Consider the following 72,089-nt stretch of genomic DNA (forward strand, 5'->3'; position numbering starts at 1 on the left):
GGCATGTCCTGTAATGTATATGCCCCGGTGTCTCCTGTGATGTATGTGTATGGCATGTCCTGTAATGTATATGCCACGGTGCCTCCTATGATGTATGTGTATGGCATGTCCTGTAATGTATATGCCCCGGTGCCTCCTATGATGTGTGTGCCATGGCATGTCCTGTAATGTATATGCCCCGGTGTCTCCTGTGATGTATGTGTATGGCATGTCCTGTAATGTATATGCCACGGTGCCTCCTATGATGTATGTGTATGGCATGTCCTGTAATGTATATGCCCCGGTGTCTCCTGTGATGTATGTGTATGGCATGTCCTGTAATGTATATGCCACGGTGCCTCCTATGATGTATGTGTATGGCATGTCCTGTAATGTATAGGCCCCTGCATCTCCTGTGATATATATGTCCCCCAGCCCCACATGGAATTTATATGCCCCGGCGTCTCCTGTGATGTTACGCACCCCAGTGTCTCTTGTAATGTAAATGTCCCAAACTCCTCCAGTAATGTAAATGCCCAGCATCTCCTGTGATGTATACAGCAGATCACAAAAGTGAGTACACCCCCACATTTTTGCAAATATTTTATTATATCTTTTCATGGGACAACACTGAAGATATGACACTTTGATACAAAGTAAAGTAGTCAGTGCAAATTAATTATGTAAAAATAATGCAATGTGATTTTCTAGATTCTTTTTCAAAATTATGTCTCTCATAGTTGAAGTGTACCTATGATAAAAATTACAGACCTCTCCATTCTTTGTAGGTGGGAAGACCTGCAAATTCAGCAGTGTATCACATACTTATTTTCCCCACTATATGCCCCAGTTCCAGCGTATCCTATGTGATGTATACGCTTCAGTCCCAGCGTCTCCTGCGTAATGTATATGCTGCAGCCCCAGTGTCTCCTATGTGATGTGTATGCTGCAGCCTGCTATGGCTCAGTTTGGGGATTTGATCGGCTGACTTGTTGCTCCATGGTCGATTCCTCTGTCTGCTGAACTATTACCTTTTCTTCAATGTACGAACGCTGATGTTCCAATTGTCTCTTTTCTCACTTCTTGGTTTGTGAATAGCCAGTTTAATTGTGAATCTATGGGAAAAAAACACTATAAGCCTCTATTATCTACATGCTGAAATGTAGGTATACATTATACTTGGTGTAGTCCTTCTATACACGGATAATACATATAAAATTGAACTACCATGGGAAAAAAATCTTTAAGGAACGGTGTCCTACAGTCACTCTGGGGAAGATCAGTGACCACTGGACCTTCTGTAGGCAGTAAATGACTAACCTGGGAGGTTTCCTTTCGAAGACATGAGACTTGTCTTCATAGAGCCCTTCAATTTTGGAGAGATCCACCAACAATGTCATTTGATTGGTGTCTTCCTAACCTTCCACCATGAAGGGAAGGCAACTCTTGTGCCTGGTAACTGCTTAACACATTCCCTGAAGAAAATATGAAGCTGGTGGAGTCAGGAAGGATGTTCGTAGAGGACATTTATCTCATGTCTACGGCCAACATCATGACAAGCTTGGCAGAAAGCTAGTAAAACAAATGACCGACCTCTCACAAACGATCACAAGAGACGTATTTTATAAAAGTTCATAAAATAGATAGTTAACACAAAAAAAACCATTTGTAGGCAACTTTTTTTTTCATCAGTGATAAGAAACCATGAAATAAGGGCTTCTTGTATTAAAACCAGAAGGAAATGACAATCAGAAATAAAACAGATTCCGGAGAATGGACACTGAAGGATAAAGTATTTCTGCATTAATCTTGAGATGCCGATCACCTGATAACGAGCGAACCACTCATTCGTTGGGTGAAATGATTTTTAAGTTTAATCAGCATTCTTGGCAGCAGATTGTCCCATGAACAAAGGACATGTGCTGCCGAGGATAATGACAGCCTATGTGCACTGAACGATCACCAATCTACGTGTCTAAACAACCGATGACCAAGCGCGTATGGCCGATCGTTTCACAGCCGCAGGTCGTAGACCGGGAATATATTTTTAGAGAGGATTGTATCTGTAATGGAGGGTGAATCAGTACAATCCGTCATCGCTCTCCACAAGATATTTTTATCCCAAACAAACTCACACCCTTGTGAACTCCTGTTGCTGCAAGAGATGAAAAACTCGAAATGTAAAGTATGTACGAATTCCTGATAACCAGTTAATTCAGAACACTCTCCGAGCCTGGGAAGATGCCAGGGCCGCCTGCCCCCTGGTACGGCGCTCTACAATGCTTTCATTGAGGTGTGAGTCAATTCTTCAAAGCCATTCTCAAAGTCGAAAAGTGGAGCTCCACAGCGATGAGCGGAGGGAGGCCAAAGAAAGTAAGGAGTACAGGGGTCCACACATACCTGAGGCCGACGCAGCAAAATAGCAACTTGTACAAGAGGTAACGCAGGACAGAAATGTTTATGTCTATTGGTAAAGTCAAAATGTAGAGTCCTTTGCAGTAAAAGAACTTTTTTTATTCTTAATTTGTCCCTTTTATTTCCAAATGGGAGAATCAGCGTCTTCTTGTCATAGACGGAGCATGGACTAATTGTAGATCAGGACATCTTTAGAGTGTATGCAGGGCACAGTCTTATTATGTTTCTTCTGGCTATGACAGGTCATGTCAGCACTAGCCACACAGTGCCCCCATAACATTACCAACCACACAGTGCCCCCATAACATCATCAGCCACGCAGTGCCCCCATAACATTATCAGCCACACAGTGCCCCATAACATTACCAACCACATAGTGCCCCCATAACATCACCAGCCACACAGTGCCCCCAAAACATCACCAACCACACAGTGCCCCCATAACATTACCAACCACACAGTGCCCCCATATTATCATCAGCCACACAGTGCCCCCATAACATCACCAGCCACACAGTGCCCCCAAAACATCACCAGCCACACAGTGCCCCATAACATTACCAACCACACAGTGCCCCCATAACATCACCAGCCACACAGTGCCCCATAACATTACCAACCACACAGTGCCCCCATATTATCATCAGCCACACAGTGCCCCCATAACATCACCAGCCACACAGTGCCCCATAACATCACCAGCCACACAGTGCCCCCATAACAGCACTAGCCACACAGTGCCCCCATAACATCACCAGCCACGGAGTGCCCCCATAGCATCACCAGCCACGGAGTACCCCCTTACTATTATTAGCTACATAATGCCTCCTCAACAATGCCATACACACAGAGCCCCCATGCTATTACTTCCCATATAATGCCTCCCCAACAATGCCTTGCACGCAGTGCCCCCATACTAGTACTAGCCACGCAGTCCCTCCATATACCAACCACACAGTGCCCCTATAATGCTGCAAGCCAAACAGCACCTTCATAACAGTGACACAACAGTGCCAGCCAACCAGTGCCAATACTAATAATAATACTAGCCACATAATGCCTCCCTAACATTGCCGGCCACACATAATAACAATTCCAGCCGCACATTTCCTCCAGTCATTCTCACCATGCTACACACGGTGCTTTTATTACAGATCACAAAGTGCCCCCAAACCAGTACCAGTAACACATAGGCCCCATAGAAGTGCCTGACACATAACACAACCACATAAGTACCAGCCACACAATGACTGCACCCAAATCACACCTCATCCCCGTAGCAATGCCGGCTACACTGTGGTCCCATAACAGTGTGGGTTATAAAGTGGCACTATAACCGGGCCAACCACAATGCCTCATAACAGCGCTCATCCCACAATGCCTCTATAACAGTGAAAAATGTCATAACCCATAAGAGTTGCTAATCCCACAGTGCTCACAACCACGCAGTGCCCCCCACAACAACACTAGGTCCCACCATAACTACCAGCCACAGAACAAATAGCCCTGCTAACCTCCTACAGTATTTATGGCCTCTGTTAGCATGCACATCAGGAAAGACACTCAATTTACTCTCTAAGACCGGTGTCACATGTCCATGAAAGACAATTTGTGCTTTCAGGTCAATTTTTAAAAATTAAAAATTCTTTTGCTGCGTCACATCCTGACTTTTTTGGAGGTCCAATCCTTTCCATCATCCTGTCTTTTAATGTTATGTGATTTTTAAAAAAATATTGTTTCAATGAAGATCAATAATACTTTTATTCACTGCCCCATGTGTCACTTCGTACCTTGTTAGGTGACCGTATATAAGTTTCGAATAGCACAGTAGACTAGGGCACTCCATTTTATGGTATCCAGCAAAAAAAGTATGGCCCCGATTCATCAAGACAAGTGTTTTTCCCTCCGGTCTTGAGGAAGCGGGATGGGGTTTGAGGCCCCTAATTTTTTAAGAGGAGCACTTCTCTTAACGAACCAGACGAGGTGTAAAGTGGTGTCCGCCTCCATGTGCCTTGCCAGTCAGTGACTGAAGTAAGATCTGTGGTGTGACGTATGCCACAGGTCATCATGAATTTCACGAGTCTAGGTCGCCACGCCCCATCACGCTCCACCTCTGACAGCTTTGTTGTAACTGGGCGCAAATGGTGTAAAAATGCCAACAGTTGCATTTTGAGCAGCTTCGCCTTGTGCAACACTTTTGAGTCTTTTCAAAGCTTTTTTTGCCAGAATATTGGCTTAAAAGTGTTGAGGAGTTGTGGACGAAGTATTTTTGGTTGTCCGAGTCTTAGTTTTTGGAGTCATTTGGGCATTTTATTGGTATTTTTTTTTAATTCCTGGTAGGAAAAAGTGGCTACAGACTTAGCACTGTCCAATCAGAAGGGTGGAAAAAAATTGTCCAGGTGAAGAAAAACTCTTCTAAAAAAGACCATTTTCTGAATTGGTTTTCTACTTGTAATCTTGTTGTTTTTGACAGCCTCAATTGCCCCTGTGTGTATACCTCTTAGGGTAACGGATGCGAGTATAAGTCTGTAGAGTGGGGTACGTGTGTAAGTCTGTAGAGTGGGGTACGAGTGTAAGTCTGTAGAGTGGAGTACGAGTGTAAGTTTGTAGAGTGGGGTACGAGTGTAAGTCTGTAGAGTGGGGTACGAGTGTAAGTCTGTAGAGTGGGGTACGAGTGTAAGTCTGTAGAGTGGGGTACGAGTGTAAGTCTGTAGAGTGGGGTACGAGTGTAAGTCTGTAGAGTGGGGTACGAATGTAAGTCTGTAGAGTGGGGTACGAGTGTAAGTCTGTAGAGTGGGGTACGAATGTAAGTCTGTAGAGTGGGGTACGAGTGTAAGTCTGTAGAGTGGGGTACGAGTGTAAGTCTGTAGAGTGGGGTACGAGTGTAAGTCTGTAGAGTGGGATACGAGTGTAAGTCTGTAGAGTGGGGTACGAGTGTAAGTCTGTAGAGTGGGGTACGAGTGTAAGTCTGTAGAGTGGGATACGAGTGTAAGTCTGTAGAGTGGGGTACGAGTGTAAGTCTGTAGAGTGGGGTACGAGTGTAAGTCTGTAGAGTGGGGTACGAGTATAAGTCTGTAGAGTGGGATACGAGTGTAAGTCTGTAGAGTGGGGTACGAGTGTAAGTCTGTAGAGTGGGATACGAGTGTAAGTCTGTAGAGTGGGGTACGAGTGTAAGTCTGTAGAGTGGGGTACGAGTGTAAGTCTGTAGAGTGGGGTACGAGTGTAAGTCTGTAGAGTGGGGTACGAGTGTAAGTCTGTAGAGTGGGGTACGAGGGTAAGTCTGTAGAGTGGGATACGAGTGTAAGTCTGTAGAGTGGGGTACGAGTGTAAGTCTGTAGAGTGGGGTACGAGTGTAAGTCTGTAGAGTGGGGTACGAGTGTAAGTCTGTAGAGTGGGGTACGAGTGTAAGTCTGTAGAGTGGGATACGAGTGTAAGTCTGTAGAGTGGGGTACGAGTGTAAGTCTGTAGAGTGGGGTACGAGTGTAAGTCTGTAGAGTGGGGTACGAATGTAAGTCTGTAAAGTGGAGTACGAGTGTAAGTCTGTAGAGTGGGGTACGAATGTAAGTCTGTAGAGTGGGGTACGAGTGTAAGTCTGTAGAGTGGGGTACGAGTGTAAGTCTGTAGAGTGGGATACGAGTGTAAGTCTGTAGAGTGGGGTACGAGTGTAAGTCTGTAGAGTGGGGTACGAGTGTAAGTCTGTAGAGTGGGGTACGAGTGTAAGTCTGTAGAGTGGGGTACGAGTGTAAGTCTGTAGAGTGGGGTACGAGTGTAAGTCTGTAGAGTGGGGTACGAGTGTAAGTCTGTAGAGAGGGGTACGAGTGTAAGTCTGTAGAGTGGGGTACGAGTGTAAGTCTGTAGAGTGGGGTACGAATGTAAGTCTGTAGAGTGGGGTACGAGTGTAAGTCTGTAGAGTGGGGTACGAGTGTAAGTCTGTAGAGTGGGATACGAGTGTAAGTCTGTAGAGTGGGGTACGAGTGTAAGTCTGTAGAGTGGGGTACGAGTGTAAGTCTGTAGAGTGGGGTACGAGTGTAAGTCTGTAGAGTGGGGTACGAGTGTAAGTCTGTAGAGTGGGGTACGAGTGTAGGTCTATAGAGTGGGGTACGAGTATAAGTCTGTAGAGTGGGGTACGAGTGGGAGTCTGTAGAGTGGGGTACGAGTGGGAGTCTGTAGAGTGGGGTATGAGTGTAAGTCTGTAGAGTGGGGTACGAGTGTAAGTCTGCAGAGTGGGATACGAGTGTAAGTCTGTAGAGAGGGGTACGAGTGTAAGTCTGTAGAGTGGGGTACGAGTGTAAGTCTGTAGAGAGGGGTACGAGTGTAAGTCTGTAGAGTGGGGTACGAGTGTAAGTCTGTAGAGTGGGGTACGAGTGTAAGTCTGTAGAGTGGGGTACGAGTGTAAGTCTGTAGAGTGGGGTACGAATGTAAGTCTGTAGAGTGGGGTACGAGTGTAAGTCTGTAGAGTGGGGTACGAGTGTAAGTCTGTAGAGTGGGGTACGAGTGTAAGTCTGTAGAGTGGGGTACGAGTGTAAGTCTGTAGAGTGGGGTACGAGTGTAAGTCTGTAGAGTGGGGTACGAGTGTAAGTCTGTAGAGTGGGGTACGAGTGTAAGTCTGTAGAGTGGGGTACGAGTGTAAGTCTGTAGAGTGGGGTACGAGTGTAAGTCTGTAGAGTGGGGTACGAGTGTAAGTCTGTAGAGTGGGGTACGAATGTAAGTCTGTAGAGTGGGGTACGAGTGTAAGTCTGTAGAGTGGGGTACGAATGTAAGTCTGTAGAGTGGGGTACGAGTGTAAGTCTGTAGAGTGGGGTACGAGTGTAAGTCTGTAGAGTGGGATACGAGTGTAAGTCTGTAGAGTGGGGTACGAGTGTAAGTCTGTAGAGTGGGGTACGAGTGTAAGTCTGTAGAGTGGGATACGAGTGTAAGTCTGTAGAGTGGGGTACGAGTGTAAGTCTGTAGAGTGGGGTACGAGTGTAAGTCTGTAGAGTGGGGTACGAGTGTAAGTCTGTAGAGTGGGATACGAGTGTAAGTCTGTAGAGTGGGGTACGAGTGTAAGTCTGTAGAGTGGGATACGAGTGTAAGTCTGTAGAGTGGGGTACGAGTGTAAGTCTGTAGAGTGGGGTACGAGTGTAAGTCTGTAGAGTGGGGTACGAGTGTAAGTCTGTAGAGTGGGGTACGAGTGTAAGTCTGTAGAGTGGGGTACGAGTGTAAGTCTGTAGAGTGGGGTACGAGTGTAAGTCTGTAGAGTGGGGTACGAGTGTAAGTCTGTAGAGTGGGGTACGAGTGTAAGTCTGTAGAGTGGGGTACGAGTGTAAGTCTGTAGAGTGGGGTACGAGTGTAAGTCTGTAGAGTGGGGTACGAGTGTAAGTCTGTAGAGTGGGGTACGAGTGTAAGTCTGTAGAGTGGGGTACGAGTGTAAGTCTGTAGAGTGGGGTACGAGTGTAAGTCTGTAGAGTGGGGTACGAATGTAAGTCTGTAGAGTGGGGTACGAGTGTAAGTCTGTAGAGTGGGGTACGAGTGTAAGTCTGTAGAGTGGGATACGAGTGTAAGTCTGTAGAGTGGGGTACGATTGTAAGTCTGTAGAGTGGGGTACGAGTGTAAGTCTGTAGAGTGGGGTACGAGTGTAAGTCTGTAGAGTGGGGTACGAGTGTAAGTCTGTAGAGTGGGATACGAGTGTAAGTCTGTAGAGTGGGGTACGAGTGTAAGTCTGTAGAGTGGGGTACGAGTGTAAGTCTGTAGAGTGGGGTACGAGTGTAAGTCTGTAGAGTGGGGTACGAGTGTAAGTCTGTAGAGAGGGGTACGAGTGTAAGTCTGTAGAGTGGGGTACGAGTGTAAGTCTGTAGAGAGGGGTACGAGTGTAAGTCTGCAGAGTGGGATACGAGTGTAAGTCTGTAGAGAGGGGTACGAGTGTAAGTCTGTAGAGTGGGGTACGAGTGTAAGTCTGTAGAGTGGGGTACGAGTGTAAGTCTGTAGAGAGGGGTACGAGTGTAAGTCTGTAGAGTGGGGTACGAGTGTAAGTCTGTAGAGAGGGGTACGAGTGTAAGTCTGCAGAGTGGGATACGAGTGTAAGTCTGTAGAGAGGGGTACGAGTGTAAGTCTGTAGAGTGGGGTACGAGTGTAAGTCTGTAGAGTGGGGTACGAGTGTAAGTCTGTAGAGTGGGGTACAAGTGTAGGTCTGTAGAGTGGGGTACGAGTATAAGTCTGTAGAGTGGGGTACGAGTGGGAGTCTGTAGAGTGGGGTACGAGTGTAAGTCTGTAAAGTGGGGTACGTCTTTATCTCTCCCTCCACCGGAGGTTGATGTGGGCAGCGGTGTGGGCATGTGTGGCCTACAGGCCCCAGATTGCGCATTGCTATTCTTAAAATATATTGTTAACATTCACTTAATTAAGTGAACTTTAAGAATCTGGTTGAGGCTCTACTTCTCCTCCACTCCTCTGCACCCTCTCTTGCAGCACATCCGCCCCCACATCTGGTGACTCTGTAGTTTTGTCACTTCCTGAGTTTCTCTGCAGACTTCTGTATTTTCTCTGTTTCTGGGATACAGAGCGATAGGGAGGGGAGCGAGCAGGTGACGTAGAGGGGAAGAACCAGGATACTGGAGAGAGAAGAGAGCCACAGGCAGACTTCTCCTAGGATCTGACAAGAGGGTGGGGGGGTCCTGGGACTGTAAGGATTAAAGCGAGTAGGTTCACTTCTCCGAAATATGAAAAATTAACTTTTTTTAGGAGACCAAAGACCGGAGCTCAATGTTGCCCTGAGTATAATATTCGTCTCCAAGTCTCGGAAAAAGATGAATAAAATTGACTGTCCAACTGTGCGGCGGAAATAACAAAAAATGGCCGGATTCTTCTACGCGGTGAGTAGTCGGGGGTATACGTATCGCCGCCGTGTCACGGCACTTATTTTACAATGGTCCGCTCTAAATTAAGGGAAACTTTAGGGCCGAAATCTCCTCTCGAGATTGATCTACGACACCATACACATAAGACGCTGTGCGCCTGGCTGACACTTGTTTCAATGATTTTTGACAATTGCCTTTTAAATTTACAATATTTGACTTTTACTGACAATATTTCCACGGCGGACTCGTATTTAGGATTATTCGATAATGCCCCTATTTACGGTACTTAGAGAACAGAAGGTGCATACAACTGAGCTGAGCTTGTGGAAGAACTGCAGAGATGTCATCAGATCAATAACGCTTACTGTACACACCGACCAACATTTAGCAAAAAAGCTGGAACTTGAGCAAGATTTTTAGGAAATGTATAATTTAGAGAAATTATTTGTTTTCCGCCTTTTTGGCAGATTTTTTTTTACCTGTTTTTTTAAACTTTTTAGACACCTTTATAAAAGTCGTGTGCAATTTATAATGCGTTTTGCATCATTTTTAATTTGAGTTTGTCAATAAAAGGCTCTTTTTTCTCATTATTTTCCTTCGCATGCTCAAACATAGTATTTGAGCACACTGAAGGTACTGTTAACACTTGAGCATGCTCAGATAACACTTTATCCGAGCATGGTCGCTCAACTCTAGCCCGCGTCAACTATGCAACTCCATATTTTTCAAATCACATTTGGTGCAAATTATGACACAGGAACTTTTTAAGACCCGGAGATCAAAATGTCAAATGTCATAAGTGAATGCAACATTTGCAAATTTTTATGATTGCTAAAAATGCAACATAAATTGAGTTATTTTGCTCCTTTTTATGTTGGATTTCCTACCATCTTTCCTCAACATTTTTAAGTGTTGGTGCAGTTATTAAAAAAAATAGTATTAAAACATTGCTAAAAACTATCAAAGGCATTTACAACAATGAAATATCACAATTTTCACAGACATTTTGCAGCAAGTTCAATAATAAATGTTTCCCACAACTTTTGTTGTGTTTTTAAAGCTTCTTTAATGAAGCGCCATGAATTGCTACCATTTTTAATGCATTTTTTTTTAATGATGTATTTGTAACATTTATTTTTTTGGTTGGAGGGGATTTGAGACTCTCGGAAAAAAAAATGTTATATATTTTAAAATTAATTTTGAGTTTAAAAGTACATTTAGGACAAAAGAAATGACGCCAATGAAAATGCTGCAAAATGACCGATTATTCTGCACATAAAAAAAAAGGTGAATTACATATTCATCTCAGCTACCTCAGCATTTTTTACAAGGCACATGCACCGTATGCTCTAGATGTAGCAGTGCTGAGTTTGCATTTAGGTGCAATTTCTCATATTATTATACTAATGTGCACTTAGCACTATGTGTAGAAAGAAAAATGCAAATCCAGCTCTGCTACATCTCTATAAAATATGTCATATGCTGTATACGTTAATGGCGCATAGATGAAGCAGAGGTGAGCTTGCGTATAAGCACAATTTATTGTAATATACCAGATGACAGCAGGTAGTTTTGCAACGCACTAAAGAAGTAAGGAAACAAGTTTAGCTCTGCTACATCATTTTGTGCTCTGCATACAAACATAGCAGAGCTGAGTCTGTAAAATTTCAATGTGCAGTTTTTATTTTTTTTTTGCATGGGACTGCAGGTTATTACAACAGATTAAATACACAGCCAATAAAGGGTTACTCTAGTGGCACCTTGAGCTCTGCTACACCTTGTGCTAGTGTAAGGTTCATTCCAGACCAGTTGGACGGCAGTGGAGGAACAAGAATGTGTTTCCTGGATTAGGAAAGCCGTCTGTTACGGGAAACTGCAGAATCACAGCCGTGGTTGTACAATACTGAGACTGTACTACAACTCCCCTCCTCCACCACAACTGCAATGGCCACATTGTGGCTTCATACAGATTCATTATGGCATTTTTTGGTGTAACCGTGGCGTGTATGTTATACTAACAGGATGGAAAGATTTTTTTCCTCAGACTTTGGGCTACATGTTGACTATGATTGTACCACAGACACCATGATGCCCACGTGCAAGCTATAGATAATCGCACATGGATTCTTTATGGCATCAGTTGCGGTTCCTTCACTATTTCGCTCACTTTGAAAATGTGAAAACCGTTTGCCGATATCTTTTTTTTCTGCTGAGATCTGAACAGGTGAAGTCATAGGCCGAAAGCCTGAGGCTGCACTACTGAGTGAGTGGTTCTGGGTCTGTTGTCATGGAGACTATTTAATGGGCTTTATATTTATTGTTTTTTTTTTTCATTCTTGGAAAAAATTAAACACAACCCCTTTAAGTTTAGCTGTTGTCTGAGCTTAACCCCTTCCTGGCCATAGAGACAACATGGATGCCAAACAGGTTTAGATCTTGTCACAATTTTTTCCTGTTTGATTACTGAACAAAAGCCATTTAATCATACTTCCCAAATCTAAAAGATAAGAAAGAAGGACACCCAGTGTTTAGTGCTCTGCAGCCATTTTTACCATAGTACCTCAACTTTGCCCTGTCCTGTATATATGCGAACACAGAAATATGCTCCTAGTGATGCCCATTAGTGCTCCTGCACAGTCTAGTATCATGTTCATTGAACCCACACTGTCCCCATATAATATTGCCCCCACAGCCCCACACAGAGTATGATGCCCCCACAACCCTCCATACTGTATGATGCACCCACAGCCCGCCACAAAGTATGATTCCTCCACAGCCCTCCATACTGTATGATGCCCTCACAGCCCTCCATACTGTATGAGGCCCCACAGCCCTCCATACTGTATGATGCCCCACAACCCTCCATACTGTATGATGCCCCACAGCCCTCCATACTGTATGAGGCCCCACAGCCCTCCATACTGTATGATGCCCCACAACCCTCCATACTGTATGATGCCCCACAGCCCTCCATACTGTATGAGGCCCCACAGCCCTCCATACAGTATGAGGCCCCATAACCCACCACACAAAGAATGATTCCACCACAGCCCTCCATACTGTATGATTCCCCCACACAAAGTATTCCTCCACAGCCCTCCATACTGTATGAGGCCCCCATAACCCACCACACAAAGTATGATTCCTACACAGCCCTCCATACTGTATGATGCCCTCACAGCCCTCCATACTGTATGAGGCCCCACAGCCCTCCATACTGTATGAGGCCCCATAACCCACCACACAAAGTATGATTCCTCCACAGCCCTCCATACTGAATGATGCCCTCACAGCCCTCCATACTGTATGAGGCCCCACAGCCCTCCATACTGTATGAGGCCCCATAACCCACCACACAAAGTATGATTCCTCCACAGCCCTCCATACTGAATGATGCCCTCACAGCCCTCCATACTGTATGAGGCCCCCATAACCCACCACACAAAGTATGATGCCCCCACAGCCCACTACACAAAGTATGATTCCTCCACAGCCCTCCATACTGTATGATGCCCCAACACACACTATGACAACCGACACTGCCTTCCATGCAGTATAATCCCCACACAGTCCCCACCACACAGTATGATGCCCTCACCACATAGTAAAATGCCCCCATAGTCCCCATATATGGTATCATAGCACCCATAGTCCCCCAAACATAGGATGATTCCCCACAATCCCACACACACAGTATTATGCATCCACACTATCCTCATGCAGTATAATGCCCACCACAGTCTGCCCAGCACAGAATGATGCCCCTAAAGCCCAAAACACAGTATTATGCTCCCACACAGGCCCCCATGCAGTATAATGCCCCGACAATCATCCTGACACATGATGCCCTCATAGATCCCCCACACACAGCATGATACATCCACAACCCCCACACACAGTACGATGCCCCGCACACAGCCTAATCCTCCCGTACACAGTATAATGCCCCCCACACATGGTATGATGTATCTACAGCCTCCCACACAGTTTGATGCTCCCACAGTATCATGCCCTTTTGTTCCCAACAATACACACACCTTGCCTACGTCCTGCTCCTCATCCCTGCTGCCAGTCATGTGACCTCAGAATGTCACATAACCTAAAAGTTCTTGTTGGACCCACAGTCTGTATTCTGACTGAACAGTGGAGGAAGGAGCTGACTGTTCCTTGCTCCACCATTGGATTCAACCTTATATGTGTTCTGAGTAGACCAATACAGATGAAGGCAGGTTATGCCCCCCCAACCTCCAGGGACAGGGAGACTCCCAAATTCCACAATTCCATGTGTAATCACATCTTTTTGAGGCCCTAAAGATGTATAATGTGGTCAATTTTCATTGCATTGAGGTTTTTTTTATCAAGAGTGGCAGAACCCCAAAGAAAGAGGGCACAACAGACAAGCGGTGAGACAGTAAACACAGATAAAGGTGATATCATCTAAGCTCAAGAGTCTGTACCTGGCGAATGGAGCCTTGAGCAAGGCCTACAGCTCCCATAGTTGTCAACTGTAGAGGCTGTAGGCCCTAAGACACTTCGGTGAAAAAGTGGGCATTCCAAGAGTGGATCGAGGCTTCTCTGAAAGCAGTGGAGGTATTCCTGGGACAGGAACGGGCTTGTGGCAAGAATTAAATGCTCATCCCTCCCAGAAATGTTGACTTCTATGCTATAACCGTTGGCTTGTTTTGGTACAGGGCACCAATGATAGAGTGGTCATAGTTGATGTCAGCTAAACCTAACAATTTTTGCCCAACTGGCTGAATACTTAACGTGTATGATGGTCTACCTACTTTCTCCCAACATCTTGACCTCATTAGATCAGACTGTTGGAAGTCAACATATCCTATACTTTGTTCCAAATAAGATATATGCAAGTCGAGATGTCCAGCAGTGGCTTATTTTCCCAGGCGTACATATATATATGGGGGTTAGGAAGGTTAGTTATATAGATAGCAGTTTCAAAAATCTGCTGCTTTTTCTTGGAGACAGTCTATGGTGTCGCTTCATCCTGTTGTCAGATCTTTAAGCTAATGGTTCCAACTAAGTAACCCCCCAAGAGATTCCTTTCTTGCATTGCTTTCATATATTATTTCTCATCAATGACAGCTATCTTATTGCTTTGCAGATTTCTCTATTCTGGATTTTGCCCACCCTATGTCACACATTGGACATTCCCTTAGAGGCGGCTCTGCTAATAAATGGTGAACCGGTGGGCTTCACAAGATCTGCTCACAGACACAAGAGATCAGAAACATCAAATGAAACTGTGACCTGCAAAGACCATGAATACAGACCAAAAAAAGCTAACTTCTGCTGCAACAAGTGTTTGGCGGGTGAGTATGTGTGGATATAAAAGGGTAACTCTGCTTAAAACAGTCACGTGATAGTTGTAAAAATTACTTCTTAAATTTTGGTATGTAATGCCGGACCTGCAGGATGGGGTAATTAAAGTGTTCAACCAGCTTCAAATTAGTTACCTATAATTAAATGAGGCCATTGATGTTAGATCAGTGGGGATCCGACACTTTGCACCTTAGTTATTTAAAGGGGCCATGGCTTTTGTGCAAATGTCAAGCCTACTTCAATATTTAGGTCTGTTTCTGGTTCACACTTTATGTGTCAGGAAGCTACTGAGATGTTATTATTTGGAGAAGGTAGACCACAGAAAACCTAAAGATCCAAGCTTATTGGCATCTTCAGCCAGAAATATTTTTTGGGTTGGAGATGAGCCCATCACTTGGTCAAGTTCTAGTTATTTCACGACCAATTATAAAAACAGACACAGAACTAAACCACCGGAGGTTGGAGATATTGGGCAGATGATCCTTTCTCCAATAAAGAATTGATGAACAATGAAGATGGTGAAATACTGGTCTTGGATGGAGGGAAGATGAAGTGATGACAACTAGCAGAAGATCGGATAGGTGCACCATTTTGACTTCGGCTTTGGGGAACCTTTTTTTTTTATCTATGTCTTACATATTTGCCTATCCTTTGAAAAAGTGGTGCTCTAATGGACTTGCAACACGGCTCACAAATTTTTTGGTTGTCACATTGGGACCTCCCGGAAATAAGCACAGTTTCTTCTTTGGTGTTTCACTCTCAGAGAAAGGAGAGACGTAATAGATTTGCGAAATTTGTCATATGTCATATTAGGACCTCCTGAATAGAAGCACAACTTTTTCTTTTTTCTTTGCTGTCTCACTTTTGGAAAAACGTGACACCTACTGAACTCCGAGAAGATTCGACAAACTTCAAAGATGTCACAGACAATTGGACATCCAGGAGAAAAGGACAACTTTTTCTTTGACGTGTTCAGAGGACTATTCAGTGGGTCAAGAATGTGACATGATCTGTCGGAAAAGGAGAAAGGTTTTGCAAACTAAAATTCCAGAGTTTGCATTTATGAGTTATTGTAATGTAAAAAATTCCACTTGACCAGTTGAGTGATCTTTTAGGTTTTAGAGGTAGTTTGAGGAACCCTTAAAGGGTGCGACTTTGTTGACCTTTTTTGGACCAGCACACTCTATTTTCTCCAAGAGACCAGAGCTAGTTCCTTGTCGTCTACCCACCCTGCCCTTTGTAAGACGTTCCTCCCATCATCACAAACCCACACAATGCCATTTTCACTGGCAGATCTAAGGTCTTCTGTGTGCAACCACATTTAAAGCAGTCGTGCACAGACGATCACATGGAGGCTTGGGTCTGAGGTTTCGCACCTGTGAGGTTCGCTGCACTGTAGTCATCAGAGCAGAGCGATGAGCTGGTAACCCGGTTTTTCATTGTGATGATGACTAAGGCAGAGTGTCGAAAATGAAAGTCAACGATGGTATGTTATGAGAATTCATCTCAGTGTCTTGATATCTGTGGTTACGGTAAAGCAGAATATATTCATGGGTAAAATACAACAGAAGGACACAATAGATGAGGCGTAAGATTCATGGCCAGTGCCCAATGCCAGTTTCAGTGTCCCATAACGGCAACCGCAGTGTCTCTCTAACAGTGACGGCCCCCGTAACGACCACAATTTCTCACAACTAGTAATGACAACCTCCGTGTTCCTGTATCAGTGATGACCAAAATGGCAGCAAAATGCCACAATGCCCACAGAACCGTGACAACAGCGCCAATATACAAGTGACACCTACAACACCTACAGAGACGCCCTAGAGTGTAACCATAAGGGCATCAACCACGGTGCTCCCGATAAGGTACAACAGCAATTCTCAGACGGGTCGCATGACCAAAACCATTTGTGCAACTTCTCCGAGGGCTGCTGTTGCATGCACGACTATTGTGGTCGTATTCAAGTTGTAGTCGCATACAACATGCATTGAAGTCTATGGCACGTGTGTTGCTTGCGACATGTGACCAGCATCAGAAAATCAAACACATTTGGAAACATTTGCAACTCTGTATCACAGTCACAGTGGGCCGCAGGTCACAATAGGAAATCATTAGATGCAAATTTGCAATAGGCTAAGGCTACTTTCACACTAGTCCGTCGGTACGGGCCGTCCCAAACCGTCGGCCCGACGTACCGACGGACAGTGTGATTGATTAGCACAACGGGGGCAGCGGATGCAGTTTTACAACGCATCCGCTGCCCCATTGTAATGTCCGGGGAGGAGGGGGCGGAATCGGTCAGAAATGGTGGACTCGACGCACAAAAAAAGTTACATGTAACTTTTTTGTGCCGACGGTGCGCCAAAACACGACGCATCTGTCGCACGACGGATGCGACGTGTGGCCATACGTCGCAATGCGTCGGTAATACATGTGTATGGAGAAAAAACGCATCCTGCGGGCACATTTGCAGGATGCGTTTTTTTCCAAAACTTCGCATTGCGACGTACGCCTAAAAACGCTAGTGTGAAAGCAGCCTAACGCGATCTGAATGTCACACAACACATTGACACTTTGCCCTGTTGCCATGAGTGAGCTAGCCACTTTACTCCATAAGAGTGCCATATAAGAGGCAGACACTATTCTCCTATAGAAGCGTCCCCGTAAGCATAGAAGTGCCCCCATAACATAGACCGCTGCAATGGCCCCATAACAATGGCCCTACAGTAATTACAGTAGTACTGCTCAAATAAGAGACAAAACCCCTTTGCCCCCATAACTCAGATTACTCCCACCTAGAAAGACAACCAGTGTGCCTCCATAACAGTGCCCCATAAAAGGAGCAGTCAGAGTGCTCCCGTGAAAATTCCTCCTAAGAAAGACGACCACAGTTTCTCCATAACAGTGCCAGTATGAAAGAGGCAGTTAGAATGCTCCTGTGAAAGTCCCTGCCTAGAAAGACCACCGATTGTGTCTCTATAACAGTGCTAGTATAAGAGAGGCAGTCAGAGGGCTCCTGTAAAGACAATCAATGTGTCTCCATAACAGTGTCCCTATGAGAGGCAGTCAGAGGGCTACTCTAAAAGTACTCCATCAGAAAGACAGTCATTGTGTCTCCACAACAGTGCCGATATTAGAGGGGCAGTCAGAGAGGTCCTGTGAAAATCCCCCCTAAGAAAGAAACCAATGTGTCTCCATAACAGTGCCCCTATAAGAGAGGCAGTTAGAGGGCTCCTGTAAAAGTTGTCTGTTAGAAAGACAACCAGTGTGTCTCCATAACAATGCCAGTGTAAAAAAAGGCAGAGAGCTCCTGTGAAAATCCCCCCGTAAGAAAGACAACCAGTGTGTCTCCATAACAATGCCCCTATAAGAGAGACAGTCACTCACCCCATATCAGTGCCCTTATAAGAGAGCCAGTCTCATTGCTTCTATTACAGTGAGTGACCCTATAACAGGGCCCTCATTGAGTGACCCTATAACAGGGCCCTCATTACAGAGACCCCGCCGGGCCCTGTTAGCGTTGTCTTCTATCAGCTACTTCCATGGAACCTTGTAGCAAACAATATGTCGGCCATTACAGCTCCCCGGGGGTCCGGCCCCAGCTTTATATAATCCTAAAGGTGAAATCAGTCTAACCAGAAACATGAATGTGGGGGATGAATAATTGTCATAAAGAGGGTCAGGAAAGTTACTGGGAAGCGAAGTATCGCAAGACAATCATCTACGACGTCTCGAGGAACGTGTTTTCTGTGACATGCCTGGCCCCATCTCCGGATGCGTCTGGATTGCTGAGATTAGGAGGGAGACTGTAAGTGCAGCCCCTCGGGCATTTGATCTACTGCCAGATAGAAGTAAATGATAACAAACAGGAATCTGCAAAAATAATAAAAAAACACAAAGAGCTAACGAGCGCCACGCTGTTATTATTATTAATATTATCCCCCCCCCTCCACCAAGATTTCCTAATATCACCTCATGACACATCGGGCTACGCCCGTCAACCCAGACACCTGAACATGGTCATTAGGAGCCATCATAGACCTTGTATAGCTACAGGATAATGGCCGGGGGGTCCTGCCGGGATACCGCATAGGATCCGATCATAACCTGCTGCACCGCTCCAGTTTCTCATTCCCTGCGGGGTCAGACGATCAAGAACGCAGGCTGCTTTAATGGGCAACATAGATAGACTTAATCACTTGTGGATCTGCAGCATTTCCGCGCGGAAAAAACGCTGTGAATCCGCAGGAAATCCGCAACGTGTGCACATACCCTTAGGACAAAACCTCGCAGGGTATAGCATACTCACAACATCCCTGCGTCACAGAGCGCCCCCTCAAGGCTGGCATCAACAACACAACGAATAGGCCTGGAATGTTATTCAGATGGCAGTCAGTCGCCGGGGTAAACTGCTGCAGCACAAGGGAGAGTTTTGGGTGATATTATTACGGAACTGTCGATATAGAACAAACACTTTTTGGCACATGTAGAGGACCCTCCTGAACACCAAGAAGCTTCTATGGAGAGCGACATGTCACAATTTTTCTACCCCTGTCAATTAATTTGTGAATATTCAGGAGGAATAACAGAGGATCGGCAAAATTCAGAGATATGAAAAAAAAAAAGGTTTAAAGAAATGGTATTTCACAGGAATACAAATTATTACTAAAAAAGTAAAATATGTCAGAGTGTAATAGTGGGTGGACTGGAGCCTAGAGGGGCTCAAAAGATCAGAAGACCATAACTATTAACGACCTGTAGCCATCGGGGGTCTCTGAGATTTTGCAATGGGGTCATAAGTTGGGGGGTGACAAATCTCTGATTAAGTATTTATGTGTTAATCAGCCCAACAGTAGACTAAGTTACCAAATATCGGAAAGCGATGCCAGATCAGTCAACAGCAGCTTGTTAGCGGATTCCAAATATCAATGATTAAATACTGCATTAAAATAAGTGAAAACTCCATAACTCCAGGGGCTCCGGATATCAGTGCGGAGATATAGGGTCCCCCTGACCCCATTATATCAGCCCTCGCTGTATGATATCACTGTATCAGGTCTGCATCCATATAACGGAGCTTTATCTCTGCAGGTTACAGGGTGATCGCCGACTGTTCAGGAGAAGGAATGAAAACCGAATGTGCCCCCTGTGAACGGGACCGCTACAGGAAAACCCCCAACAGCTCGAAATTCTGCTCTGAGTGCAATCCCTGCTTATCCCGTGAGTGCAGAGTCCACGGGGACATCGTGCTGCTTTACGGCTGTTCTTACTCGTTCTCATCGTGTGCCAGCATATACTAAGGCTGTGTTCACACGCTGCTTTTTTTTTCATGCATTTTTTTTTTTATGCAAATTTTCACCTGCGTTTTACAGTATCAGCGAAGTCTATGTGATTTCAGAGATTTCACGCGCACAGCTTTTTTTTTTTTTTTTGTCCTTGGGTTTTGCAGAATGGAACATGTCACTCCCTTCAGCTTTTTTTTCACCCATTAAAACCAATGGGTGGTAAAAAAAAAAAAAAAAAACACAAAAACGCAGGTATCAGTTTTTAGCTGCATTTTTTTGTGCCAAAACCTAATGAAGTAGAATCAGATTTTTTTTGTATTTTGCTCTAAACTTTTATCAGCATGCACAAGAGACAAATGTAGCATGGCAAAAAAACGCAGCAAAAAATGCAACAAAAATGAAGCAAAACTTGCGTTTTTGCAGCAAATTTCTTACTGCCAAAGAACAGAAAAAAAGAAAAAAAAGCATAAAAATTTAAAAAATTTTTTTATTGAGTTGCAATAATAATTCTGTAAACAGAGATATTCTCATAAGACAAAGCCGCACTTTTAAGTTAGGAGAGAGGACACAGGCTTGGACTGGCCGGCAGGAGGGCAGGGGAATCCTCCGGTGGGCCACCACCCTCTTATAGGAGCAGTACTTGGCACTATATACATGAATCACTATGTACAAAGGCGGCATCTTATTAATTTACCCGGTTCTGACTGTTATTGGACTGATTGTGTTTCTTTCAGAGTTTGGCCAAATTCTGTCACAACCCTGCACTACGAAAAATGACACCGTCTGCGGATGTCCGGCCGGTCGTTACAAGTCTAGCAGCGATCGGAAATTCACGTGTCTGCAGTGCACCGTGTGCAAGAACGGGACGGCGATCTACCACTGTAAGTTTCACTCCGGATTTCCATCGTGTTCTAGATTCTGATATTCTAAATTATTAGGTGCCGGATTAAAGGAATTTTAACATTGTGTCTAAAATCATTTTTTAGGCACGGCAGACCGTAACACTGTGTGTCAATGCCACATACACTTTTATCTGGACCGCACTGGAGAATGTCGCCCGTGTGAGGAGTAAGTATAACCAGAGGTTGGGGGACACATGGGGTCAGGGGTAGTTTCTGCAGTGACTATTATGTAATTTTATTTTTACTTATATCGCCACCCAGTGGCACTAATTGGTATTGCAGCTGGAAAATTCTGCTATATTAGTGTGAATGCGGCCATAGACTTCATATATTAGCAGGAAGAATGAGAACAATTGAAGCAGAATGTCTATTTCAGCAATATTTGTGGGATTTGTGTTTTTTTGAATCACATTAAGTAAACATTACTTATGATTTTAGGTGTGATAATGCAGAAGACTGTGTGAAACACTGCCATTTGCCCGTTAAAAAGCCAGAAGGTAAGCGAGAAATCACATCTGTAGGTGCACTAATCATCAGCCCGTTAGTCTTTGTTGTCTATTTTCTATTTTCTGATCCAAAGCTCCAAATCCCTTGCTTACCTAAATTGCTAAATAATAAAAAGTTATGACCACCTGAAGCCACCACTAGGGGGAGCTCAAGAGTCCAATACATATAGTTACATATATACAGTGTGCGGTGAGCTCCCCCTGGTGGTGACAGAATTCCATCATGCAGTGATATATCTGGTACCGTCCACTATAAATTCAATATATATTAGGAAATGTTAGATCTTTCAAAAATAGTAAAAAATTAAAATTACTAAATTTAAAAATTAAAAATAGCATAGTAGTGTTTTTACCTAAATGAAGATTAATCATTGTTTAATCAAATGTCCTGAAACCTTTCAATGTCTCGACATTTTGAAGATCTATGCTTGCTGTCAGTAACATCTGTCTCTTGAATGTGCTGTTACAATGTATCAGTGCAGATCACCCAGACAGCAGATCTTACAGTTCACAGAGGACTGTCTTGTAGCAAACCATCAGCTGTGATTAGTATTTGGTCTGTACTGGTTTCCATTTTGGGTTTTTACATTAAATCTGGCTCCAAACTGGGACACGGCATGTTATGTTACTTTTATACTGTTACATTTCAGAATCAAACATTACATCGATGATCTTCGCTGGAGTTTTGGGTGTCACCTGTCTGGCTTTGGTAGCTGTGCTTGTTTTTAAGAATCGCAAGAAGGTCCTCTCCATTTTACAGAAAAAGAACTCGCTCCCGATCACCGAAGAAACAGGTATTGAATGTAATAAATAGTAGAGAAGCGTGGTCTCTGTAATCGGGAACACTTGAAAACCTTTTTTTAGGTGGCGGCACGGGAAGTCAAGTTGTTGGAACACTTGAAAACCTTTTTTTAGGTGGCGGCACGGGAAGTTTTTAGTGTTTCAAGTTGTTGGAACACTTGAAAACCTTTTTTTAGGTGGTGACACGGGAAGTTTTTAGTTCTTCAAGTTGTTGGAACACTTGAAAACCTTTTTTTAGGTGGTGACACGGGAAGTTTTTAGTGCTAAAAGTTGTTGGAATACTTGAAAACCTTTTTTTAGGTGACGGCACGGGAAGTTTTTAGTGTTTCAAGTTGTTGGAACACTTGAAAACCTTTTTTTAGGTGGCGGCACGGGAAGTCAAGTTGTTGGAGCACTTGAAAACCTTTTTTTAGGTGGCGGCACGGGAAGTTTTTAGTGTTTCAAGTTGTTGGAACACTTCAAAACCTTTTTTTAGGTGGTGACACGGGAAGTTTTTAGTTCTTCAAGTTGTTGGAACACTTGAAAACCTTTTTTTAGGTGGTGACACGGGAAGTTTTTAGTGCTTCAAGTTGTTGGAACACTTGAAAACCTTTTTTTAGGTGACGGCACGGGAAGTTTTTAGTGTTTCAAGTTGTTGGAACACTTGAAAACCTTTTTTTAGGTAGCAGCACGAGAATTTTTTAGTACTTCAAGTTGTTGGAACACTTGAAAACCTTTTTTAGGTGGCGGCACGGGAAGTTTTTAGTGCTTCAAGTTGTTGGAACACCTGAAAACCTTTTTTTAGGTGGCGGCACGGGAAGTTTTTAGTGTTTCAAGTTGTTGGAACACTTCAAAACCTTTTTTAGGTGGCGGCACGGAAAGTTTTTAGTTGCTTCAAGTTGTTGGAACACTTCAAAACCTTTTTTAGGTGGCGGCACGGGAAGTTGTTAGTTGCTTCAAGTTGTTGGAACTCTTGAAAACCTTTTTTTTAGGTGGCGGCACGAAAATTTTTTAGTACTTCAAGTTGTTGGAACACTTGAAAACCTTTTTTCAGGTGGCGGCACAGTAAGTTTTCAGTACTTCAAGTTGTTGGAACACTTGAAAACCTTTTTTTTGGGTGGTGACACGGGAAGTTTTTAGTGCTTCAAGTTGTTGGAACACTTGAAAACCTTTTTTTTAGGTGGTGACACGGGAAGTTTTTAGTGCTTCAAGTTGTTGGAACACTTGAAAACCTTTTTTAGGTGGCGGCATGAGAATTTTTTAGTACTTCAAGCTGTTGGAACACTTGAAAACCTTTTTTAGGTGGCGGCACAGGAAGATTTTAGTACTTCAAGTTGTTGGAACACTTGAAAACCTTTTTTTAGGTGGCGGCACAGGAAGTTTTTGGTACTTCAAGTTGTTGGAACACTTGAAAACCTTTTTTTAGGTGGCGGCACAGGAAGTTTTTAGTGTTTCAAGTTGTTGGAACACTTGAAAACCTTTTTTTAGGTGGCGGCATGGGAAGTTTTTAGTGCTTCAAGTTATTGGAACACTTGAAAACCTTTTTTTAGGTGGTGACATGGGAAGTTTTTAGTGCTTCAAGTTGTTGGAACACTTGAAAACCTTTTTTTGGGTGGTGACACGGGAAGTTTTTAGTGCTTCAAGTTGTTGGAACACTTGAAAACCTTTTTTTTAGGTGGCGGCACAGGAAGTTTTTAGTGCTTCAAGTTGTTGGAACACTTGAAAACCTTTTTTTTAGGTGGCGGCACAGGAAGTTTTTAGTGTTTCAAGTTGTTGGAACACTTGAAAACCTTTTTTTTAGGTGGTGACACGGGAAGTTTTTAGTGCTTCAAGTTGTTGGAAAACTTGCAAACCTTTTTATAGGTGGCGGCACGGAAAGTTTTTAGTGCTTCAAGTTGTTGGAACACTTGAAAACCTATTTTTTAGGTGGCGGCACGGAAAGTTTTTAGTGCTTCAAGTTGTTGGAACACTTGAAAACCTTTTTTTAGGTGGCGGCATGGGAAGGTATGTCGTAGGAACACTTGAAAACCTTTTTTTAGGATGCTGCACGGGAAGTCAAGTTGTTGGAACACTAGAAAACCTTTTTTAGGTGGCGGCATGGGAAGTTTTTAGTGCTTCAAGTTGTTGGAACACTTGAAAACCTATTTTTTAGGTGGCGGCATGGGAGGTTGTTTTCCCATGAGCCAGTCCCCTTTCATGCGCCACAATGAAGGGCTGTTCTGTAAAAGTGACGCCCTCTCTGGTTGTAATATTAATTTTCAGGTAGAACCACATCTAGGATTACACAATTGCACAGCAAAACCAGGTTCAAGACCCCTAAGAGGATGATAAAGGAGAGTAAAAATATATTTTTAAGAATATCAAAACTTTACAAAAAAAAAAATTCAGAACACAGAATCAAAGAAATAAAAATAAACATCTGCTATCGCCCTGTCCACAATAGTTCACTCTATCCAAACATGAAAATATTTAATCCAAATAATAAAATAAAGCAAAAAAATAATAACTAAAAAATCCAGAATTCAGCTACTGAACCTCCACTAAAAAAGGCCTTTAAAAGAAAAACATTCTATGTACCTCAAAAATAGTCCCAATGAAAATGTTACCTTGCAACCCAAAAATCGCCATAACACAACTCAAACAATGGAAAAATTGAAAAGTTACAGGTCCCCGAAAAATGGTGACAAAAGCCCAAAAATTTTTTTTACAAAAGCATTAAAATGTAATAAAAAAATAATATAAAAGTTTGGTATCACCAAAATATGCTGACCCCGAGAATCATATTGTCATCACACAATGAGCGCGGTTAAACAAATTAAAAAAACTTTGGCAGAATTGCGGGGCTTTTTTTTAATTCACCGAACTTGGAATTTGTATCCTGTGATTTCATACATTATTTGGTAAAGTGAATGGTGTCAAAAGTACAATTCACCCACAAAATAAAAGAGCCCCAATATGGCTAAGTTGTTCGAAAAATAAAAAAGTCATGAAACATGAATTTGTGGTAGAAAAGAGTTAATTATGATGTATTTATTTTATTTTATTTTTTTTTCTAGGAACTGGCCAACAGAGAGATCCTCTGGTATGTATGACATGCTTGTCCTTAATGGAACTATAGAGTTTGTCCCATTAGAATATCTTCCTTTTTAAGCCAGATATCCTCTAATAAAGAGCGTCTTCTTCTCTGGAGGACTGAACACGACCGGGTCTTATATGTTACACCATAACTGCCATGTAATACCTCACTTCTCCTCTAGAGGTCACTGCGGGGAAAAGGTTTAGATTCCAGCAGTAATAGCAATTGATCACGAGAGGTTTCAGCTCCTGGAACTGCCCCAATTTGCAACACGATGGATTGTCGACTTTTAGGAGCAATGTTTTCACTATAACTTAAATGCATGTATTTTTTGGCTAAAAATCATATTTCAATTGGGTTTCATTAAAAATTTTGAAAAATTTTGCACAATGATCAATGAAACCCAATTGAAAAAATATTTTTTTTTTAGCCTCGAATGCATGAATTTAAGTTAAAAATAAAAATTGTCCCTAAAGATGGACAACCCCTAAGGATACAGGATGCGTGATAAGTTACTGATCATTGGCCTTCCCACTAATCTATAAAGTCAAGGTCCTAGGTCCCCCATATGGTGAGACCAATGGTCATGCATGCGCGCTACTGCTCTTTTTTCTATTTATGGTACTGATGAAGATATCTGAGCGCCATACTTGGCGGTCTTGGCTGGAATATGATGGCTGTCCTCACCCGATCACACTAGTCTAGGAATAAAATGTACAGAGGTCCACACAGCCCTTATCCACCATTACTTACCCCATCACAAACCTATCAAAGGTTTAAAGAAAACAAAAGTAACTAAAACATTACTTTTTTTTCTTTAGATGGAAACCACAAAGCCAGTGAATAAATCAAATTATCTTCCGGGACACATCGTTTCTGTTGAAGAAGAGGCACCTCAACAGCTAAACGAAGCTCAAAACTCTACACTTCCATTACCGGACATCACGCTGCAGACCACAACACCATGTCTATACAGTAAGTAAAGATATGAGGGTCTGGGTCATACACAGTCAGTCAAAACTCATGCAGATAGAACGTCAGAAAAGACCAGGTAGACAATCAATCCAGAAAAACAGCAAAATCAGGGCTAAGTATCTGTAATATAGAATACTACTTGGTAGAGGGTGGACCAGAAAGAGGACTGCACCAGGGCTGTAAATATGTCAACTGGAAGACTTTCAGGTAGAGGGAAGACAAGGTTATGAATTTGGAATCTGGAGGACATTCCGGTAGAGGGTGGACCAGAAAGAGGACTGCATCAGGGCAATAAATATGACAACTGGAAGACTTTCAGGTAGAAGGAAGACAATGCTATGAATTTGGAATCTGGGGGAAATTCCAGTAGAGGGTGGACCAGAAAGAGGACTGCATCAGGGAAATAAATATGACAACTGGAAGACTTTCAGGTAGAAGGAAGACAAGGCTATGAATTTGGAATCTGGAGGAAATTCCGGTAGAGGGTGGACCAGAAAGAGGACTGCACCAGGGTTATAAATATGTCAACTGGAAGACTTTCAGGTAGAGGGAAGACAAGGCTATGAATTTGGAGTCTGGAGGAAATTCCGGTAGAGGGTGGACCAGAAAGAGGACTGCACCAGGGCTATAAATATGTCAACTGGAAGACTTTCAGGTAGAGGGAAGACAAGGCTATGAATTTGGAGTCTGGAGGAAATTCCGGTAGAGGGTGGACCAGAAAGAGGACTGCACCAGGGCTATAAATATGTCAACTGGAAGACTTTCAGGTAGAGGGAAGACAAGGCTATGAATTTGGAGTCTGGGGGAAATTCCGGTAGAGGGTAGACCAGAAAGAGGACTGCATCAAGGTTATAAATATGACAACTGGAAGACTTTCAGGTAGAGGGAAGACAAGGCTATGAATTTGGAGTCTGGAGGAAATTCCGGTAGAGGGTGGACCAGAAAGAGGACTGCACCAGAGCTACGAATCTGTCATCTGAAAAAACTTTGTGTTCAGGTAGAGGGTGGACCAAGAAGAGAAAAGAAAACTGGGCCTGAAATGTGCAGATGACTTTCAATGAGAAGATAAATGTCAAAACTAGGAAAGCTATAAAAATATTGTTTTTGTTTAGGATCTGACCAAGATTTCGGGAGTTGTGCTTTAAATGTTTTCTTGACAACGTTAAGTGACTGGGGTGATACATTGAATTTCTCTACTATAATCCTTGTTTTAGAACCGTACCACCTACTCTTTGACTTTTCTGTAGTAGAATTGGCTCATACAGATGAACATCTTGATATTTTTTTATGGTTTCTTCAACTTTACATTTTTGTCTTTTAGGTCCGGAAGTCCTTTACAAAATCATTGAATTAATTCCGTTTGGTCGCTGGAAGGAGTTTATTCGCCGTTTGGGTGTCACTAACCATGTCATTGAGACGTCCGAACAAGACTACCGACATTGCAAGGACGCTCAGTACGCAATGCTCTCGTTTTGGGTCCAAAACGTTGGTTCATCTAGAGAGTCAAAAGACTCAATGTTCACAGTATTGAGAGAGATGAACTTGGGAGGATGTATAGAGAGGATCGAGCAGAGCTGGTGACGATTCTCTTGGCTAAATCTGGATGTACGAATATAGGACTTAAAGAAAAACATTTTACTTGTACTTTTTGTATTTTCACGAGAGGCCAAAGTTATATATCATCCTTTATTACAGCTGAGACATATATTTCTGGCCTTCTCGAAATTCCCATGACTTACAGTATATCTGTGGCTGTATCTATACTAAGCTCAATAGATTTTTTTTTACATTACATGTCAGTTTATCAATGGGATATAACTTGCTCCACCAAGGACCAGCACATGGACATGTCTTCCCGATTAACCCATTTTGTGTACCTGTTTGCATCAACTTTCATTCATGTAAACCCATAAATCAAAGAAAAAAAATGGTCAATCTAAACAGATGATCAATGGGTCCTGTTGCTGGATGACACTTAGTATCGAATCATCTAATTTTCAAGATAGATCTCCCACCCATCTTGAAGAACCTTGGTCTGAAGTTGAATGGAATCTCCATTCTTTCCATGCAAAATAGATTTCTAACGCGTCATGAAGAACCTTGGTCTGAAGTTGAATGGAATCTTCATTGTGACCATCCAAGATAGATTTCCCACCCATGAAGATAGACTTTGGTCTGATATTGAATCTCTATATTCTGAACTCATGTCCACATTGATGGAGATTTTACTCTGCTGTATCGTTTCCCGTTTTCACCTGGGTTTCACCATTCATTCCATTTTCCATTCCTCATATATAAAAAAAACTTTTGGAGTACAAGCAACTAACTTGCGAAGGCTATGGAAAATGTGGATGCAACCTAGGAGGACGCATTGTCGGAAGTGGAGAACCAGAATAGATTCCTTTTCAGCACATTCCATTTAGATTTCTAAAGACTTTTTTACGTGACGCATCACCTCTGTAAAAATCTCCCTATCCAATGTACATATTTTTAAGAACGTACAGTTAGGTCCATATATATTTGGACAGAGACAACATTTTTCTAATTTTGGTTATAGACATTACCACAATGCATTTTAAACAAAACAATTCAGATGCAGTTGAAGTTCAGACTTTCAGCTTTGATTTGAGGGTATCCACATTAAAATTGGATGAAGGGTTTAGGAGTTTCAGCTCCTTAACATGTGCCACCCTGTTTTTAAAGGGACCAAAAGTAATTGGACAGAGTCAATAATTTTAAATTAAAAGTTCATTTTTAGTACTTGGGTTGAAAACCCTTTGTTGGCAATGACTGCCTGAAGTGTTGAACTCATGGACATCACCAGATGCTGTGTTTCATTCTTTTTGAAGCTCTGCCAGGCCTTCACTGTGGTGGTTTTCAGTTGCTGTTTGTTCGTGGGCCTTTCTGTCTGAAGTTTAGTCTTTAACAAGTGAAATGCTGCTCAATTGGGTTGAGATCAGGTGACTGACTTGGCCATTCAAGAATATTCCACTTCTTTGCTTTAATAAACTCCTGGATTGCTTTGACTTTATGTTTTGGGTCATTGTCCATCTGTAGTATGAAACGACGACCAATCAGTTTGGCTGCATTTGGCTGGATCTGAGCACACAGTATGGCGGCTCTGAAGACCTCAGAATTCATTTGGCTGCTTCTGTCCTGTGTCACATCATCAATAAACACTAGTGACCCAGTGCCCCTGGCAGCCATGCATGCCCGCGCCATCACACTGCCTCCGCCGTGTTTTACAGATGATGTGGTATGCTTTGGATCATGAGCTGTACCACGCCTTTGCCATACTTTTCTCTTTCCATCATTCTGGTAGAGGTCGATCTTGGTTTCATCTGTCCAAATAATGTTCTTCCAGAACTGTGCTGGGTTTTTTAGATGTTTTTTAGCAAAGTCCAGTCTAGCCTTTTTATTCTTGATGCTTATTAGTGGCTTGCACCGTGCAGTGAACCCTCTGTATTTACTTTCATGCAGTCTTCTCTTTATGGTAGATTTGGATATTGATACGCCGACCTCCTGGAGAGTGTTGGTCACTTGGTCGGCTGTTGTGAAGGGGTTTCTCTTCACCATGGAGATTATTCTGCGATCATCCACCACTGTTGTCTGCCGTGGGTGCCCAGGTCTTTTTGCATTGATGAGTTCACCAGTGCTTTCTTTCGTTCTCAGGATGTACCAAACTGTAGATTTTGCCGCTCCTAATATTGTAGCAATTTCTCAGATGGGTTTTTTCTGTTTTCGCAGCTTAAGGATGGCTTGTTTCACCTGCATAGAGATCTCCTTTGACCACATGTTTACTTCCCAGCAAAACCTTCCAAATGCAGCACCACACCTCAAATCAACTCCAGGCATTTTATCTGCTTAATTGAGAATTACATAACGAAGGGATTGCCCACACCGGTCCATGAAATAGCCTTGGAGTCAATTGTCCAATTACTTTTGGTCCCTTTAAAAACAGGGTGGCACTTGTTAAGGAGCTGAAATTCCTAAACCCTTCATCCAATTTTAATGTGAATACCCTCAAATGAAATCTGAAAGTCTGAACTTCAACTGCATCTGAATTGTTTTGTTTAAAATTCATTGTGGTAATGTCTATAACCAAAATTAGAAAAATGTTGTCTCTGTCCAAATATATATGGACCTAACTGTAGATGTATATTTTTGTACCCAGCTGAATTCTATACGTTGCTGCCAGTTTCATTCACCGGTAATCACAATAAAATAAATATAGGTGATTTGATATGATGGAGGCTTTTTAATGAAGGTTAAAACACATATGCGTAAAAAAAAATGTACTGTCAAGTATAAGAAAAAAAGTCGAGTTAGGAACATATTTCACACATAACGATCCTTGTGCCTTATTCTGCAATTGGAAACAAAAAGGAATCGTTCAGTTACTGGGTTTGGGGCTAAGAAGAAAATAAGTGCGACTCAAAGGGATAGGCCAAGCTCAGACAGGTATATCTCATGGCCCGAAATTCTTGGACTGACCACAGGTCTCACCACCTGACGGCCACATAGACACAAAAGGCTTAAAGAAGTTGTCCACTGTAATGTATAAGAATTAGATCTGTCTCTTTAAGAAAGTGAGGGCGGGAGTTGAGAGGAGTTTCAGTTTCAGTTCTGACCTGAGGAGGAAATGTTATGCTGCTGTTATGCTGTGTGCTGGAGGAAATGAGAAGAATAAACTACAGTTAAAGCTTACTCTCTCTTAAATTCCTTACACCGTGTGGACATTACAACTGGCGACGAAGGATGGGATAGAATCACCTGCTTCTGTGAGTACTGACCCCTGCTTTACTGCTTCACACGCCAGCGCCACTGAGAGACTCCATCATGGCTGAATACTTGCACATGTTCCCACAGTTTGATATGACTGATGTCACTAATCTCTCTCATAACTGGAGAAAATGGTTAAATCGATTTGAGAATTTCCTGGAAGCAATAGATATAAAAGAGGAGAACAGAAAAAAAGCCGTGTTCCTGCATTGTGCGGGCACAGGAGTCTATGACATATACAGCACATTACCAGCAGCGGAGACAGACACGTACAGCAAATGCTCCAAAGCTCTCACTGACTACTTCAACCCTAAACAAAACATCAGATATGAAAGATACAAGTTCAGGATTGCTAAGCAGCTTCCAGAAGAATCCATAGACACCTATGTCACCCGGGTGTGCATTTACTGACGTAGATGATGAAATCCTAACTCAAGTAATTGTCACCTGCTCGTCTAATACCATAAGGCGTAAAGCTCTGCAGCAGTATCTCGCTCTGCACGATTTACTCAAGATGGCCCGTGCTATAGAGATCATCAGGCAATGGAGAGTGGGGATAATTTACATGTGCATAATCTCAAACATAACAGTGCACAAGACAAGCAGGCCCCGCAACAGAAGAAATGTTATAGATGTGGACAAGATTTTCCTCACCACATGAACAAATGTCCAGCTATAGGACAAACTTGCAGTAAATGTGGAAAAGGGAACCACTTTGCAGTTGTCTGCAAATCAGCACCCAACAAGTCTCCTCTGTCAATGACAAAGCCTGCAAATATAAAAATGGTAAATCAGGATATGGAAGAAATGTCTGTGGCTGAGAACTATGTGTTCACAACTTCTGCCACTGGCTCAGTGCAGTCTCCATGTATTACACTCACCATCTGCAACACGGATATCACCTTTACCATAGATACAGGAGCTTCGGTGGATATCATAGACAGCAATACTTATGAACAGTTGAAAACAAAGCCAGTCCTACAGCAAGTGCAGACTAAAATCTTCCCATATGGATCTAAACCACCTCTAGTTACAATGGGACAATTTGATGCTGAACTTAGCTATAAAGAAAATAGGCAGAAAACCACTTTTCACACATTACAAGGATCCGGAGGCTGTCTTCTCAGCTATCACACTGCCTTGAAGCTGGGACTCATCCAGATTGTTCATACCATAACCGACCCTGCGGACCTGGATGTACAAGCCATGGTGAATAGTTTTCCCTCCCTATTTAGTGCATTAGGAAAATTAAAGGACTCTCAAGTGCATCTTCATGTGGATGACAGTGTCCGTCCAGTAGCCCAGGCTCACAGGCGTATTCCATTTCACCTGAGAAAGAAGGTAGAAAAGGAACTCCAATTACTCATGGATGATGATGTCATTGAAACTGTTTCTGGTCCCACTCCGTGGGTCTCTCCACTTGTGGTAGTTCCAAAACCAAAGACTCCAGAGCAGGTAAGACTGTGTGTTGACATGCGCCTGCCCAACACTGCTATTCAAAGGGAAAGACACATCTCACCCACAATTGATGACATTATTAATTTATTAAATGGAGCAACTGTTTTTTCAAAGCTCGACCTCAATAAGGGCTATCATCAATTAGAATTGAGTCCAGAATCCAGATACTTAACAACATTTTCCACCCATGTGGGTCTCAGAAGATACAAAAGATTGACGTTTGGGGTCTGCTCAGCAGCAGAAATTTTTCAAGATACGATAAGGAGCGTCATTCAACATATTCCAAATGCCTTTAATTACAGTGATGACATACTGGTTTTTGGGAAAACTCAAGCTGAACATAATCGTGCTCTATATGCTATCTTTGAATGTCTGCTCTCTGCTGGACTCACTTTAAACAAAGAAAAATGTGAATTTGATAAAAATTCATTGGAGTTCTATGGTCACATTTTCTCGGCGGAAGGAGTACGACCTGATCCCAAGAAAGTGGAATCCATCAGAGCAGCTTCAATTCCACAGGATGCCAGTGAAGTGCGCTCTTTTCTTGGAATGGCAAGTTACTGTGCTAGATATATTCCAAATTTTTCGACAATCAGCACTCCATTAAGGGAACTTACGAAACAAAATTGCGTTTTTCAATGGTCCCAAGACTGTCAGGCCTCTTTTGAAACAATCAAAAAGGAACTCTGCTCAACAACCACCATGGCCTATTTTGATCCAGCTCTTCGAACCGAACTGATTGTGGATGCTAGTCCCGTGGGACTGGGTGCAATTTTAGCACAATACAAGGATGACAATCAAAGTCCCCACATCATTTCTTATGCAAGTAAAAGCTTAACAAGCACTGAAAGAAAGTATTCACAACCTGAAAAAGAAAGCTTGGCAGTCGTCTGGGGATGTGAACACTTTCACTTATTTCTCTATGGCGCTCCCTTCACCATTGTCACAGATCATCAAGCTCTCCTTACAATTTTTGGAAATCCCCGAGCTAAAATGCCAGCACGGATTGAACGATGGGGTCTACGTCTACAGGACTATAATTACAAAATTGTTCACAAACCTGGAAAATACAGCAATCCGGCTGATTATCTCTCAAGACATCCCACGAATGATGATTTACCTGTGCATTCCTCCATTGAAGAATACATCCACTTTGTTGCAGCTCACGCCGTGCCAAAAGCACTTTCTGTTGATCAGTTTGTGAATACGACAACAAGTGACAAGACACTCTGTGCCTTAATACAAATTATTCAAAATAGAAGGTGGCATGAAATTCAAAAGAAAAAATTTCCTGAAGATGGGATTGATCTGAAAGAGTTAAAACTATTTTCAAATGTACGTGAGGAATTATCAGTCACTGAAGATCAACTCATCCTTCGTGGTACCAAACTGGTTGTACCTAAGGCCTTGCGCAACCTAGTCATACAGATAGCACACGAAGGTCATCTAGGAATTGTTGGCACAAAAAAGTTACTCAGAGAAAAAGTGTGGTTCCCAAATATGGATAAATTGGTGGAAGAGAAGATTGGACATTGCTCCACTTGTCAATTAATTACTCCATCATCAACTCTAGAGCCATTACAAATGTCTCCGTTACCCACTGCTGTATGGGAGGAAGTGGCAGTCGACATATATGGACCATTACCAAATGGCCAATACATTCTAGTAACAATTGATGAATATTCTAGATACCCTGTCATTTCATTCATCTCTTCAACGTCTGCTAATAGTGTCATACCAGAACTGGACGACATATTCTCTGCATATGGCATTCCAAGAGTGGTCAAAACAGATAATGGACCTCCATTCAATGGACATGTGTTTGCACAGTTTTCTGAATACTTGGGGTTCAGCCACAGAAAAATCACACCTTGCTGGCCGCAAGCTAATGGAATCGTAGAACGTTTCATGCGCACCATGGGGAAACGAATCAAGGCAGCTAGCCTGGAGCACACCCCACTGAAACAGTCACTATACAAATTCCTGCGCAATTACCGCAACACGCCACATTCCACCACTAATGCTGCGCCATCTCATCTAATGTTCAGCAGAACTCTTCGTACACGGATCCCTGATGTGACCAGTCATCCCTTACCAAATGACTCTTCAGTGCGATCAATGGATTTCTTTAACAAGCAAGCCATGAAACATTATGCAGACAGAAGGTGACGGGCACAGCCATGTGCCATCAAAAGAGGTGATATGGTTGTTGTGCGTCAAAAATCAACCAACAAAACCTCAGCTGTATATAGTCCTGCAAAATATAATGTTACTGAGAGAAAAGGCAGTATGGTCACGGCTGAGCGAGACGGACACTCCATCACTCGAAATTCCTCACATTTTAAAATCATACCGCAGAACAATGGTAATGAACTCCCACCAGTGGAAGATTTGATACCCGACGGTGGAGAGGACCAACAAGAGGTGACTGATCCGTCAGCACTGGACACGCCCAATGAACGCAGACATTACCCTACACGGGAAAGAAGGGCTCCATCGAGACTTATTGAAGAGATATAGTTTAAAAAAAAAGGGGAATAAGACAATACAGACATATGGTTTTTCTTGGACATTTTCGTGTTGTTACATTGTCAATATTTGTTTTAGGTTGTTAATATATGTATATAAAAAAAAAAAAGGGGGGATGATGTAATGTATAAGAATTAGATCTGTCTCTTTAAGAAAGCGAGGGCGGGAGTTGAGAGGAGTTTCAGTTTCAGTTCTGACCTGAGGAGGAAATGTTATGCTGCTGTTATGCTGTGTGCTGGAGGAAATGAGAAGAATAAACTACAGTTAAAGCTTACTCTCTCTTAAATTCCTTACACCGTGTGGACATTACATCCACTACTATAAAGTTTTTTTTTTTTTCATAAATCTTGCTATTATGTGCCACTGAAAACATCTACTGTGTTTATTTTAGCAATATTAGCTGTTATCATGCTGTAGCAGCACATCTTCAGTGCTGGATTCAGCTCTCATGGGGTTAATCGACAACTTCCTTTCTCCTGAGTTATTGTGCTCTAATACTACAAGTTCCATGATGCTTTGCACTGCCACTAAGCCCGAACCTAGCACACCCCCTCCAAAACCACCCAAACCTCTCCTCCTCTCCCTCCTCTCTCTTCAAAAAGATTTGTGGTGTCATTTCTGTCCAACTCCTCTTTTACATTTGTCCAACCCACACTCCATTACACACAGAGATAGATAGATAGATAGATAGATAGATAGATAGATAGATAGATAGATAGATAGATATTAGATAGATAGATATTAGATAGATAGATATTGGATAGATAGATAGATAATAGATAGATAATAGATAGATAGATAGATAATAGATAGATAGATAGATAATAGATAGATAGATAGATAGATAATGGAATAGATAGATAATAGATAGATAGATATGGGATAGATAGATAGATAATAGATAGATAGATAGATAGATAGATAGATAATAGATAGATAGATACATAGATATAGATAGATAGATAGAATTAGATAGATATGGGATAGATAGATACATACAGATAGATCTATATATCTATTTCCATAGATATGTCCATATCCATGTTTCTAAACCCCTTCACCCCTGGACCTTTTTTTGTTTATCGCTCCCCTTCTTTCCAGAGCCATAATGTTTCCGTCAATATGGTCATGTGAGGGTTTATCTTTTACGGGACAAGTTCTACTTTTGAACGACACCATTGGTTTTACCATATCGTCGTGTAACAGAAAATGTGAAAAAAATTCAAAGTGCGATGAAATTGCAAAAAAAGTGCAATCCCACACTTGTTTTTTGCTTGGCTTTTTGCTCGGTTCACTAAATGCTAAGACTGTGTGCACACGTTGCGGATTTGATTGCAGATCTGCAGCATTTTTTGCAGTACGGAATTGCATTAAATCCGCAGTGTAGTGCACAACCAATGTAAGTCTATGGGAGCCGCAGACTTGTTGTGCACATGCTGCGGAAAAGACCGCACCGAAACGCAGGTTTTTTTTTCTCCGCAGCATGTCACTTCTTTTGTGCCGAACTGCAGCGTTTCTGCACGTTTACGCCGGGATCACACTACAGCGAGATACGGCCGAGTCTCGCAGGTTAAAACCAAACTCTGGCGCCGGCACTCTGGAGCGGAGCGTGCGGCCGCACAGCAATACATGGAGCCGCACGCTCCGCTCCGGAGTACCGGTGCCAAAGCTTGTCTCTATCTCGCTGTAGTGTGACTCCGGCCAAAGACTTTCATTGAGATGTAAAAAATATCTGCAGTTTTGCTGAGGATGTGGGTCCAAGAAACGCTGCAGTTCAGGAGGAGGGAAGTGTGTGGGCGGTGACCAGGGCCGGACTGGCCATCGGGCACTTCTGGCAAATGCCAGAAGGGCCGGTGCCAGTAGTGGGCCGCTGCACTCTTTCCCCCCTACTCCCGCCAGTGTCTATGACGCCGGTATAGTTCAATGCAATGATGGAGGAGAGAGCGTCCGCTGATGCTCCCTCTCCCATCATTCCCCGCTCTGCCTCTGACACTGCGGGTGCGCGATGACGTCATATCATCACACACCTGCTGTGTCCTGGGCAGACTGCCGCCGCCGAGACAGGAGCCAGGAGCAGCGTGGGCAACAGGAAAGGTGAGGAGAGTGTTTTATTTTTTTTACTGGACTGTGGAGCCATTATCGGGGGGATGAGATGTGGGTTGTGCTGTATATACCACTGTGTGGGCTGTGCTGTGTATATACCACTGTGTGGGCTGTGCTGTGTATATACCACTGTGTGGGCTGTGCTGTGTATATACCACTGTGTGGGCTGTGCTGTGTATATACCACTGTGTGGGCTGTGCTGTGTATATACCACTGTGTGGGCTGTGCTGTGTATATACCACTGTGTGTGCTGTGCTGTGTATATACCACTGTGTGGGCTGTGCTGTGTATATACCACTGTGTGGGCTGTGCTGTGTATATACCACTGTGTGGGCTGTGCTGTGTATATACCACTGTGTGGGTTGTGCTGTATATACCACTGTGTGGGCTGTGCTGTGTATATACCACTGTGTGGGCTGTGCTGTGTATATACCACTGTGTGGGCTGTGCTGTGTATATACCACTGTGTGGGCTGTGCTGTGTATATACCACTGTGTGGGCTGTGCTGTGTATATACCACTGTGTGGGCTGTGCTGTGTATATACCACTGTGTGTGCTGTGCTGTGTATATACCACTGTGTGGGCTGTGCTGTGTATATACCACTGTGTGGGCTGTGCTGTGTATATACCACTGTGTGGGCTGTGCTGTGTATATACCACTGTGTGGGCTGTGCTGTGTATATACCACTGTGTGGGCTGTGCTGTGTATATACCACTGTGTGGGCTGTGCTGTGTATATACCACTGTGTGGGCTGTGCTGTGTATATACCACTGTGTGGGCTGTGCTGTGTATATACCACTGTGTAGGCTGTGCTGTGTATATACCACTGTGTGGGCTGTGCTGTGTATATACCACTGTGTAGGCTGTGCTGTGTATATACCACTGTGTGGGCTGTGCTGTGTATATACCACTGTGTAGGCTGTGCTGTGTATATACCACTGTGTGGGCTGTGCTGTGTATATACCACTGTGTGTGCTGTGCTGTGCTGTGTATGTACCACTGTGTGGGCTGTGCTGTGTATATACCACTGTGTGGGCTGTGCTGTGTATATACCACTGTGTGGGCTGTGCTGTGTATATACCACTGTGTGTGCTGTGCTGTGTATATACCACTGTGTGGGCTGTGCTGTCTATATACCACTGTGTGGACTGTGTATATACCACTGTGTGGGCTGTGCTGTGTATATATCACTGTGTGGGCTGAGCTGTGTATATACCACTGTGTGGGCTGTGCTGTGTATATACCACTATGTGGGCTGTGCTGTCTATATACCACTGTGTGGGCTGTGCTGTGTATATACCACTGGGTGGGCTGTGCTGTGTATATACCACTGTGTGGGCTGTGCTGTGTATATACCACTGTGTGGGCTGTGCTGTGTATATACCACTGTGTGGGCTGTGCTGTGTATATACCACTGTGTGGGCTGTGCTGTGTATATACCACTGTGTGGGCTGTGCTGTGTATATACCACTGTGTGGGCTGTGCTGTGTATGTACCACTGTGTGGGCTGTGCTGTGTATGTACCACTGTGTGGGCTGTGCTGTGTATATACCACTGTGTGGGCTGTGCTGTGTATATACCACTGTGTGTGATGTGCTGTGTATATACCACTGTGTGGGCTGTGCTGTCTATATACCACTGTGTGGGCTGTGCTGTGTATATATCACTGTGTGGGCTGAGCTGTGTATATACCACTGTGTGGGCTGTGCTGTGTATATACCACTGTGTGGGCTGTGCTGTGTATACTACTACGCGGGATGTGCTGTATATACTACTACACGGGCTGTGCTGTATACTACTACGCGGGCTGTGCTATATTATGCAGGCTGTGCTATATACTATGCAAGTTGTGCTATATTATATGCGGGCTTTTATATATACTATGGGAGGTATATTATATTCTATGGGGGAGGCCGTGTTATATACTATGTGGCTGTGTTATATACTATTGCGGGGGTATATTCTATTCTATGGGGGAGGCTGTCTTATATACTTTGGGGGTATATTATATTCTATGGGGAGGCTGTCTTATATACTATGGGGGGCTGCATTATATTCTATGGGGGCTACATTATATATTATGGGGAGGTGGGCTGCATTATATTCTATGGGGGGCTGTATTAGATTTTATGAGGGATGATTGCATCATACTCTTTGATGGGGCTGCATTATATTCTATGGGGAGGTGGGCTGCATTCTATTCTATTCGGGGCTACATTATATTCTATGGGGGGCTGTATTATATTTATACTCTATGAGGGGTGATTGCATCATACTCTATGGGGGGCTGCATTATATTCTTTGGGGGGTTACATTATACTCTGGGGTGGCTGCATTATACTCAGTAAATTCAGATGTAAGGCTACTTTCACACTTGCGTCGGTACGGGGCCGTCGCAAACCTTCGGCCAGACGTACCGACAGACGTTATGCTGAATTTAGCACAACGTGGGCAGCGGATGCAGTTTTACAACGCATCCGCTGCCCATTGTGATGAGCGTGGAGGAGGGGGCGGAGTTCCAGCCACGCATGCGCGGTCGGAAATGGCAGACACGTCGCACAAAAAAAGTTACATTGAACTTTTTTTGTGCGTCGCGTCCGCCAAAACACGACGGATCCGTTGCTAATACAAGTCTATGGGTACAAAACGCATCCTGCGAGCACATTTGCAGGATCCGTTTTTTTTGCCGGATTTTTTTTTTCCGCCGTATCCGTTTTTTTCCGCCAGATCAGTTTTTTTCTCATAGAGTTGTATTAGCGCCGGATTGCGCCTGATGGCCACACGTTTCATCCGTTTTTTGCTAGATCCGTCGCTGTGCATTTTTTCGACGTACCGAAAAACCATTCCTCTGTATGTGTTTTCCGTCCGGCGGAAACAGCTTTTTTGACGGATCCTGCAAAAACGGATTAAACGTGTGGCCATCAGGCGCAATCCGGCGCTAATACAACTCTATGAGAAAAAACAGATCTGGTGGAAAAAAAAACATCCGGTGGAAATAAACGGATCTGGCGGAAAAAACGATCCGCTGCAAAAAAACGGATCCTGCAAATGTGCTCGCAGGATGCGTTTTACCCATAGACTTGTATTAGCGACGGATCGTGATGGATGGCCAGACATCGCCTCCGTCGTGCAACGGATCCGTCGTGTTTTGGCGGACTGTCGGAACGAAAAAACGTTCAAGTGAAAGTTTTTTTGGCCATCGCGCATGCGCGGCAGAAACTCCGCCCCCTCCTCCCCGCACTTCAGAATGGGCAGCGGATGCGTTGAAAAACTGCATCCGCTGCCCACGTCGTGCACAAATTTCACAACGTGCGTCGGTACTTCGGCCCGACGCATAGCGATGAACCCGTACCGACGCAAGAGTGAAAGAGGCCTTAATGAGCGTTGAATTTTAAAAAAAAGCGGAAAAAAATGGCGTGGGCTCCCGTGCAATTTTCTGCGCCAGAGGGGGAAAGCCGACGGCCGGGGGCCAATATCTGTAATCTGCTATGAATATCAGCCCGCAGCTGTCTGCGTAGCCTTTACTGGCTATTAAAATAGGGGGACCCCCCCAAAAAATGACGTGGGGTCCCCCTATATTTTATAGCCAGAAAGGCTACGCAGACAGCTGCGGGATGATATTCATAGCCTAGAGAGGGGCCATGGATATTGCCCCCACCCCTCTCCCCCCCCCCCCGGCTACAAATACCAGTCCGCAGCCGCCCCAGAAATGGCGCATCTGTAAGATGCGCCAATTCCGGCACTTAGCCCCTCTCTTCCCACTCCCGAGTAGCGGTGGGATATGGGGTAATAAGGGGTTAATGTCACCTTGCTGTTGTAATGTGACATTAAGCCGAGTTAATAACGGAGAGGCGTCAATAAGACGCCTATCCATTATTAATCCAATAGTAAGAAAGGGTTAATAAAACACACACACATTTGGAAAAAAGTATTTTATTATTCTTCATTTAACAATACTTACCATACTTCAGCGCCTGCAAAATAAAGTAAAATAATAAACCGTATACTACCTTTCCGCCGTAGTCCAATTAATAACGAGTGTCCCACGAAGATCTCCCCTATAGAACAGTGACATCGGGTGATGTCACTGCTCTATAGGACCCTCAGTGACACACTGACAGGAGACAATGGCTCCTGCAGTGCATCACTGAGGTTACTCTAGTTCACTGGTCTCACTTTATGGCAATTGCTGCGTGGGAAAATGTCTCACCCAGCAATGCCAATAGTGAGACTAGGGACTATTTTCTCACAGGGGCGTAGGAATACCTTGTGAGGAATACATGATGGAAGGATACCTTCCATCATTGTGTTCCTGGAGCCCTTGGAGAGCGGTCGCATCAGCTGATGCTCCTGATCTCCACGGGAGATCGTCATGGGACACTCGTTTTAATTGGATTTCTGCGGACAGGGAGAATGTTGTTTGTTTATTATTTTAATATTTTTTACAGGTGACAATGGCTTCGGGGAACAAAGTGACAAGTGATGGTGAGTATGTACTCTATGTTATATGTACTGTATGTCTGTAGTATGTATGTACTGTATGTCGCATGTCGTCGCATGGTGCATGTCGCATGTCAGCACATGGTGCATGTCGTCGCATGGTGCATGTAGCATGTCCATCGTGCATGTCGCCGCATGGTGCATGTCGCATGTCGTCGCATGGTGCATGTCGTCACATGGTGCATGTCGCATGGTGCATGTCGCATGTCATCGCATGGTGCATGTCGTCGCATGGTGCATGTAGCATGGTGCATGTCGTCGCATGGTGCATGGTGAGTATGTACTCTATGTTATATGTACTGTATGTCTGTTGTATGTATGTATGTATGTACTGTATGTCGCATGTTGTCGCATGGTGCATGTCACCACATGGTGCATGTCGTCGCATGGTGCATGTAGCATGTCGCCGCATGGTGCATGTCGCATCGTGCATGTCGCCGCATGGTGCATGTCGCCGCATGGTGCATGTCGTCGCATGGTGCATGTCGTCGCATGGTGCATGTCGCCGCATGGTGCATGTTGTCGCATGGTGCATGTCGCATGGTGCATGTCACATGGTGCATGTCGCATGGTGCATGTCGCATGGTGCATGTAGCATGGTGCATGTCGTCGCATGGTGCATGTCGTCGCATGGTGCATGTAGCATGGTGCATGTCGTCGCATGGTGCATGGTGAGTATGTACTCTATGTTATATGTACTGTATGTCTGTTGTATGTATGTATGTATGTACTGTATGTCGCATGTTGTCGCATGGTGCATGTCACCACATGGTGCATGTCGTCGCATGGTGCATGTAGCATGTCGCCGCATGGTGCATGTCGCATCGTGCATGTCGCCGCATGGTGCATGTCGCCGCATGGTGCATGTCGTCGCATGGTGCATGTCGTCGCATGGTGCATGTCGCCGCATGGTGCATGTTGTCGCATGGTGCATGTCGCATGGTGCATGTCACATGGTGCATGTCGCATGGTGCATGTCGCATGGTGCATGTAGCATGGTGCATGTCGTCGCATGGTGCATGTAGCATGTCGCATGGTGTATGTCGTCGCATGGTGCATGTCGCCACATGGTGCATGTAGCATGGTGCATGTCGTCGCATGGTGCATGTAGCATATCGTTGCATGGTGCAGCATGTCGTCGCATGGTGCATGTAGCATGGTGCATGTCGCATGTTTTCGCATGGTACATGTCGTCACATGGTGCATGTAGCATGGTGCATGTAGCATGGTGCATGTCGCATGTCGTCGCATGGTGCATGTAGCATGTCGCATGGTGTATGTCGCCGCATGGTGCATGTCACCGCATGGTGCATGTCACCGCATGGTGCATGTCGCAGCATGGTGCATGTAGCATGGTGCATGTCGCATGTTGTAGCATGGTGCATGTAGCATGTCGCATGGTGCATGTCGTCGCATGGTGCATATCGTCACATGTCGCCGCATGGTGCATGTAGCATGTCGCATGGTGCATGTCGTCGCATGGTGCATGTTGTCGCATGGTGCATATCATCACATGGTGTATGTCGTTGCATGGTGCATGTCGCATGTCATCGCATGGTGCATGTAGCATGTCGCATGGTGTATATCGTCACATGGTGCATGTCGCATGTCGTCGCATGGTGCATGTTGTCGCATGGTGCATATCGTCGCATGCTGCATGTCATCGCATGGTGCATGCCGTCGCATGGTGCATGTAGCATGGTGCATGTCGTCGCATGGTGCATGTGTTGCATGATGTCACATGGTGTGTGTTGTATGTATGTACTGTGTATGTTTTTTGTTTTTTTTACATTCAACACATTAGCCGGATGATGGGACTACTACTGTCCCATCATTGGCTAATGTGTCACTCACTGTCAGTGTAGCAGGCAGAGCCCGATGGGACTTGTAGTCCCATTGGACGATGCCTACACACACACACACACACCGGCAGGCAGACACCGGCGCCGGCAGGCAGACAAACAGCCCCGCCCGCAGATCCCAGCAGCAGTGAGCACACACAGCCCCGCCCGCAGATCCCAGCAGCAGTGAGCACACACAGCCCCGCCCGCAGATCCCAGCAGCAGTGAGCACACACAGCCCGCCCGCCCCCAGCACCGCCCAGCTGACTGTGGGGGCTGGTCATGCCTGCTGCTGACGTCACGTCAATTTCTAGAGTCTGGAAATTGACGTGACGTTGGCGGAAATGAGCGGCGGCTGCAGCCTGGGGGTCACGTGACCCGGACTCAGCAGCAAGAATAGCGCCGCTCACAGGCAAAAACGGCAACGGAAGGTAATTGCACAATTCATTAGGGGCCCCGGGGGGGGGGGGGGGGGGTACATTGGGGGGTTCATTGAAAGTAGTGGACAACCCCTTTAAGTTAAGTCAGTGCAGGAGTTGCAGACTGTGAAATACACCCATGTGAATCCGGTCTTATTCCCAAACCAGTAGATTGTTACCCATCTTCATGTCGCAGCATCGCTGTATATAGCACAAATCACAGTCTCCTATGAACACCAGCCACAGGCAGGGATTCAAGGGAGCTCAGTAAAGACAGGCATGTTCACTCATCACTTGTTACCATCTGTTTATCCATCGCCATATAGGTTGAAGTCAGTTTGACTAAGGGTGTGATTGCGTTCAAGAGCTTTAAAGGGTTTGGATACAGTTCTAGGAGACTTCAGGGTGTTACACACATCTTTCAAGACAATTGGAGTACATAGATAGACAGATAGATAGATAATCACAGCACGGAGGCGCTCCGCATCACTACCAGGCAGCGGCGCACTATTCCCTAATGCCTGGGATAGTTTCACCAGCAGTGAGATCAGTCACATGGTTACATGAATCTTTCCATATCACCCAGAGAACGCTGAGTCTGACCTTCTCTCGGGAAGTTTTCTTTTTTCCCCCTGGATGACGCCTCCTGCTTATTGGCCAACATCATACAAAGGAAAAATGAACCTTTCCCAGAGAAGAACCTTTGCTGACGCCCATTTGGTTGCAGTGGAAGTTAGCATATAAAGTTTACAAACTAATATATCCGCTATGAAAATGGGGAAAAAAAACATTTTGTTCAGCTCTTCAGTCCCTTCATCATGATCTCTCCAGCTGAGCGCGTAACATCTGGTGAAAGATTCTTTTTGTCACTTTTTTTTGTCTTTGCACCCAATCAGGGCTGGTTTTAGAGAAAGTGGGGCCTTGGGCAAAAGTTTAAAGTGGGGCCCCAAATGCTCACATATTCCACATGACACAAATATTTTGGTTATATTTATGGCTGCAGAGTTCAGGCCGTTAGTCGAGCATGATCGACAATAATGAAGTCATTTGACGCTTGTTCCCGAGTTTCTTTACACCGACTGAGGAAGAATGATGGGGACAGATAGGCCTCGATACAGTATAATGCACGTCCCATATTGTACATATAGTATAATGCATTCCCAATGGTCCTCAGAGTATACTGCAGCAACACACACAGTATAATGTAGCCCCCCCCCACACAGTAAAATGCAGCCCCTCCCCACACACACAGTATAATGCGGCTCCTCCCCACACACAGTATAATGTTGCTTCTCCCCACACATAGTATAATGTTGCTCCTCCCCACACACACAGTATAATGCAACCCCTCCCCCCACACACAGTATAATGCAGCCCCCCACACACAGTATAATGCAGTCCCCCACACACAGTATAATACAGCCCCCCACACACAGTATAATACAGCCCCCCACACACAGTATAATGCAGCCCCCACACACAGTAAAATGCAGCCCCTCCCCACACAGTATAATGCAGCCCCCCACACACAGTATAATGCAGTCCCCCACACACAGTATAATACAGCCCCCCACACACAGTATAATGCAGCCCCCACACACAGTAAAATGCAGCCACTCCCCACACAGTATAATACAGCCCCCCACATACAGTATAATGCAGCTCCTCCCCACACACAGTATAATGCGGCCCCTCCCCACACACACAGTATAATGCAGCCCCACATACACAGTATAATGCAGCCCCCCACACATAGTATAAAGCAGCCCCCCACACATAGTATAATGCAGCCCCTCCCCACACACACAGTATAATGCAGCCCCTCTCCACACTGTATAATGCAGCCCCCTACACACTGTATCATGCAGCCCCTCACACATAGTATAATGCAGCACCCCACACAGACAGTATAATGCAGCACCCCACACACAGTATAATGCAGCCCCCCACTCACAGTATAGTGCAGTTTCCCACATACACAGTATAATGCAGCCCCTCCCACACACAGTATAATGCAGTCCCCCACTCACAGTATAATGCAGCCCATCTCCATACACAGTATAATGCACCCCCCCACACACAGTATAGTGCAGCCCCCCACACACAGTATAGTGCAGTTTCACACACACAGTGTAATGCAGCCCCCCACACACACAGTATAATGAAGCCCCCCACTCACAGTATAATGCAGCCCCTCTCCATGCACAGTATAATGTATCTCCCCACACACAGTATAATGCAGCCCCCCTCACACAGTACAATGCATATCCCCACACAGTATAATGCAGCCCCCACTCACAGTATAGTGCAATTTCCCACACAGTAAAATGAAGCCCCTCCCCCCACACAGTATAATGCAGCCCCTCTCAATACACAGTATAATACATCTCCCCCACAGACAGTACAGTGCAGCTCCCCCAACACAAAGTATAGTGCAGACACACACACAGTATAATGCATACATTCATACACACAAAGCTGACCCCTTCTCCTTGTCCCCCGAGCTGCTCCAGGCTCTGCTCCGGTCTCATTGGCTCCCCTGCTGGCACAGTGTGCTGCAGTATGAAGTGACGTCATCGAGCGCCCGCTGAGTCACAAGAAGAGGGGGAGTGATGGAAGAGGGAGCGTCATCTGATGCTCTCTCGTCCATTACTGCTTTCAACTGTATTGGTATCTATGATGCCGATAAATTGAATGAGCGATTGGGGGGGGGGTCGGGCCCCTCATGCTATTAGCGGCACACCACTGGCTGGGGGCACCTGGAGGAGCGAGGGCCATAGGCAGCTGCCTGGTCTGCCTGCCCCTAACACCTGCCCTGCACACAATTGACAAACCTATAACCTTCAGTAACCACCAAACCACTGCACGACCAGCTCTATCCTCACCCATCCCTTGTAGATTGTGAGCCCTCGCGGGCAGGGTCCTCTCTCCTCCTGTATTCTCACCCATCCCTTGTAGATTGTGAGCCCTCGCGGGCAGGGTCCTCTCTCCTCCTGTATTCTCACCCATCCCTTGTAGATTGTGAGCCCTCGCGGGCAGGGTCCTCTCTCCTGTATTCTCACCCATCCCTTGTAGATTGTGAGCCCTCGCGGGCAGGGTCCTCTCTCCTCCTGTATCCTCACCCATCCCTTGTAGATTGTGAGCCCTCGCGGGCAGGGTCCTCTCTCCTCCTGTATTCTCACCCATCCCTTGTAGATTGTGAGCCCTCGCGGGCAGGGTCCTCCCTCCTCCTGTATTCTCACCCATCCCTTGTAGATTGTGAGCCCTCGCGGGCAGGGTCCTCTCTCCTCCTGTATCCTCACCCATCCCATGTAGATTGTGAGCCCTCACGGGCAGGGTCCTCCCTCCTCCTGTATCCTCACCCATCCCTTGTAGATTGTGAGCCCTCGCGGGCAGGGTCCTCTCTCCTCCTGTATCCTCACCCATCCCTTGTAGATTGTGAGCCCTCGCGGGCAGGGTCCTCCCTCCTCCTGTATCCTCACCCATCCCTTGTAGATTGTGAGCCCTCGCGGGCAGGGTCCTCTCTCCTCCTGTATTCTCACCCATCCCTTGTAGATTGTGAGCCCTCGTGGGCAGGGTCCTCTCTCCTCCTGTATTCTCACCCATCCCTTGTAGATTGTGAGCCCTCGCGGGCAGGGTCCTCTCTCCTCCTGTATCCTCACCCATCCCTTGTAGATTGTGAGCCCTCGCGGGCAGGGTCCTCTCTCCTCCTGTATTCTCACCCATTCCTTGTAGATTGTGAGCCCTCGTGGGCAGGGTCCTCTCTCCTCCTGTATTCTCACCCATCCCTTGTAGATTGTGAGCCCTCGCGGGCAGGGTCCTCTCTCCTCCTGTATCCTCACCCATCCCTTGTAGATTGTGAGCCCTCGCGGGCAGGGTCCTCTCTCCTCCTGTATTCTCACCCATCCCTTGTAGATTGTGAGCCCTCGTGGGCAGGGTCCTCTCTCCTCCTGTATTCTCACCCATCCCTTGTAGATTGTGAGCCCTCGCGGGCAGGGTCCTCTCTCCTCCTGTATCCTCACCCATCCCTTGTAGATTGTGAGCCCTCGCGGGCAGGGTCCTCCCTCCTCCTGTATCCTCACCCATCCCTTGTAGATTGTGAGCCCTCGCGGGCAGGGTCCTCTCTCCTCCTGTATTCTCACCCATCCCTTGTAGATTGTGAGACCTCGCGGGCAGGGTCCTCTCTCCTCCTGTATTCTCACCCATCCCTTGTAGATTGTGAGCCCTCGCGGGCAGGGTCCTCTCTCCTCCTGTATTCTCACCCATCCCTTGTAGATTGTGAGCCCTCGCGGGCAGGGTCCTCCCTCCTCCTGTATTCTCACCCATCCCTTGTAGATTGTGAGCCCTCGCGGGCAGGGTCCTCTCTCCTCCTGTATCCTCACCCATCCCATGTAGATTGTGAGCCCTCGCGGGCAGGGTCCTCCCTCCTCCTGTATCCTCACCCATCCCTTGTAGATTGTGAGCCCTCGCGGGCAGGGTCCTCTCTCCTCCTGTATCCTCACCCATCCCTTGTAGATTGTGAGCCCTCGCGGGCAGGGTCCTCCCTCCTCCTGTATCCTCACCCATCCCTTGTAGATTGTGAGCCCTCGCGGGCAGGGTCCTCTCTCCTCCTGTATTCTCACCCATCCCTTGTAGATTGTGAGCCCTCGTGGGCAGGGTCCTCTCTCCTCCTGTATTCTCACCCATCCCTTGTAGATTGTGAGCCCTCGCGGGCAGGGTCCTCTCTCCTCCTGTATCCTCACCCATCCCTTGTAGATTGTGAGCCCTCGCGGGCAGGGTCCTCTCTCCTCCTGTATTCTCACCCATTCCTTGTAGATTGTGAGCCCTCGTGGGCAGGGTCCTCTCTCCTCCTGTATTCTCACCCATCCCTTGTAGATTGTGAGCCCTCGCGGGCAGGGTCCTCTCTCCTCCTGTATCCTCACCCATCCCTTGTAGATTGTGAGCCCTCGCGGGCAGGGTCCTCTCTCCTCCTGTATTCTCACCCATCCCTTGTAGATTGTGAGCCCTCGTGGGCAGGGTCCTCTCTCCTCCTGTATTCTCACCCATCCCTTGTAGATTGTGAGCCCTCGCGGGCAGGGTCCTCTCTCCTCCTGTATCCTCACCCATCCCTTGTAGATTGTGAGCCCTCGCGGGCAGGGTCCTCCCTCCTCCTGTATCCTCACCCATCCCTTGTAGATTGTGAGCCCTCGCGGGCAGGGTCCTCTCTCCTCCTGTATTCTCACCCATCCCTTGTAGATTGTGAGACCTCGCGGGCAGGGTCCTCTCTCCTCCTGTATTCTCACCCATCCCTTGTAGATTGTGAGCCCTCGTGGGCAGGGTCCTCTCTCCTCCTGTATTCTCACCCATCCCTTGTAGATTGTGAGCCCTCGCGGGCAGGGTCCTCTCTCCTCCTGTATCCTCACCCATCCCTTGTAGATTGTGAGCCCTCGCGGGCAGGGTCCTCTCTCCTCCTGTATTCTCACCCATCCCTTGTAGATTGTGAGCCCTCGTGGGCAGGGTCCTCTCTCCTCCTGTATTCTCACCCATCCCTTGTAGATTGTGAGCCCTCGCGGGCAGGGTCCTCTCTCCTCCTGTATCCTCACCCATCCCTTGTAGATTGTGAGCCCTCGCGGGCAGGGTCCTCCCTCCTCCTGTATCCTTACCCATCCCTTGTAGATTGTGAGCCCTCGCGGGCAGGGTCCTCTCTCCTCCTGTATTCTCACCCATCCCTTGTAGATTGTGAGACCTCGCGGGCAGGGTCCTCTCTCCTCCTGTATTCTCACCCATCCCTTGTAGATTGTGAGCCCTCGTGGGCAGGGTCCTCTCTCCTCCTGTATTCTCACCCATCCCTTGTAGATTGTGAGCCCTCGCGGGCAGGGTCCTCTCTCCTCCTGTATCCTCACCCATCCCTTGTAGATTGTGAGCCCTCGCGGGCAGGGTCCTCTCTCCTCCTGTATTCTCACCCATCCCTTGTAGATTGTGAGCCCTCGTGGGCAGGGTCCTCTCTCCTCCTGTATTCTCACCCATCCCTTGTAGATTGTGAGCCCTCGCGGGCAGGGTCCTCTCTCCTCCTGTATCCTCACCCATCCCTTGTAGATTGTGAGCCCTCGCGGGCAGGGTCCTCCCTCCTCCTGTATCCTCACCCATCCCTTGTAGATTGTGAGCCCTCGCGGGCAGGGTCCTCTCTCCTCCTGTATTCTCACCCATCCCTTGTAGATTGTGAGACCTCGCGGGCAGGGTCCTCTCTCCTCCTGTATTCTCACCCATCCCTTGTAGATTGTGAGCCCTCGTGGGCAGGGTCCTCTCTCCTCCTGTATTCTCACCCATCCCTTGTAGATTGTGAGCCCTTGCGGGCAGGGTCCTCTCTCCTCCTGTATCCTCACCCATCCCTTGTAGATTGTGAGCCCTCGCGGGCAGGGTCCTCTCTCCTCCTGTATTCTCACCCATCCCTTGTAGATTGTGAGCCCTCGTGGGCAGGGTCCTCTCTCCTCCTGTATTCTCACCCATCCCTTGTAGATTGTGAGCCCTCGTGGGCAGGGTCCTCTCTCCTCCTGTATTCTCACCCATCCCTTGTAGATTGTGAGCCCTCGCGGGCAGGGTCCTCTCTCCTCCTGTATCCTCACCCATCCCTTGTAGATTGTGAGCCCTCGCGGGCAGGGTCCTCCCTCCTCCTGTATTCTCACCCATCCCTTGTAGATTGTGAGCCCTCGCGGGCAGGGTCCTCATTCCTCCTGTATCCTCACCCATCCCTTGTAGATTGTGAGCCCTCGCGGGCAGGGTCCTCCCTCCTCCTGTATTCTCACCCATCCCTTGTAGATTGTGAGCCCTCGCGGGCAGGGTCCTCATTCCTCCTGTATCCTCACCCATCCCTTGTAGATTGTGAGCCCTCGCGGGCAGGGTCCTCTCTCCTCCTGTATTCTCACCCATCCCTTGTAGATTGTGAGCCCTCGCGGGCAGGGTCCTCTCTCCTCACCCATCCCTTGTAGATTGTGAGCCCTCGCGGGCAGGGTCCTCTCTCCTCCTGTATTCTCACCCATCCCTTGTAGATTGTGAGCCCTCGCGGGCAGGGTCCTCATTCCTCCTGTATTCTCACCCATCCCTTGTAGATTGTGAGCCCTCGCGGGCAGGGTCCTCTCTCCTCCTGTATCCTCACCCATCCCTTGTAGATTGTGAGCCCTCGTGGGCAGGGTCCTCTCTCCTCCTGTATTCTCACCCATCCCTTGTAGATTGTGAGCCCTCGTGGGCAGGGTCCTCTCTCCTCCTGTATTCTCACCCATCCCTTGTAGATTGTGAGCCCTCGCGGGCAGGGTCCTCTCTCCTCCTGTATCCTCACCCATCCCTTGTAGATTGTGAGCCCTCGCGGGCAGGGTCCTCTCTCCTCCTGTATTCTCACCCATTCCTTGTAGATTGTGAGCCCTCGTGGGCAGGGTCCTCTCTCCTCCTGTATTCTCACCCATCCCTTGTAGATTGTGAGCCCTCGCGGGCAGGGTCCTCTCTCCTCCTGTATCCTCACCCATCCCTTGTAGATTGTGAGCCCTCGCGGGCAGGGTCCTCTCTCCTCCTGTATTCTCACCCATCCCTTGTAGATTGTGAGCCCTCGTGGGCAGGGTCCTCTCTCCTCCTGTATTCTCACCCATCCCTTGTAGATTGTGAGCCCTCGCGGGCAGGGTCCTCTCTCCTCCTGTATCCTCACCCATCCCTTGTAGATTGTGAGCCCTCGCGGGCAGGGTCCTCCCTCCTCCTGTATCCTCACCCATCCCTTGTAGATTGTGAGCCCTCGCGGGCAGGGTCCTCTCTCCTCCTGTATTCTCACCCATCCCTTGTAGATTGTGAGACCTCGCGGGCAGGGTCCTCTCTCCTCCTGTATTCTCACCCATCCCTTGTAGATTGTGAGCCCTCGTGGGCAGGGTCCTCTCTCCTCCTGTATTCTCACCCATCCCTTGTAGATTGTGAGCCCTCGCGGGCAGGGTCCTCTCTCCTCCTGTATCCTCACCCATCCCTTGTAGATTGTGAGCCCTCGCGGGCAGGGTCCTCTCTCCTCCTGTATTCTCACCCATCCCTTGTAGATTGTGAGCCCTCGCGGGCAGGGTCCTCATTCCTCCTGTATCCTCACCCATCCCTTGTAGATTGTGAGCCCTCGTGGGCAGGGTCCTCTCTCCTCCTGTATTCTCACCCATCCCTTGTAGATTGTGAGCCCTCGCGGGCAGGGTCCTCTCTCCTCCTGTATCCTCACCCATCCCTTGTAGATTGTGAGCCCTCGCGGGCAGGGTCCTCCCTCCTCCTGTATTCTCACCCATCCCTTGTAGATTGTGAGCCCTCGCGGGCAGGGTCCTCTCTCCTCCTGTATCCTCACCCATCCCTTGTAGATTGTGAGCCCTCGCGGGCAGGGTCCTCTCTCCTCCTGTATTCTCACCCATCCCTTGTAGATTGTGAGCCCTCGCGGGCAGGGTCCTCATTCCTCCTGTACCAGTTATGACTTGTATTGTTTAAGATTATTGTACTTGTTTTTATTATGTATACCCTCCTCACATGTAAAGCGCCATGGAATAAATGGCACTATACTAATATAATAATAATCCTTCTATGTGGCTCAGGTGCCATGGATTTTATGCAAAGCCTTTATTTTTGCGTCCTTTTTATCACACAAAAAAATGATAAGTTTTGCAAAATGTGGCAAAAGAATTTATATAAATAAAATCCCTGCTGGGGACGACTGGAGTAAATAATTTTGCAACTTTTTAAGTTGCATATGATAAATCAGAGAAAAACATGGGAAAAGCCTAAAACGCCCTGACTATGGCAAACAGATGAGCAGATAAAAAAGTAACTTTAAAAAAAGCGCAAATGGAAAGATGAATATAAAAAAAGGCGCAAAACTCACAAAATTAGAAGAAAAAGGAGCAAAAGCAAAGATGAGCCTGGGCTGCAGTCTGCGAGGCTCAGAATTATGGGCACTTGGTGCAGTGACATTCATTCCACCGGTCCGCCACATGGTCTATTACAAGGGGCCACACATGGGAACAGGAGCTACGTGACCACCACACGCTCCGTGCAGTGAGTGACTACTCTATATCACATGACTGGAGGGGCGTGGGCTGCTGACGTCACTCGGCGCTGCACCTCTCGATGGACAGAGTGATTGGCCAATCAGCGACAGGGGGCGTTGTTACTTACGGTTTCTTCTTCCTTAGCTGTGACGTAATTACGTCGCTCCACTGAAGGATGGGCGTGGCTTCGAAGTCCCGGTGCATCTTGGGAAGGTAAGATGGCGACTTCCATGAGAAACGAGTGACCTGTGACAGGCAGAGGTAGCGGCGTGTTGCGGGGACATTTCTGGGACTGGGGATGGAGGTTGTAGCCTCCGCTGTCCGCTCTTGTAGGATATTATGTTCTTTTATTGTTATTATTATACAGTTGACCGGTTCTACTGTAATTGTGGGACTACAACTCCCAGCATGCACTAACAGCCTGTTGGCAGCTGTAGCTCCACAGTTTGCAGCTTATTGTGTAATATTAATAATACAATAAGAGGTGAAGTGATTTACAAGTCTGCTGCCGTTTTGTGTGCGCAGCTCCTCCGCAGACCTATGTGTCTCCATGGTTACAGACTACAGACAGGCCCCGGTGTCCTCTGACCCCGCAGTCTCGTCAAGCGATGTTCTTGCGGAGTTTTTGCAGCAAGTTCACCATGAAAAATTAAAAAAGTGAGTCGCCCATGTGCAGGATTAGGGTCAATTCTCAGGGGTCGGATTTTCAAATTCACCAGTAAATTCACCCCGGACAGGGGGCAGATGTATTTTTTTTCTATGTTTTTCCACAACAGTTTTATGTGGAAGGGAAATAAAAGCAAATCAAATCCCCCAAATATCGTCGTCACTGCTCCTCGGCTGGACCCAATACTTCTGGCTCCTGTGACGGCACATGGGACCTCTGTAGTGAAGCCTGTGATTGGCTGATGGGACGTCTTCCGAGGGGTCCATAAGAGACTGGCGGGGGGGGGGGGCTTGGAAAATCCCTGCGCATAAGTGTCAGAAGGTGACAACCTGTGATATATGTACACACTACACAAGGCTTGTAGTATGCCATCATGAAAACACATTTGTTTTCCTTTTTAGTTGTTTGCAGGGTTGCTTTAAAAAAAAAAATATATATATACACACACACACACACACACACACACACACACACACACACACACACACACACACACACACACACACACATATATATATATATATACACATATACACACACACTAGATGGTGGCCCGATTCTAACGCATCGGGTATTCTAGAATATGCACAGCCACGTAGTATATTGCTCAACCACGTATGTAACAGGTTAAAAAATAAACATATATTCACCCTCCGAGGGCCCCTTGTAGTCTTGGCGCCTGTGTGCGGTGCACGCGGCAGCTTCCGGTCCTAGGGTTGGTATGAGCGCAGGACCTGTGATGACGTCGCGGTCACATGACCGTGACGTCATGGAAGGGCCTTCTCGCATACCATCCTTGGCACCGGAGCCTGCTGCTTGTACTGCCGAGGACACCGCGCATGTCGGAGGGTGAGAATAAGGTTTTTTTTTATTATTTGTAACATTAGATCTTTTTACTATTGATGCAGCATATGCAGCATCAATAGTAAAAAGTTGGTCACACAGAGTTAATAGCGGCAGTAACCGGAGTGCATTACACCGCGCTCCGGTAACGCTGGCATTAACCCTGTGTGAGGGCTGAGTGGATTATTATTATTATTATTTATTGTTATAGCGCCATTTATTCCATGGCACTTTACATGTGAGGAGGGATGACTAGAGGGGAGTATGGAGCGGGCACTGACTGCGGGGAGGAAGGAGCGGCCATATTGCCGCCGGACTGAGGCCGTCGCTGATTGGTCGTGGGCGTTTTGCCACGACTAATCAGCGACTTGGATTCCATGACCGAGAGAGGCCGCGACCAATGACAGAAAGTAGGACAGACAGAAAGACGGAAGTGACCCATATATATATATATAGCGCCATTAGCATAATTGTAAACTGGATGCTAAAATCTACTTACCCAAGAAGTCGTGAAGAATGTGACTCTGCAGCCACGTCGTGAGTGCTCAGACTCTGCTCCATTTATTGTCCAAGGGACTGATGGAAAAGCCGAGCCCTGTACTTGAAAATGAATAAAGCACCGGCTGAACATTTGCGCCTTTACTGCATATGTTTAAATCACCCACTTTTTAATGTCCATCACATGGAGAAAATCTAAATAATAATGAAAATATATTTGGTATCTCTGTATCCATGAAAATGCATGCTAATAAATGGAAAGAAATATATCTTGGTACCGTGTTAGCCAGTGTTTGCTAATAAATGATCATGCTTCGTGGAAGAAAAATGAACGAACGGCGCTAGGGAAACTTGTACCCTCAAAAACCCAGATCCACACACAAACATTGGTGTGTTGCAAAAACCAAAGGTCACTGGTGCTCAGCATTTATCAGTCAAAAGAATCTTGCATAGATACAAAAAGATGCGGCACTCACCCGTTTTTGTAGTGAAGACGTCTTTATTAAACCATTACAGCACCTGGACTCGTTGAAGCGCACACCGCGCGAAACTGCCGTCATCCACCTTCTTTTCCCCGCATCCCTCTGCACGCCTGCCGCTCCCATGGACTGTTTATGTTAAAACCTGTAATGGTTTAATAAAGACCTCTTCACTGCAAAAACGGGTGAGTGCCGCATCTTTTTGTATCTAATAAATTATCATGCTACTTGTCCTGCATTCTGAAAAAAGAAATAACACCAGAATTGCCATTTTTTATTCATCTTGCCTCCTCCTTACCCAAAAAAAGATGTAGGCTATGTGCACACGTCAGGATTTCTTGCAGAAATTTCCTGAACAAAACCAGACATTTTCTGCAAGAAATCCACATGCGTGTTTTTTTTTTTTTTTTTTGCAGATTTTTTGCGTTTTTTTTCCCGGAGGTTTCCAATGCAATAATATAGTGGGAAATCCGCAAAAAGCCGCAAAATTAATGAACATGCTCATTTGTTGACATAGATGAGGAAGGTAAATTTTTCTTCTCTTGCATTCTGCTGCCTCGTCAGGTCTCACGATCCCGTAACCATCAGTCATTTGTCGTTACAGATGTGGGCTGTGACGCGGCTGCTCTGGGGGAGCGGACCCCTGGTGTCACAATCGTGCCGCTCATTTTCTTTAGGTAAGTATTTCAGAAAGTAATTCGGCGGAATAAGGTCAATGGTTTGTATAGCGATATTATCACTTCCTCATCAGTGAGGCCGCAGGGCGGGTGAGTGCTGCTGTGAATGACAATTCTGCCGAGATCTCACTCCCTTCGTTTTCAGGATCTGCAGGGGTCCGAAAAGTCAGACCCTCCTCTACTAATCATAATATTATGGCATATTGACATGGTATTTAATAGCGTTATCTGAATAGAACACCCCTTTAAACAACAGCATAGCGTGTGCAGCCACATCTCCTTTTATTCACGTTGTAGACGCACACGCCAGTCAGAATTAACCCCTTCCCAGCATGTAACATACAGGTACATACAGTCAGGTGCCAATGTATAGAGCAGACCCAGAAACTGAGCCGGCTCTGTACATGGCAGGGCACGGCTGTATCTGCAGTGATCGGAGTGACCTCACATCGCTGCTGATTGACCCCTTAGATGCTGTGATGAATAGTAATGTGGCAAGTGGTTTTTACCGCACCTCCCCCCCCCAAAAAAAAAAAAAACTATTGAGAAAAAATAGCAATCAAATAGTTATATGTGCCCCAAAATGGTACTGATAAAAACCAAGGCTCTATCCACAAAACCGGTCTTAATTATGGAAAAAAATTCTGGGTTTCCGATTATTGTGACGTAAATCAAATTTAAAATTTGTGCTTTTTTTGTTTTTTTAGAGGAGCAAATTTTCAAAACCATTTTTATACATCTAGGATCGCAGAAATCACACTGACCCCCAGGATATCACTAAGCTGCTCCATCAATGTCGGTACCAGGTCTCCAAGCGCTCTCATGACATGTCACATGAGCGCTGCAGCCGGTCGGTAGACGCTGATTGGCTGCAGTTCTCATACCTCTGAGTGTTTACCAAGGGAAGTATGAACTAAGCAGCCCACTAGCACCTGCTGATTGGCTGCAGCAGTCATGTGACTTAACACCGTCACAAGCCCCACAAGTCCTGGCACTGACATTGCTGGAGCTGCACCATTGTGGGAGTTGGAGTACAAGGTTTTTTGCTCTTTTTTTCTTTTATTTGTGGGACTGCAGCATTTAAGGGGCCGTCCCAGCATGAGCAGGAGAATGGGGTCCGCTGATCCTGTTTGCAGGTTGTGGTGGTCTGTTTCGGCTGCATACAAGAGTAGACCAAATAGAGCCGCATAAAACCAAACCAGATAGAACACTCTACTTCTACCACAGCCCATAGGATCCGTAAATACGAACCACGTATCACAGGCCATATAACATCAAAAGGACACTCCAACCAATTGCATAAACCCAGAAGAAACTAGGAGTACTCAGTCCAGATATTTCATATAAACGTATATAGTACTTTATTACATCACTTGTAAAAACATGTATAACAACATTACATAATTAGAGGGTTAGGGTAGTCACAGTTACACCGGCACAATCATATATCACAATGTAAAGTGCATAGTGCTCTAAATTTGGATGGGAAGCTTCCCCAATAATGTATACCCACTAGAGTCAGGGATTGGAGATTGCTACACACTTGTAGCCCAATAGAGTGATAGTACTCTTTAAGGGGGCTTACCCATCATGTGGTAAAAGACCGGGTCTGTGTTGCACCGCCACCGACGCGCGTTTCGCAGTTCTTCTTTCGCACCTTGAAGAAGAACTGCGAAACGCGCGTCGGTGGCGGTGCAACACAGACCCGGTCTTTTACCACATGATGGGTAAGCCCCCTTAAAGAGTACTATCACTCTATTGGGCTACAAGTGTGTAGCAATCTCCAATCCCTGACTCTAGTGGGTATACATTATTGGGGAAGCTTCCCATCCAAATTTAGAGCACTATGCACTTTACATTGTGATATATGATTGTGCCAGTCTACTCTACCCTGTGCCAGTCATTACACTGGCTACCCATCCACTCCAGAATCCAGTACAAAACTACTACCCTCATCCACAAAGCACTCCATGGCTCAGCACCACCCTACATCTCCTCCCTGGTATCAGTCTACCACCCTACCCGTGCCCTCCGCTCCGCTAATGACCTCAGGTTAGCATCCTCAATAATCAGAACCTCCCACTCCCGTCTCCAAGACTTTACACGTGCTGCGCCGATTCTTTGGAATGCACTACCTAGGTTAATACGATTAATCCCCAATCCCCACAGTTTTAAGCGTGCCCTAAAAACTCATTTGTTCAGACTGGCCTACCGCCTCAATGCATTAACCTAACGATCCCTGTGTGGCCTATTTATAATAAAAAAAAAAAAAAAAAAAAAAAAAGGTTCCTCGCATCATGTTCTCATACACTTTATGCAGTATTAGCCCTCTGTGTCTGTAATGCTACATACTTAGGCAGGTAACTGGTTCATGCAGCTTTACATGAACACCTGAGCCTTACACTATAGCTGGTCCGAATAACTAAAGCAATTGTTACCATCCACCTCTCGTGTCTCCCCTTTTCCCCATAGTTTGTAAGCTTGCGAGCAGGGCCCTCACTCCTCCTGGTATCTGTTTTGAACTGTATTTCTGTTATGATGTAATGTTTATTGTCTGTACAAGTCCCCTCTATAATTTGTAAAGCGCTGCGGAATATGTTGGCGCTATATAAATAAAATTATTATTATTATTATTATTATTGTGCCGGTGTAACTGTGACTACCCTAACCCTCTAATTATGTAATGTTGTTATACATGTTTTTACAAGTGATGTAATAAAGTACTATATACGTTTATATGAAATATCTGGACTGAGTACTCCTAGTTTCTTCTGGGTTTATGCAAATAGAGCCGCAGCAGTCAGATATTTATGGATTTTATTATGCGGCCATGTGACCTTTCTTTCTCCGCTGTCTTGTAGGGAGCCGCTGTCTCGCCCTGAATCGGAGCGGTTTGCCGCAGCCAAAGAATGTAGACCGCTGGAACCAAAAGAGAGCGCAGTTTGGGGTGTATGATAATATCGGGATTCTGGGTAAGTCAAGAATACGTGGTGAAAGAAATGGGTGGTCTCCAAAATGTAGATAATCAGCAGAGATGTGCAGACCCGAACTGTAAAGTTTAGGGTTCGTAATGGACACCTAGTGCCACTGCTGATCTCTGAACTAAAGTTCAGGTTCCCATTGAGTTCTATGGAGTTCGGGTAGAGTTCTGGTACCCGACCTGAAGTTTGCACAAAAGTTTACTTGAATCTGACGAACCCGAACATCCACGGGACCGCTCACCCCTAATCTTAATCTCTAGGAAAACTGAGGGTACTGACTTGGGAACCGCTGCTTCTCTCCAGGAATGCTCTTCTAGGAATAGGGAGACGTCCCTGCAGCTTTCTAAGTTCTCTTCTATGGGAATTCTGATATTTGGCAGAAAAGAAGCGTGCTCACCAATTATTAGAATTCCTGGGTAGAAACAGTTGTGCATGTCCTCGTTCTCAGAACAGCTGCTCTGAGCCTCGCACCTCTCGCGTGGGGGGCCCTGTGAACTGTGACCTTATAGCTCTCTCCATTCACTTTAATGGGAGCTCTGAAAATTGCCTTGAAAGGATGTAGATTTTTTTTTTTTATTAAAAACTCCCATAGAAGTGAATGGAGAGAGCAGCGAATCTGCCGCCAGCGCTACGTCCCTGGTGATGTAAAATGGCACCCTGTTCTTCAGAATTGTGGACTCGCACCCAGCAGATATGTATGGAATATCCTTGGGATTTGTTATACATGTCTGAGATGGAAATACCCCTTTAAGAAATTGCTTTGCAATACCAGCTACAGCCACTAGGTACAAGTGTTGATGTTTTTAAAAAGGAAAACACATCTTTTTATTTCTAGAAGAGCCAATATATTGAATCTTTTTTTTTTTTTTTTTTTCATCGATCCGAAGTATTGGGTGCACTAGCAGGTAGTCTCGTATATTCAGAGAGAGACAAACTGCAGCCGCATCTCCCTCCTCCCTGTTTACAGAAGGGAGGAATGAGATGTTGGATACATTGTATGTAAAAGTTTGGGCACCCCTGGTCAAAATTACTGTTATTGTGAACAGTTAAGCAAGTTGAAGGTGAAATGATCTCTGAAAGGTCTAAAGTTAAAGCTGACACATTTCCTTTGTATTTTAGGCAAAAAAAAGTGTTTATATATGTATGTATCCCTGACAGTGGCATTTAACGTACCCGCCACAGAAGCGCGTCCCTGTCAGATCAACGCTCGGGACCCTGGCCTGCTATGACTATAGCCCACTGAAGCCCTGCTTGAAAAAATATAAAACTTCAAATCACCCGCCTTTTGCCCCATTAAAAATAAAACAATCAAAAAGTCAAAAATACACATTCTTCTTCTGTGTTCATAAATGTCCGATCTATCAAAATATAAAAAACAACTAATCCAATCGGTAAAAGTCGTAACAAGAAAAAAAAAATAAAAACGCCAAAATTATGGTTTTAAATGAAATTAAAATTAAGGTAGCCTTGCAATTAAATGCAATAACGGGCAATCAAAACATTGTATGTACACCCAAATGGTATCAATTAAAATGTCAGCTCGGTGTTCAAAAAAAATAAGCCCTCACCCAGCCCCAGATCCTGAAAAATGGAGACGCTACAGGTCTCGAAAAATGCCGTCATTTTTATTTTTTATTTTATTTATTTATTTTTTTGCAAATTTTGGATTTTTGTTTTCACCACTTAAATAAAAATGAGCCTAGACATGAACTCGTAATGACCTGGAGAATCATAACGGCAGGTCAGTTTTAGCATTTCGTGAACATGGTGGGAAAAAAAAAAACTATTGTGAAATTGCACTTTTTTTTTTTTTTTTTGCATTTTCACCGCACTTAGATTTTGTTTCCCCATTTTTCCGGTACACGATATGTCATATCATCTTGAACTCGCTTAACTGTTTATAATAACAGTTTTGCCCTGGGGTGCACAGACTTTTACATTCCACTCTTTACTATTACAAAATTACTATCTCGCTCGGTAACAGATCTCCGAGGACGAGAAGAAAAGAGTAAGGTAGAAAAGAAAAAAGAAAATGGTGATGTGGAGGGAACCAGGAATTAGAATGAAGCGTCTCAAAGATTCGATCTGATGTTTTATTATCTAAATTCCAGGTGATTTTAAAGCGCACCCCAAACATCTGATCGTCGGCCCCTCCTGGCTCCGGGGCTGGCGGGGGAACGAGCTGCAACGGTGCATCAGGAAGAAGATGATGATCGGAAGTCGCATGTTCTTTGATGAGAGACATAAACTGAACAAAAGGATCAGCTACTTGTACAAAAGGTTCAACCGCTACGGGAAACACCGCTGACCCCATCGTCTGCTGCCCCCACAATAAATTCTATTTCTTCTGTAGTTATTTGTTTGTCGCCTTGTTTTCTGTTCTTTTACCTGGTGCAATGTGCCACATCCTCCTGTACCGCTCTGCCTCTGGGGCGATATATATATCTGTTGGAAGTGTAATGCACCGCTTGTGGGGTTTAATTTTGCCATGGACCACTCTACAGAAAAGCAATTGTCAGCTTTACTGTGCCTGCCGATAATATCCTATCATCTCTGTATACAGGGAGCTCCCCTAGTAGTGACTGCAGACAGAATGTTATCATGTATCTCTGTATACAGGGAGCTCCCCCTAGTGGTGGCTGCAGACAGGATTTTATCATGTATCTCTGTATACATGGAGCTCCCCCTAGTGGTGGCTGCAGACAGAATGTTATCATGTATCTCTGTATACAGGGAGCTCCCCTAGTGGTGGCTGCAGACAGGATCTTATCATGTACCTCTGTATACAGGGAGCTCCCCGTAGTGGTGGCTGCAGACAGGATCTTATCATGTATCTCTGTATACAGGGAGCTCCCCCTAGTGGTGGCTGCAGACAGGATTTTATCATGTATCTCTGTATACATGGAGCTCCCCCTAGTGGTGGCTGCAGACAGGATCTTATCATGTATCTCTGTATACAGGGAGCTCCCCCTAGTGGTGGCTGCAGACAGGATTTTATCATGTATCTCTGTATACATGGAGCTCCCCCTAGTGGTGGCTGCAGACAGGATCTTATCATGTATCTCTGTATACAGGGAGCTCCCCCTAGTGGAGGCTGCAGACAGGATCTTATCATGTATCTCTGTATACAGGGAGCTCCCCCTAGTGGTGACTGCAGACAGAATGTTATCATGTATCTCTGTATACAGGGAGCTCCCCCTAGTGGTGGCTGCAGACAGGATCTTATCATGTATCTCTGTATACAGGGAGCTCCCTCTAGTGGAGGCTGCAGACAGGATCTTATCATGTATCTCTGTATACAGGGAGCTCCCCCTAGTGGTGACTGCAGACAGAATGTTATCATGTATCTCTGTATACAGGGAGCTCCCCCTAGTGGTGGCTGCAGACAGGATCTTATCATGTATCTCTGTATACAGGGAGCTCCCTCTAGTGGTGGCTGCAGACAGGATCTTATCATGTATCTCTGTATACATGGAGCTCCCCCTAGTGGTGGCTGCAGACAGGATTTTATCATGTATCTCTGTATACATGGAGCTCCCCCTAGTGGTGGCTGCAGACAGGATCTTATCATGTATCTCTGTATACAGGGAGCTCCCCTAGTGGTGGCTGCAAACAGGATCTTATCATGTATCTCTGTATACAGGGAGCTCCCCCTAGTGGTGGCTGCAGACAGGATTTTATCATGTATCTCTGTATACATGGAGCTCCCCCTAGTGGTGGCTGCAGACAGGATCTTATCATGTATCTCTGTATACAGGGAGCTCCCCTAGTGGTGGCTGCAGACAGAATCTTATCATGTATCTCTGTATACAGGGAGCTCCCCCTAGTGGTGGCTGCAGACAGGATTTTATCATGTATCTCTGTATACATGGAGCTCCCCCTAGTGGTGGCTGCAGACAGGATCTTATCATGTATCTCTGTATACAGGGAGCTCCCCCTAGTGGTGGCTGCAGACAGGATCTTATCATGTATCTCTGTATACAGGGAGCTCCCCCTAGTGGTGGCTGCAGACAGAATCTTATCATGTATCTCTGTATACAGGGAGCTCCCCTAGTGGTGACTGCAGACAGGATCTTATCATGTATCTCTGTATACAGGGAGCTCCCCCTAGTGGTGACTGCAGACAGAATGTTATCATGTATCTCTGTATACATGGAGCTCCCCCTAGTGGTGGCTGCAGACAGGATCTTATCATGTATCTCTGTATACAGGGAGCTCCCCCTAGTGGTGGCTGCAGACAGGATCTTATCATGTATCTCTGTATACAGGGAGCTCCCCCTAGTGGTGACTGCAGACAGAATGTTATCATGTATCTCTGTATACAGGGAGCTCCCCCTAGTGGTGGCTGCAGACAGGATTTTATCATGTATCTCTGTATACATGGAGCTCCCCCTAGTGGTGGCTGCAGACAGGATCTTATCATGTATCTCTGTATACAGGGAGCTCCCCCTAGTGGTGGCTGCAGACAGGATTTTATCATGTATCTCTGTATACATGGAGCTCCCCCTAGTGGTGGCTGCAGACAGGATCTTATCATGTATCTCTGTATACAGGGAGCTCCCCCTAGTGGAGGCTGCAGACAGGATCTTATCATGTATCTCTGTATACAGGGAGCTCCCCCTAGTGGTGACTGCAGACAGAATGTTATCATGTATCTCTGTATACAGGGAGCTCCCCCTAGTGGTGGCTGCAGACAGGATCTTATCATGTATCTCTGTATACAGGGAGCTCCCTCTAGTGGTGGCTGCAGACAGGATCTTATCATGTATCTCTGTATACATGGAGCTCCCCCTAGTGGTGGCTGCAGACAGGATTTTATCATGTATCTCTGTATACATGGAGCTCCTCCTAGTGGTGGCTGCAGACAGGATCTTATCATGTATCTCTGTATACAGGGAGCTCCCCTAGTGGTGGCTGCAAACAGGATCTTATCATGTATCTCTGTATACAGGGAGCTCCCCCTAGTGGTGGCTGCAGACAGGATTTTATCATGTATCTCTGTATACATGGAGCTCCCCCTAGTGGTGGCTGCAGACAGGATCTTATCATGTATCTCTGTATACAGGGAGCTCCCCTAGTGGTGGCTGCAGACAGAATCTTATCATGTATCTCTGTATACAGGGAGCTCCCCCTAGTGGTGGCTGCAGACAGGATTTTATCATGTATCTCTGTATACATGGAGCTCCCCCTAGTGGTGGCTGCAGACAGGATCTTATCATGTATCTCTGTATACAGGGAGCTCCCCCTAGTGGTGGCTGCAGACAGGATCTTATCATGTATCTCTGTATACAGGGAGCTCCCCCTAGTGGTGGCTGCAGACAGAATCTTATCATGTATCTCTGTATACAGGGAGCTCCCCTAGTGGTGACTGCAGACAGGATCTTATCATGTATCTCTGTATACAGGGAGCTCCCCCTAGTGGTGACTGCAGACAGAATGTTATCATGTATCTCTGTATACATGGAGCTCCCCCTAGTGGTGGCTGCAGACAGGATCTTATCATGTATCTCTGTATACAGGGAGCTCCCCCTAGTGGTGGCTGCAGACAGGATCTTATCATGTATCTCTGTATACAGGGAGCTCCCCTAGTGGTGGCTGCAGACAGAATCTTATCATGTATCTCTGTATACAGGGAGCTCCCCTAGTGGTGACTGCAGACAGGATCTTATCATGTATCTCTGTATACAGGGAGCTCCCCTAGTGGTAGCTGCAGACAGAATCTTATCATGTATCTCTGTATACAGGGAGCTCCCCCTAGTGGTGGCTGCAGACAATCTTATCATGTATCTCTGTATACAGGGAGCTCCCCCTAGTGGTGGCTGCAGACAGGATCTTATCATGTATCTCTGTATACAGGGAGCTCCCCTAGTGGTGACTGCAGACAGGATCTTATCATGTATCTCTGCATACAGGGAGCTCCCCCTAGTGGTGGCTGCAGACAGGATCTTATCATGTATCTCTCTATACAGGGAGCTCCCCCTAGTGGTGGCTGCAGACAGAATCTTATCATGCATCTCTGTATACAGGGAGCTCCCCCTAGTGGTGGCTGCAGACAGGATCTTATCATGTATCTCCGAATACAGGGAGCTCCCCCTAGTGGTGGCTGCAGACAGAATCTTATCATGTATCTCTGCATACAGGGAGCTCCCCCTAGTGGTGGCTGGAGGCAGAAATCATTTTATTATGTAACTATATTGCTATAGCAGATGGTAGAGGAGACTTGAGGCCCCCTTAATCCCTTAACAATATACCTTATTTTTCACATTATAAAATGCATTTTTTCCCCAAAATTTTAGGGGAAAATTGGGGTGCGTCTTATAATCCAAACGTGCTTACTGGGGGGGCATGCGCCGCTTCCAGCGGCCATTCTCCATGAGTCCACCGTTTTGAAAACCATGGGAAGTGCGGGGGCTCCAGCGACATTTTGTGAAAGCGTGGGGCCCACTGCATCCTCATACCTCTGACCACCCACCTACTCCTAGCCTGGGGTACGCAGCATCGCCTCACTCCTGCCGCTGGCAGCTTCCTACAGCAGCGCCACTGCCTCCTTGGACCCTGCTACACCGCCCACCCACCAATTTATTAAAAATATTTTTTTCCTATTTTCCTCTACAAAATTTGTGGTGCATCTTATAATCCGCAAAATACGATACTATGGATTTAATCGGAGAACAGTTTTGGATCCATTTGCATGGATCGACAGGCGAACTTTAATATTATTCATTAATAAATTTCTGAAGTCGTCGCTGTCTTTGCAGCTCTTTGGACGTCTGCCCTGATTTCTGACGTCGCTGGCTCTGCAGGGTGGGGGGCCGCACTGACTCATGTGCTGGGGGGGGCGTCATCTCTGTGTATGGATCGGCTGCAGAACGGACGTCGCCTGCAGATAGCCGGACACATGTGAGTTACACAGCGCAGCCCTAGATCTGTCACCGATCACCCAGCGGGTGACATCGCAGTCTATGGCTCGCAGTTATTTGTCACCGATCACCCAGCGGGTGACATCGCCGTCTATGGCTCGCAGTCATTGTCACTTTTTAGATGCTGGGAGTTGTAGTTGTACACGGAGCGGAGGTGACGCCTCCAGAGTACGATCGCTCTTACTACATACGACATGTTTTATAGTGTTTGTATTGATTGATCCTAGACTGATGTAAATCACTTTTGGGGGAAGTTTCTTCTTCTACGACACAGAATTTTATATATCTCAGCTGCTGCAGAACATCATAGTAGACATGTCAGCTCGTAATACAGACCTCATGTGTTGCAGATCTGTGAATGTTTTGGGATGATGATGAACTGGACGCCATCTTTGTACATCGATCCATGATAACTACATATGAGACAATTGCTTACAAGACAATTCCCCAAGAGAATGTGTGACCCCTGTGGGGTTCTGCTCCACGTTCTCTCCTGGCTGTAGCTGCCATATGTAGATGTGGGTGACGGTTCCCGGGCCCATCTACCATGTGTCACTGATAATATCGGTGTCTTGCTCTGTAGTGGGGGCTATTGTGCCCGTCTTGTACCAGAATCCAATCACATTTGATATCTCTACGCCCCTGCTATGTCGGCTTTGATTTTGGATATAAAATTACAAACCATGAGGAGGTTAACATAGAGGAAATCAGAACGTTTTGCTTTATCAGTTCTCTTTACCCCTCGTGTCCCAGGTCTCCTCCAGCTTCTCCACAATATGCTCCATGTTACAGCCCCCCGGAGGCCGACGTCCCCTCCGATCAGAGGATCAGACTTGCACAGGAGCAACTAGACGAGGTGGATAAGAGCGAAGGACCGAGTAGTGTACCGGCATTCATTATATCTGCGCCTGGAAAGCTGGGTAACCGGCAGTATGGCCGCCATTGCCCTCACAAGAGACGTCCTCATCATATCTATATCCTCTCTGTATCTTTTCATCCTGCTCCCCCTGTATAAACTCGTGCTGCACCTCTCTGTATCACCTCATCCCGATCCTCCCGTTATCACCTCGACGTCCCACTCCTCCCTTATCACTTCATCCCGTTTCGCCTCGTCCCGCTCCTACCGTTCTGCCTATTCTCACTCCACCCAGGCCGCCTCGTCCCGCTCCTCCCGTGCCGCCTCGTCCCATGCCACCTCGTCCCGCTCCTTCCGTGCCGCCTCACTCCGCTGCTCCCGTGCCGCCTCATCCCGCTCCTGTTGTGTCATAACATCCCGCTCCTCCCGTGTGGCCTCGTCCCGCTCCTCCCATATCGCCTCGTCCCGCTCCTTTCGTATCACCTAATCCCATTCCTCCTGTTTTGCCTCATCCAGCTTTTCCCATGCCGCCTCGTAACACTCCTGTTGTGTCGTCACATCCCCCTCCTCCCGTGTGGCCTTGTCCCACTCCTCCCGTATCGCCTCGTCCCGCTCCTCCCATATAGTCTTCTCCCGTATTGCCTCGTCCCGCTCCTTTCCTATCACCTAATCCCATTCCTCTGTTTTGCCTTGTCCCGCTCCTCCCGTGCCGCCGCGTTCCGCTCCTCCCGTACCGCCTCATCCCGGTCCTGTTGTGTCATAACATCCCGCTCCTCCCATATCGCCTCGTTCTGCTCCTTTCGTATCACCTAATCCCATTCCTCCTGTTTCGCCTCGTCCAGCTTTTCCCATGCCGCCTCGTAACACTCCTGTTGTGTCGTCACATCCCCCTCCTCCCGTGTGGCCTTGTCCCACTCCTCCCGTATCGCCTCGTCCCGCTCCTCCCGTATAGTCTTCTCCCGTATTGCCTCGTCCCGCTCCTTTCCTATCACCTAATCCCATTCCTCTGTTTTGCCTTGTCCCGCTCCTCCCGTGCCGCCTTGTCCCGCTCCTCCTATGTCTCACCCCTCCACGTATCTTCTTTCTCCAGGTTGTGAGGATTATGGAGGCCAATGTCCACAGAGTTGTAGAGGTGAACGTCTCGGAGCTGGAGGGAGCAGACTCCAGATTCGGGGGAGGTTATACCAAGGTATGAGATGGATATTGATGGATCCAGGACTTCTCTTCTGTTACACTGTGTCACTCTCATCCCCAGATGCTGATGATGATCGGGCTGATCGCTGCAGCGCTGCTCATTATTATTTGCTGTGAGTTTTATCTACGACTTTCATGTAAGGAAATCTTTTCCTGATTTTCGACAGACGGAAGATTTCTCTCATGATCTCCTGTCGTTTCTTCTGTCCTTCATCTCTTCTTGCACCAGTTCTTATCATCTCCTCGTTCCATCCGCATTAGTGATTATTGTCTCCCAGGAGCCGATCATACAACCATTTCTTCTTGTGAGGAATCGTCCACTAGGGGGAGCTCGGGAGCCGGCTGCATACAGAGTTTATTTGTATGTCCATGCAGGGGATTTGGAGCTGTGTATCAGGAGAGTGGACCTCCTACCGCTATGAGAACAGAAGATGAAAGCCATGTTGGTCCTGCTGGCCTTGTGGCTGATACAAGATCTTGCCAGTGCAACGTTTCAGATGCAGATCACGTGACCCAACCTCCCGGCTTCCATCCTCAGTATAGGCGCTGTCCCCCCACGACGTACCCCGGCCGATGTCGGTCTCCTTGTCATCACTAGTGACATTATTATGGATGTCGGCCGCCTGTTAAGCAGCATCTGAGCCATACAAGACACATTTTGTGGCCCATATACCTAAAAATCCAGGGGCCCAAAAATCAGAAATATTTCATGAAATTTAGCAGCGTGCCGCATCGATCAGGTGGGTGCAATTAAGAAAAGACCCAACTAGTGAGCACAATCCCCTTCATTCAGAAGCGCTTTGCCCGTTTAAGAGGGGAATATTCAACTCCCAGAAAACTTTCACACCCAATGAAGCTTTTGGCAGTGGACGACTGGCTGTAATGAGACTTACCAGCAATGCACCATGGGAGAAGATGTATGCAGATTCTCTGTGAGTCTACAGTAAGCTCCTGAGCTCCCTCTAATGGGGGATCTGTGCCGGAGATCTATTCTTCATTGCCTGTTTCCCTTCCAGTCTATTGCTTCACATGAGGAGCAGTGACGTCACCCGCAAGAAAAACGCATCTGATCCCTGTGCTGCCGACACGTCTGCCCGACTCTTCCTCCGTCTCATCCATCTCAGGAGATTGCACTGTCTAATGGGAAATGTTATAGCACTTTTTGCAGTTTATGATTGTGTTTGTCAGTAAGTATATATGGACGCAGCAATGGAAGAAAGAGAAGAACAGAAAGGATGAAAAAGATAATAAACAATATCAAAATATTAAAGAAAACAAAGTCCAAAGCTTCATGTGTAGCAGAAAAGCCGCAAAATTACATTACTGATCCTGAGTTACCTCCTGTATTATACTCCAGAGCTGCACTCACTATTCTGCTGGTGCAGTCACTGTGTACATACATACATTACATTACTGATCCTGAGTTACATCTGTATTATACTCCAGAGCTGCACTCACTATTCTGCTGGTGCAGTCACTGTGTACATACATTACATTACAGATCCTGAGTTACATCCTGTATTATACTCCAGAGCTGCACTCACTATTCTGCTGGTGCAGTCACTGTGTACATACATTACATTACTGATCCTGAGTTACCTCCTGTATTATACTCCAGAGCTGCACTCACTATTCTGCTGGTGCAGTCACTGTGTACATACATTACATTACTGATCCTGAGTTACCTCCTGTATTATACTCCAGAGCTGCACTCACTATTCTGCTGGTGCAGTCACTGTGTACATACATACATTACATAACTGATCCTGAGTTACATCTGTATTATACTCCAGAGCTGCACTCACTATTCGCCGGTGCAGTCACTGTGTACATACATTACATTACTGATCCTGAGTTACATCCTGTATTATATCCCAGAGCTGCACTCACTATTCTGCTGGTGCAGTCACTGTGTACATACATTACATTACTGATCCTGAGTTACATCTGTATTATACTCCAGAGCTGCACTCACTATTCTGCTGGTGCAGTCACTGTGTACATACATTACATTACAGATCCTGAGTTACATCCTGTATTATACTCCAGAGCTGCACTCACTATTCTGCTGGTGCAGTCACTGTGTACATACATTACATTACAGATCCTGAGTTACATCCTGTATTATACTCCAGAGCTGCACTCACTATTCTGCTGGTGCAGTCACTGTGTACATACATTACATTACTGATCCTGAGTTACCTCCTGTATTATACTCCAGAACTGCACTCACTATTCTGCTGGTGCAGTCACTGTGTACATACATTACATTACTGATCCTGAGTTACATCCTGTATTATACTCCAGAACTGCACTCACTATTCTGCTGGTGCAGTCACTGTGTACATACATTACATTACTGATCCTGAGTTACATCCTGTATTATACTCCAGAACTGCACTCACTATTCTGCTGGTGCAGTCACTGTGTACATACATTACATTACAGATCCTGAGTTACATCCTGTATTATACTCCAGAGCTGCACTCACTATTCTGCTGGTGCAGTCACTGTGTTCATACATTACATTACTGATCCTGAGTTACATCCTGTATTATACCCCAGAGCTGTACTCACTATTCTGCTGGTGCAGACACTGTGTATGGAGCGCCCCCAGACACAGGGCCACAGGTTACTCGGTACCGGGCCTTTCTGGCTCAGTTCTGGGGATGTCACGGTGGCTGGACCCGGTCCGTGACCCTGCTAAGGGGCGTCCAATAAAAGGTGATGGTAGTTTGTCAAGGTTTAGTGACGCCACCTGTGGTGTTCGGTCAGGGTGACCGACGCTGCTGTGGGGTCCGCTGGGGTGATGGAATGGCAGCTGGATGGTATACCTTCCCATAGGTGAAGTATGTCCCCAGGGCTTCCCAGTAAGGTGGATGGTGATGGTGTGAGGTGCAGTCAATAACGAGGACACAGGGTTGCAGTCTCTTTACCTCTTTACTGAAGACTTCAGGATCCGCAATCCAGAGCACAGTTAACAGGGCTCTCAGAGACCGGCCGGTCCGAAGGCACATCCAGAGTTCCCTTTGCAGGTGGAAATCGTTGCCTACCAATAGCGCCTGTGTGTTGTAGTGCTACCCTGCTGAGCATTCGGGATAGTCCTCACAACTTCTGTTCTCGTTCTTTCTAATTCGTTTCAGTTCTTTCTAGTTCTCTGTCCCCCAGGTTTGTTATGGCTAGGACGCACCCATTTGACGGGAAGGCTCGGAGTTCTTCCGGGACCCTAGAGACGCCCCTCTCCACGCGTTGCCCTCTATGTCTGCTTAGGTGATGTAAGGTAGACAGCCAACCTATAATTAACTGTCCTGTGGTATTTGAAGTAAGGCATAAAGTCAGTTACTTCCTCGGTGTTCCGGCCACCGGCTACGCGCCTCAGTAGGATGTTGCCTTTCTCCGGGCACGACTCCTACTGGCTCTCCTTTGTGCTTGATCTCGTTTCTCACTGTCCAAAATATCCTTCGCTTCGTGTCTCTTTCTTAGGATACCGCTGCGGGTGGTGCAGGTGCGGTTCCGTAACGTTCTGTTCTAGTCGCTAGGCTCCTGCTAGGTTCCCACGCCTGACAGGGACCCCCCTGAATCTTCCCCGCAACACCCCCTGCCCCGGGATGTTGCTTGGACAAAACCCAGTCAGCTTCTGACTAATTTCCTATCCAACCCCTAGTTTTACCAGTGTGAGGAGTGGCCTAATAAATAAAGCCTTTTTCTCCCCCTAGTGGCCGGAGTGTGAAGTGTAATGTGTGCTGGTGATACCTGGTCAGAAGAACTCCTTTAGTGCCATCAGACGTACCATCACTTCCCTTAGCGGCAGAGCGACATTACTGCAACGACCAGGTCTCTGGGGCGCTGCGTGTACATACATTACATTACTGATCCTGAGTTACATCCTGTATTATACTCCAGAGCTGCACTCACTATTCTGCTGGTGCAGTCACTGTGTACATACATTACATTACTGATCCTGAGTTACATCCTGTATTATACTCCAGAGCTGCACTCACTATTCTGCTGGTGCAGTCACTATGTACATACATTACATTACTGATCCTGAGTTACCTCCTGTATTATACCCCAGAGCTGCACTCACTATTCTGCTGTTGCAGTCACTATGTACATACATTACATTACTGATCCTGAGTTACATCCTGTATTATACCCCAGAGCTGCACTCACTATTCTGCTGGTGCAGTCACTATGTACATACATTACATTACTGATCCT

General features: G+C 46.0%; 2 protein-coding genes across 6 annotated transcripts; both read left to right on the forward strand.

Annotated features, from left to right (window-relative positions):
- The first annotated feature begins 8,956 nt into the window (after positions 1-8,956).
- Positions 8,957-30,337, forward strand: TNFRSF1A (TNF receptor superfamily member 1A). Its single transcript, XM_069754099.1, has 10 exons — positions 8,957-9,242; positions 14,350-14,557; positions 19,662-19,790; positions 20,590-20,736; positions 20,842-20,923; positions 21,196-21,254; positions 21,914-22,057; positions 25,100-25,125; positions 25,941-26,094; positions 27,416-30,337. The coding sequence occupies exons 1-10, from the start codon at positions 9,222-9,224 to the stop codon at positions 27,673-27,675; spliced, it is 1,230 nt and encodes a 409-aa protein (XP_069610200.1). The 5' UTR covers positions 8,957-9,221; the 3' UTR covers positions 27,676-30,337.
- A 22,572-nt stretch (positions 30,338-52,909) lies between these two features.
- MRPL51 (mitochondrial ribosomal protein L51) lies at positions 52,910-61,250 on the forward strand. 5 transcript variants are annotated; one of them, XM_069754102.1, is made up of 5 exons: positions 52,982-53,014; positions 55,278-55,425; positions 55,845-55,917; positions 58,779-58,889; positions 61,010-61,250. In XM_069754102.1, the coding sequence occupies exons 3-5, from the start codon at positions 55,845-55,847 to the stop codon at positions 61,204-61,206; spliced, it is 381 nt and encodes a 126-aa protein (XP_069610203.1). In that variant the 5' UTR covers positions 52,982-53,014; positions 55,278-55,425; the 3' UTR covers positions 61,207-61,250. The 5 variants fall into 5 exon arrangements, with proteins under 5 accessions (XP_069610204.1, XP_069610202.1, XP_069610203.1 ...); XM_069754103.1 differs by lacking the exons at positions 52,982-53,014; positions 55,278-55,425 and adding an exon at positions 52,910-52,966; XM_069754101.1 differs by lacking the exon at positions 55,278-55,425 and having other exon boundaries at positions 52,956-53,014.
- The last annotated feature ends 10,839 nt before the right edge of the window (positions 61,251-72,089 follow it).

Source organism: Ranitomeya imitator, chromosome 2 (assembly GCF_032444005.1).
Source record: "Ranitomeya imitator isolate aRanImi1 chromosome 2, aRanImi1.pri, whole genome shotgun sequence".
NCBI lineage: Eukaryota > Metazoa > Chordata > Amphibia > Anura > Dendrobatidae > Ranitomeya > Ranitomeya imitator.

What these genes read in the sequence shown, in the direction of transcription:
- MRPL51 (XM_069754100.1), top strand. An exon ending in GTGCCGCTCATTTTCTTTAG is followed by an intron (nt 55,918 to 58,778) that starts GTAAGTATTTCA and finishes GCTGTCTTGTAG; the next exon opens with GGAGCCGCTGTCTCGCCCTG. An exon ending in TGATAATATCGGGATTCTGG is followed by an intron (nt 58,890 to 61,009) that starts GTAAGTCAAGAA and finishes TCTAAATTCCAG; the next exon opens with GTGATTTTAAAGCGCACCCC.
- TNFRSF1A (XM_069754099.1), top strand. Translation starts at nt 9,222, where the DNA reads ATGGCCGGATTCTTCTACGCG. An exon ending in GTGCAATCCCTGCTTATCCC is followed by an intron (nt 19,791 to 20,589) that starts GTGAGTGCAGAG and finishes TGTTTCTTTCAG; the next exon opens with AGTTTGGCCAAATTCTGTCA. An exon ending in GAATGTCGCCCGTGTGAGGA is followed by an intron (nt 20,924 to 21,195) that starts GTAAGTATAACC and finishes TTATGATTTTAG; the next exon opens with GTGTGATAATGCAGAAGACT.